Below are 72,089 nucleotides of genomic sequence, written 5' to 3'. Positions count from 1 at the left end.
TGATCATGAATCAGGTGTGTTAGTGGACAGAAACATGGAAAACAGGCTGGATAGGATCGAACTTGGCCACCCCTGTCAATGGAATGTTTGAAAATAATAAACACCTAAAATCTTCAAAGACCAACATTTAAATAAATAAAAAAATTAAAACTATAACATATTCAAAAACATTACGTCCATGTCCACTTTGCTAAAGAAATTAATCAAGTTTTATTTTAAATTTTGCAATACATTATAATATCTGAACTGAAATCGTAATATATTTAGGCCATCTTTAGATTGTTTTCAAATTTAGGTCTCTATAATGAGAATACATAAGTCTCAATAGAACTTGATCCTGGGAAAAAAAAAAAAGTATGGTGTGGAATTTGTTTGCTTCCTGGTTCATGTATAACACATGATTATTAGGATGCTTATTAAAATTAAATAGGCTCCTTTTGGCATATGTGCAACCCCGCTACACATTTTTGTGGACATCAGTTAGATTTTTTTTTTCCCTTATTATGGTAAGTCTTTTCAATTGTACTTTAACGTGGAGCTTTTTGTACTTTTTTTCCCCTAAGAATGTGTTGAACTTCACCATTACAGTAAGTCACATATTTTCCTCATCTCATCAATTTTATGTGAAGTGGCATCATTCTACAAAAATGCAAGCCTCTGATCACAATCAGTGCCGTTATTTAATGAAACTCACATTGCCTTCAGAATCTGATGACAGGTGATGGCATGTGTTGAGGAAAAAGTCATGATGCATGAGAGTAAAGAGGGGGCTTAATGCTCTAAAGAGGGAGGAAAAGGGGGGAGAATGTGAGGTTAAATAGCTCCCACACTTGGGAGCAGGATGGCAGGTTGGATACGACTTGACAAGTCCCAGAACAGTAGCCTCTCCTGATCCCCATTAGCAACAGCCTGACAGTATTCCTCCTTTGAAGAACAGAAAGTCAACACTCCATTTGTGGAGATAAGGTGCAGGTGAGGAATAGAGCGTGGAGCCACAAAAAACATTTGGGCTGTTCACGCAACCAAAAAAGGTTAAATTAATGTCCATCTCCATGACATACAAACCTTCATAATGCACCATAAACTCTAAATGTGGTAGCTGCTGCCCACTTGTGCAAACACATGAACAAACAATCAGTTGCAGTTCCTGAACAAAGCTTGAAAGTGAAGAGGACCTGCCTATAGTCTCTTCTAAAGCTCCCACTCCCCAACTGAGACCCCCTTTTTGAAACCCTGCTGTCCCATCTTATGCCTGCTCTTCAAACAGGCCTGTATTGATAAACTGAGGGGGCTTTCTCCACCATCCACCTATTAATTATATAGCCTTCATTAACACTGGGCTGATGAATGGCCCTCTCCTGGAAAGACGAGTTAAGAGGAGGTGTTAACACAGCACCTGCCTGCACTCATGTGGCCACTTATTAACCAACAATGACCTTCCACATCATAAACTCACTGGCTGGCTATTTGCTGTCTCATAAACAGAGCCCCTCTTCCTCACCCCCTTCACCATCTACCACTTACACCTCCTTCACCCTCACCCCACTTTCTCTGCTTGTCCCCCTTTACTTGAGCCCCTTAGAGTTTATTGTTCTGGAGAAAATAAAATAGAGGGCTGTAAACTTGGAACACCTGGAATCAAGTAAAACACATCCATGCGATAGAAAAGGAGTTAAGTAGCATTGGTGGTTAGTTGCTTGATGAAGTGCCCATCCACAAACCATGCAAGGAGAACATAAAGGCAGCTTGACATCGCTAATAGGGCTGCAGCTATCGGGTATTTTAGTATTCAAATGAAAATTCTATCGAGTACCCGAATATTCGGGTAAAATATAATTTTTTCAGGGATAAAGAGTAACTTTATAGAAGGGTAGTGGTTGTGCATTTATGAATTTTGACTAGCTGACCAGTAATAAGGCAAATAAGGCATTTTATAAAAGCCCACGTTGATTATATATTTGCAGTTATTAACGGTTAATGCATTGATGGACTTTTTTTCTGTCTGAGTTTGAAATATCCAACTGCATTTGAATGCACCTTGCTTTCCGAAAGCTGTCAATGTTCATCACTGATCTGAATATATGACTGGATAGCCGATAGGCCAAGACTTTTGAAGTCGCGAGGCCACCATATTGCTCTCCCAAGAAACGTTTCTCAGCATACGATCCTATACATTTACAGTGTCGAAATTGGAGAACATTTGAGACAGTTCTTCGTGGAAACAGCATTATTTATGATGTTTTAAATTTGTTAAACATAAACAAGAGGACTTCAGACATTTTACAACTTGCCTGAAATACATATTTAAATTATATGTTTAATGATGTTTACAGGAGGAAACTTTTTTTATTAAAGAATTATAACTGTAATTCAATAAAAGACGCCGCTGCCAAATCTAAAACTAGGGTCAAAGGAACTAACATTTTTTATGTATTATTTATTTATTTATTTATTTTTCCTCGTTAAAAAATAGTTACCACCCCCAAACCCACCACCCAGCCTTATACTAACTGCCTATGAAATATATACACTGTATGTCTCACCTGTACATATACCATATAGTTTATACAGTAGTCTGCTCGCGAGGTAGGAGGAGCAAGATGGCCACCCTGTGACTTCAACAGCTTGCATGCTCGTGTATGGGCTATCGGCTATCCAGTCATATATTCAGATCAGTGATGTTTATGCACTCGTTAGTGGCTAGCTGCTAACGCCGGAGATTTGTGCCGTATCATACAATGATATGTATGCAGACTAACTACCAATTTCTTAGCATCCTTAATTAGCAATTAATATAATTTTGGGTTGGCGTGTTGCTGTTGGAAGTAGACAGTCAGATGAGGATGAGTCAAGCTAGCCACCTTGAGCCAGGATGCCTACCACGCGAGTGGGTCAGCTTCAAAATACAAGTAACAAGGCAATTGCATCAACGTCACTGATTTGGAGGCTTTTATTTTGAAGTTGGCCTCCACGGTGCAGAACAATGAACGACACGAATCGTAGCGCTTGATCCATACAGATCACGGTTCAATGATGAGCCATAGCTCTCTACTCATATAAACATGTACTCGCGCCCATGTGACCGGATTATTGTTTTTTTGTTTTTTTTTACCAACACAGGCTTTTAAGTTGGGCGTATTTATGGGTAAATCGGTCATAATGTCGAGCCCTGTAAATGCATTGCTATTAAAAGTAGCCCATGTGTCTGCTAGGCTTTAGCCTTATATAAATCGAGTACTTAGGCAGGAAAAAGCCCTCGAGGATTTTTCGTTCTCGATGTACTTAATTTACTCAAGTACTTGTTTCACCCCTAATTGCTAACGGTGTTAGCTCAACAGCATCACAAGACGAGTCCAGCATTATGACTGGTTTCCTAGAGAGCTTTTGAACTGAGAAATTTCTTGATATCACGCGGTTTCCGAAAATGCACGGAAACTATTGCGGCTGGAGACAGTCTGTTTATATTTCTGTCTATTTTTCCCAGTGAGTTTATATGGTGGTCATATCAGTGAATACCTCTCAACACAGGGCCATAGTTTGGTAGATTTCAGACAGACATAATGGTCCAGTGCCAAGCCAGCGTTCAGCCCCTCTGCAGACCAGAGGGAGAAATGGGAGCGAGAGGCCTGATAATGGGCCCTAATGTGAGGACGTATTTATTTCATCCACTGGCCCAAGTAATTGGCCGTCTTTCATTGTGGCCTTGGTTACAATGTCGAGTGATGGATGGCAGTTTTGACAGAGGTTAGCTGGCTTCTGCTTTCACCTCTATTTATCTCCCTGAAAGATGGAACCTGTCATTCACTTTAGTGGGACAATCTACTTTGAACCCCTTTATCCACATAAAAAAAGAAAAAAGAAAAAAAAGGTCTAATTAAAATGATACCTGCGCACATGATGAAAGCCCACAGAGTAATAAAAGCAATTAATCGAAACCACACATATTTGAAGTGAAATTTAATTATGTTGGTTTGTGATATAATGGCATGTTTATGGCCACTATTGTTATAATGAAACTATAATCGTAATATTAGATTAACGGGCACATCTACAGATATAGTGATAATGAATGCTTTCATAATAGATTGAAAGTATAAACTAAAAAATGAATTATAAATAAAGAAAGCAACACATTAAAACCTGTAATCACAATTCTCATTTCATTAAATATAATGACAAATTTCTGTTAAGATAACCTTAACTTCAAGATTCTTAAAGCTGCATTACAGAGTTTGTCACTTTTTTACTCATGATTGCCACCTCTGGCCTAAAGCAGAACTGCACCCTCTGTGTCATGCTTATGAAGGGTGTGCGTACGAGTACATGTGATCGAATAAAGTCTTGGTTTGTTCTTCGAGTCTGCGCTGGAGTTTGGGCTGTGCTCAAAGCCGGCCTCTACGTGTTTTTCTTTTTCAGTTTCCATCCCAATTATGACGTATACGCGAGCTAACAACACTACATGTCCACGGGGACAAGCATGATGTCACCCTCCACCCCTCCCCACCCCCAAGAAGCTATGGAGTGTTTGGGGCTGAAGGGATGATACGAGCTCATAGGTGCAGTCACAGTTAAAAAGTCAGAGCTCTTTGTACTCATCTGGGCATTGGTGGAGCACACATGATGCAGAAAGTCATATATATATATATATATATATATATATATATATATATAGTGATACCTCGGCTGACGAACGCTTTAGCTCACGAACTTTTCGCCTCACGAACATTAAATTCGCGAGAATTTAGTCTCTGCTGACGAACTACTTTTCTGCAGACGAACCAAACCACGCGGTCAAACAGCACCACGGTGGCGGCCACGAGAAGCTGACGCACGCTCACGGCGTCCCAGTTCGTCACCCCCTTTCTTTTAGTGCGGACGCGGTTTGTGTTTGATAGACATTTTGAGTGTACTTTTGCTATTATGGGATCGAAAAAGACCCCACCACAGGCTAGTGTTAAGCCTAATGCTTACCAGCGAGGGACGGCGATTCGGCGGCGCGTTTGCATTGTAGTCAATGGAGTTCGCGCCACTAAAAAAAGCGAAAGTGCCATCACGTACCTCAAAAAAGGAGAAAATCGTGCCACGGCTGTTTAGTCCCAGGAAAGAAGTGAAAGTAGTTGGCGGTGCTCACTTTTTGTTGACTCGCTAAAGTGCTCCACTTCCTTGTTCACCAAGGGACACGCCTCCTCCGCTCCGGTGAGCACGAAAGTGCGAATGAGCGACAACCGTTCCATAAACACTCGACGCGGTGAAACGCTCGCGAATGAAGTAAGTCTACCATTGCTACTATCCTTAAGAACTACCATCACAAAGTAAAATAAAACGACTTTATTATACAGTATAATTTATTTCTTTAATTACAATACAATAGCACATTTATTATACATAAAATAAGGTATATTTTTGTGTAGTTTTAAGGCTTATTTAGTAGAAAATTATGTTTTATAGGGACCTGGGAATGGATTATTCTCATTTTAATGGTTTCTTATGGGAAATAAATGTTCGGAAGAAGAACTTTTCGGCTTACACACACTCTCTGGGAACCAATTAAGTTCGTGAGCCGAGGTATCACTATATATATATATATATATATATATATATATATATATATATATATATATATATATATATATATATATATATATGTTTTTAATTATGGTGAAACACACAGTTAGTGTATACAATATATATATATTATATTATATTATATTATATTATATCAAATGCAAAAACAACAATTTACAACAATGTAAAAGCAATGTTCATTAAAAATTGAACCCGTGACAAAACTTATGGCCGCAATTGTGCTGTAAATAATAAATCCTTGTTGTGATGGATGCTGCATGCTAAAGGTGGTGGTAATGCATCAAAAGTATTTGCCAACTGTCAAAGAAAGTAACAAAAGAAATGGAAGAAGAAGAAATTGGGTACAGCAGCACCTAAAGGCACAATTATTGACCACCTACCTAGTTTAGGCCATAATGTCACCTATAGGATTCTATTTAAGAGAAGCCATTTTAAACTTAAAAAAAAAAAAAAAAGTTTCCATAATTAGAAATGTAAGTTTAGAATTCAACCAGGATTCGCTTTGTGCTAGTCCAAGCTCTGATTTTAAAATCTAAGTACAATAAAATACAGAGTAGATTGTCTGTGAAGCACTGCTCTAGATGTCTGCATAGTGATTTCTTATTTGGGGTATTTCCTTACAGTAATTACGGTAGGTGAATCTTGTACTTCATATTAGCATTAGCTTGCTCTCCTCCTCTGTATACTGTACTTGCCTTTGGCCTCCTTGCCATTCCTTGGGGGAACTCCTAAAACTTGAAACTCTTCAGCTTTTTGTATCTTTTGTGGGTTCATCAATAATATCATGTTGTTTTCCGAGTGTGGGTCCACCTGCTTCCCACCATCTTGTCACATTCTCTGACCTGCGAAATGGACCCAACCCATGCTGTTTAATGTGTTCCATAAATCTAATCAAACAAGCCCTTCCCTCTCATTACTTCTTTTATTTCAGCTGTGCTCCCTCATGCCACACAAGGCACACCAATGCCAGGACAGCTGAAAAATCATGATCCGGAGCCAAAACAAATGAAGACCACTTTTAAAACCTGAGGTGGTCGCAGTGGATGTTTTTGCCTGAGGAAGAATTACATGCTCTGGTATCCTGATGATCCCTTGATTATAGTCACACAGGTTATGGTGTAATTCCGAAGAAAGTGAATCGTTGAATATGCGAAACATTCTGCTTCGTAGGAATAAATCAAGCATGTGACAGCTTTAAAATTCCTCCGACTCTCCCGAACTAATGTTACTTTGAGGAGAGGAAGTTGTTGCTGCATCCAAAAATAAATCAGTTGCATATTTTTATGTCTGTGTTTTGTGTATATATCGTGAGTCTTTTCATTCCTCCCTCTCCTCCTCATTCTGAAGCGACAGAGAATTTGCCTGCATGCTTGAAGAGACTCGGCTGCAGGGAAATTAATCGAGACAGGCAATAGTGTTGATTACTCATTGGCCATTAGATTGCTTTCAGTACGGTGGCTAAGCCCCCTACATCATGAGATCGCTTGGCTGACTGCAAGATTAGCGAGCATGCTTTGCTCAAATCCCCTCACCCAGTAACCCGCAACCCCCCTCAACCCCCCTGGGCCAGCCTTTCCCTCCCTGAAAACCTTCATCTGGCTCCCCTCAGGTCAGTGAGGCAGCGCAGCAGCAAGACAGGTTGACTAGCTGTGCAATCCTTATTACCTCATTTCCTCTGACCACGGTTTTACCTCGTTTTCTTTCGCTAGTGCAGGAACATGTTTTATGATGGTTATACATAGTTAATGGCCCCTATGACTTAATTGTTTTTAGGTCAATTTGGAGTGACAAATTTAACTGAACCCAATTGTACTACTGGCTCCTTGGTATCCATTTGGCGTGCAAGAGAGCAGTGCTCTGTTTATGATTTTAGCAAGTTGTGTTATATATACAATCTCACACGCATATGCATGAAACACATGGGTAAACACACTGCCACATATCCTTGTAGTTATGGCACCCATGTGGGTAGAATAAAGAAAGGTACGAGCTAAATGTTAAATACAAGTCACATGAGCAGTTTTATGCTCTGTTTCTCACATTGGCTTCTCGAGCTCTGACAGGATTCAGCAGGGGGGGGATTTATTTTCTTCTTAAAACTCAGCAAAAGTGAAAAATTCCCATTGACACTTACTGTTAAATAGTCCTCTCAGAGTCGCTTGGCAGACTGAACCCAAAAACGTACGAGTGAGGATTTATAGCTTTGAGCCTCCCCTTCAAAAATAAGTTGGAATTGAAAGGTGGCAAAGCAGAGGCAGGAAGAGGCATAGCGTTGTAGCTTAAAGCTCATTACTCTCTTTTCTCTCCGGCACCTTGCTGAGTTGAAAAGGCTTGGCTGCCTCTCACAGACACGTCCACCAGTTGCTAATCAGGTCAACAGCGAATCAACCAATCTTTTAGATTTGGTCACTGATGCTTACAGGTTGTAAAAATGCTTGCTTTCGAGTGTCAATGCGGTTTATGCTGATGTAGTTCTCGTCATTCACAACAAAGAAGAGTTAATGACAAGCAAATTCTAAGGCATCGGTTATGTATTTATTGTTGTGTATGGATTTTACACACAAAGTTTTATTAGTGTAGAAATTGGGGATGTGAAATGGTGCAATTCTGTCTGAGGTTAGCAAAATAAAGTTTGCAGAATTGTACCACTCTTAATTTTTGAGTACCATACTTTTAGGCTGTGCAGCAAATTCCAATTGAGATGCAAATTGGCCGTTAAAAAGAAATGCAAAATCAGAATTTTTGGATTTGGGTGAGAATAAACCATATTAATTTGTCGTGTGTACTTGCGTTTGAGGGGCATGTGATATAATACATATGTGAGGAGTGCAGCATTGTCTCTTCGAGACCCGACATCCACAATTGTTTGTGTGTATGGGAATGTTTAACTGGCTAATGATCATTCTATTATACTGTTAAGCAATCAGTCACTAAAGCACAACTATAAGCAGTGTATCAACACCGTTGTCATTACTTCGTTAATTGGCCTTTGACGTCGTCCTTGCATAAAGGAGTTTGCAAACTTGGACGTTGGATCCGAGAGGAATCCTCCTTTGTTAGTTTTGCGCAAGATAGTCTCTATGATAGACATATATGGATATCAAACTTTACCAAAAGCCGTTGGCCAGTGTACAGTGAGGGATCCTGTAAGAAGGTAAACCTTTCCATAGATTAAACACGGCTGTGTTAACATTTTGGCCAATACAGCCAGAGTGCAGTCCATTTACTATTATGATCAAACTCGTTTTTTGGACTGTTTTAGTGGCAAAGTTAGTAGCCCATTTGAATGAATTTGATGGTAAATGAATGTGAAAACAGGTATTTTGTGTCAGAGTCCAGGCACTACTTATATTATAATCTTTTCAGCAATAAAGAGGAAAATACTTGTTAGCGACTGGGGAGCCCACTTTTTATACAAATAATGACGGGTAGAACTTTTTTTTTTTTTTTTTTTTTTTTAAATATATATATTCATATTTACACGGTAAACAGCTCAATGAAACGTCCACTCTCAGAAGCTTCACATTGCTTTCCACCTGTGCCTATCAGAGGGGTGGCCTGCTCTGAGTCCTCAGCACTAGTGGACCTAAACAAGGAAGCGAAGTGAGTTTAAAGTAAATAAGCTAAATGGGGGCTTGTCCAAGCTCAGACAAGACAAATGAGGTGTTTGAGACGGCACAAGAGGCACGACGGGAGAGGCCGGCTGAAAACGGACTGATATCATGAGTCCTTCATTAAAGCAATAATCTGTACTTTAAGAGGTAAATATTTATGATTTTGTAAGCATTTTGAATTGGTCGAACCCAGAATGAAACCTTCAGGGATACACGGAATACTGTTTGTAGATATGTGTTGTTGCCTTTAGGACAGCAATGACCCCGGTATGCCCGTTTAATAACCTTCCGTCATTATTAGTAAAAATAGACATATTTGTTTTCCCTTTGTCACAGTTGTTTTGTTTGACTGTCATCTCAGATTTGAAACTTGGCTCTCACAGATGTGATTTATGTTGCCTTTTGTCACCTAATTGTACGTACATCTCTGTGAAGACATAGAAAAAAACCTGTCTAGACAGATTGTTGAAGTAAAACTTTTAGCCATGGACAATGATCATTTTTTATGATTTAAATGTTTGTATCAGACAGGGTAGAGACCATTACAGCATCCACATTCTCTCGGGGGACAATCAGGACATCACAGGTGAGGTTAAAGCCTCTGAGCGGGTGAGGCACACACCATTACGGCTTAAGCCTGACTCAGTTTGAAGCCATTAATTAAAGACCGTCTGCCTTCTGACATCATGACTCAGTCTATTGTGTCTGTTTTCTGCAGACAGAAACCAATACAGTGCAACACATCTGAGAAATCAGTTTAGCAGTGACGACTAATACTGAAATTGAAATGATCAGTGGAACATTCACTACATTAAAATATCAAAGTTCAGAAGTCGGCTTTTCCCAGAGAAAAGCCCTCATGCAGTGAGCTCATTCCTCACATTCCAATAAGGAGAATGACTGAGTCCGACCATGGGCTCATTTGGCATGACTGACATAATTTGCTACCATTAGCTGGTACTATGCAGTTGGCCTATGACCTCTGAGCAACCTCAAGTTGTGTGTTTTAATCTACATGGGAAAAAGGTTGAAGAACCTCTGTGCCCAGAGCTTCTTAGATCAATCAACAGTTAGCAATGTGAAGTAAACAACTGCCATATATAGACGGTCAATACTCCTTCTTGTCCAGCCTGAATGAGTCTTCTGATCTAATAACACAGTCAATCCACCTTCATCCACAGTGGTTGGAAGTCAACAGATGTATCATCACTCATGGAATGACTCGTTAGGGGTGTAAATCTCTTCAATCAAGACGATTCAATACACATCTCAATACATGGGCTGCAATCTGAAACAAGGATGGTTCGATTTTAAAATGGAACGATTCGGTTCAGTTCAGTAGGATTCGATTTGGTACAACGATTATTTGATTATTCGACAACTAGTCATTTGTCAAATTCATTTATAGTTATTGTGATAGTCCATTAATCGTTTGAATATCTTGTTTAATTTAGAATTATCAAAATCACATAATTTGTACTTTTCCAAACATCTGCTTTTATTTTGGAAAACAGCGATCAACATTTTTACATATGTAATGCTCCGACATGTTCCATACCAAATTATTAACTATTGGTCTTTTAAAATGCTATTTTAACATGCATCTGCCTAATAAAATAGTTACAGCACTTGTAAGTATTGATGGGAGAGTACCGATACCAGGTATCAGTGCTGATATGAGCCTTGTTTTAAGGTTCTTTAATGTTTAAGCAATGTTGCTTTTTCAGCGTTTATTTGAGTATGATTTTCATTCAGTAGTTTTCAATACATTCAAATGTAATCATCACTTAAGTACACCTTTATTTTCCTACATTCAAACACAGTGTTAATGTTTGAATTGCACATAATGTTGCAGCTCGCTAGCATCAGCATGCAGATATAAACAATGCGTCAATGGCTAGGTGCGATGTTGTGAATTAACTGTAACCAATCATATGAGTCACTGGCCGCATCTAGGATTGTGGGATTACTGTATGCAAATTGCATATGTCCAATAGTGTATGGCTGCTCATTCAGAGTTGTTTGCAAAAATTCTCTGGTACGATGTGTTCTTCCATATGGAACCACTCCACCAAGCAAACTACAAGCGGGTTGATCACCACAGTGGGAAGGGGACGTCCCTCTGAGTAACAATAATGAAAAGAAGGCTAACCATACATCAACTTTGCCACACTACAACAGCCTTAATTCCTCACACACACACCCTACGGTCATATGAAAACATACCTCTCTCTCTGCATCCAAATTGATACAAGTGCACCAGCTTATCATGGCAAGTGACCACCCTCAACAAGGTTTTGGACATTTAATTCAGTTCTTGCAATCAGTTTGAAAATATGCGAGATAAAGTTAGTGTCATGTTGCTGGGCTCTCAGTGTGTTTTCCTTGTCTCACAGTGCCTGATTAATGAGAGGGGCGTGTCCCCTGCACCACACCTGCAGTGCATCAACTATTAGGCCTTCATAAGGACTGGGACTCCTTGCAGCCACTGTCGGGTCGTTGCTCCGTCTGCTCACAGCCATCGTCTAGTGTTTCTACTGTTTTTCGCCTTCGCTAATTATTATAGTCCAAGATTCTTGATTTTCATCTACGTAAGTTTTGCTACGTCTCTTTTTGTTCCCACTTTTATGTGGCGTGTTTCATAGCTATAGTAAGTTGTTGCTTTCTTGTGTTTGCGGTTTGTAGCCTTCGGGTCTTTTTGTGTTGTGTTTATTTCCCTCCTTGCAATTTGCAAGCACTTTTTGTTAACCTTTTTTCCTGGCTGTGTCCAGCGCTTTATGTTCATATTCACGTGTTTTGGTGAATAAAACCTCTCGCTTACTCCTCTGTGTTCTGTGATTCTGGGATCCACTCACCGGTCGCACCGGAACCTTAACAGTTATCTAAAGCTTCACAAAATATGACAAAAATGAAAAAAAAAAATTGCTTACTGTAGCAGTTTTACATACTGTATGTCAAACAGGGTCACTCCAGACATTCCTACTCAGTCAGTGTATTTTTAGGAGGCTTGCGTCATAAAGCTCTCGGCGAAAATCTTGGATGCACTCTCCAAAAGGTGAGCATCCGTCAATGACAGGCCGTTGTAGTGACGGTTTTACCCATTTCTGCTTAATATTGCTTTCTTGACAATGCATGTCAGTAGACAATAGAAGTTGGATATATGAAATGCAATATAAATCCAACCTTATCATGCACACAGTACAAGCTTGTCATCCATGTAAACACCACAGCATTGCAAGCTCATGAATACCCGGCCCATCTACTTTAAACCTAGTCATCTGGTGGCTTGGAGGCTGCAGTGCTTAAAATGTGGAATGCTCCATGTATGCCCCTAAATTCTGCTGATTCTGTGGATTCTTTTCTTAAGGCAGTTAAAAAAACAAAAAACTAAAAAATGTTACAACAGGCATGAGGGGTAATCTACTCAAATGAGGTCTGTTCTGTATTTATTTCCTGTCTTAGGCCTGGTACACACATGAGGATTATTACTCAAATTTTAGGAAGTTTTTATTTAATATCTGTGACAGACCCCAAACATTATAGCGATAGAAAATCAGGCATTTAAAGGGATCGTTCGGATTTTTTAACATGAATCTCAATTTGATCCTCACCTCCAGTGTGTGCGATCAGCACTGACTTAGCCCTGACAGCGTTCTGTGACACGAGTTCTGGTCCGGTGTTGGACGAGAGGAAAATAGTCCAGCAAGCTGGCTGGGGTCTCGGAAATAAAGCGTTTTTCTTCTAAAAACAATTTGTGTTCAAAAGAGTGATACATTTGCATCACAATACTCTTTTCTGAAAAAAGTCAGACGCCATTACCGCCAGCCACTACTTTTCTGTTCGTTCGTATCACTGCGCGTCGCCCTGTAGACGGCTAATCGACGCACTGCAGCCAGCTAGCTGATCCTTCCGCCTTTGAAAAGACAAACAACTTCTAGCGGAAGGATCAGCTGGCTGCAGTGCGTCAACGCCGTCAGGGGTAAGTCAGTGCTGATCGCACACACCGAAGAAATCCGAACTATCTCTTTAAGAGTTTTGGTTGTGTTGGGTGTGTGGTCTGCTCTGATAATCTCAATACAGAACGACAAACATAAACGATATCCACCATCGGTTTATATAAGTGCCGGTTTAAAGGTGAGAGTCACAACCAACCTGTACATAACTGAATTGAGTGGGAGGGCTACATGTGAAGAAGGCCAGGCCAAAGAGATGATGGTGAACTTCAGGAAGGACAGATGCCCCTTGGCCTCCCTTGTACATCGGAGGAGAAGCAGTGCAAGTTGTCTCCAGCTACAAGTAACTTGGGGTCCATCTTTTTGAGGACTTCATCTGGAGCTTCAACCAGCTGTGACATGCCGAACTGGAGAGCTGTTTCTTGGGGAGCTTTAGCAGATGTGTGGTGGAGAGCGTCCTCATTCAGCATCATGGTGTGGCACCAAGTTGCTCGGCTACAGAACTGAAGCCTCTTCGAAGGCTGTGGGTTACAAGCTCCCCACAACCACAGACATCTTTACCAGCAGATGCAGAAAGTGGGCTCGCTGCATCATCAGGGACCAAACCCACCCTATCACACTCTCTCTCCATCCTCTCCCCTTGGGCTGGAGGCTATGGAACATCCGGAACATGACCACCAGGCTGAGGAACAGCTTATTTGCAGAAGTTCCATCCAGCCATCCATCCATTGACTTCTGCTTATCCAGGGTTGGTTCGCAGAAACTGTTAAACATTTTTGTTTGGTGGTGTGATGTTTTAATTTATATATGCCTCTGCTCAATAAAAGTTGGGAAACACTGTAGTACATCAATGAAATATATTGATGTTGTCTTTAAGAGCAGTTATTTTCTCTGAACCTTGAGGTTCCACATGAGTTCTATTAAGCATCAAAATGTTGGCTATATCATCCAGATATTACCACTTTGTTTGCCTTTTTACTTTATTAAATTCACTTTTTGACTGCATTCCTGCCTTGCTGTTGTTGCTCCCTGCATTTGGGTCCTCCATCCTATGCCCCAACCCGACATTATATAAATGTTGAGGATAAGCAGATCTGCTAATGGATGGATGGAAATAGCAAGCAAAAACAGTCGAAATACACCAATCAGCACGAAAGTGAACAGAACAGTCATCCTACTTTGCAGCAGAATCTATGTTGTCATCGGTCCAAATACTGGTGAACGGTAATCCAAACAGACAAAGATATTCTCCAGGATCTCTTTCTTAATGAATCGATTTCGACTATGAATTCATATTACTACATTCACACACTAAACCATATCAAATTCAAACGGGAGAGCAGCCGCGATGCCTACGAGGAGCAGACTGAGTGACAGGCTGTCACTCTGCTCCTTCACTCAGTCACACCGAGTCGAGAATTAACGGTTGTGACATGTGCCAGTGCCTTTTATGTAATGTAGACTAATGTAATAATATTGTAAATACTAATGTAATGTTTTAATCGCTTGTCGATGTCTAATTCATATGACGCCGGGCACGGCGCTTTTTGGATGCATCAAAAATGAACCATCTGCTTGCATACATCGCAATCACTACACATATTCACTTATGCTCTTTTTAAATGAGATGACATGGACATAAAAATGAGCTATGAAACTTGAAGATAAAAACTGATCACGATGGTGTTCCACAAGCGAGTCACCCCGACATAGGCCTATATTGACTTGTAAATAAAGGGTAGTGTCCCTCGTGTATTAGGCTACTTGGGGTGGGGTGGTGGGACAAAACAAAAAAACTATTAAACCATCATATTTTCATTTTCTTCATGTGACCAAAAGCATTTGAGATATCATATAAGATATCAATACAGCACTTATCACAGGCCACCTCAAATGGCAAATCTTTTGACACAAAATTATTAAATCAAATTTCCCACTGTGGTAATATGACCTAATTTAAGCAAGAAAATACCACGAGGAGCAAGAATAAAATAACCAACTTTGATCCTGATGTGATCCTCAAAGTTGATGCTTATTTCATCTCGAGAGGTCAAACTTCCATTACTTTTAAAGGGTTAAAATCTTGGATGACGTTCCTGAAAATTTCAGGTTCATATCTTTTTCCTAAGATACTGGTTGCTATGGACATTTGACAGATGCAAGTCCCAAAACTTTAAAGCCCTTTTTCCTCAAAATTAGGGATTTCAACCTTCCGACATTGACTGCTGTAACTATGACAATTTTTGAGATACGTCCGTGTATTATATATCATTTTAATATATCAATATCTCAATTTTGATATTTTGGGGGGGCACACGTGGACCCTTTTGCCATGTGATTAACTACTTACCAGTCAACATCAAGATCTATACATTGTGGAATAGTAAAGTTGAGGGGAACTACAATTCCCATCGCGAGATGCTGTGACTATCGCGTGACCGGTAGCGAGACTGGGAAAATCTAACATGGCGGCGCTCTGTTGCTAAAATAGAATTAGCTTTATATTTCTAATTAAACCCGAATTTAATGATTAGATAAATTCGATTTTTTTCTTTTCTAAGAAAGATCGGAAATATTATCCAGTGTGGACGACCTCGAACGTTTTATTGACGATCATTTTTATAGCTGCGCGATGGATGAGCCGGCGGTTAGTCGGGATAATCCTTCGAAAAAAAAAAGGAAAAATGACTCGTCAACAGACACGGACGATTTAGCAACCGCCGACGTATCGGTGAGTATGCTGGATTCCATAAATAAAAAACTTGACGTCCTCTGTCTTATCCGCGAGGACGTCAAAGAATTAAAGGCAAGTTTGGAATTCGTTAGCCAACAGGTAAGCGATCTCCAATGCGATAACTCCGAGCTACGCTCCTCTCTCGTCGCTGTCACAGCCGAGTTGGAGACGATTAAAAAGGAAAATAAAATGCTAAAGGAAACGGTCTTAGATGTTCAATCCCGTAGTATGCGGGAAAATCTAATATTCTCAGGTATATCCGAAAATTCTCCAGATAATCCAGAGGGTGAGATAAAAAAATTCATGACATCATCGCTAAAGATCCCACAGGAGACGGTAAATAATATCTCTTTTCACCGTGTACACCGGCTCGGAGCTCGTAAGGGCAATAAGCCCCGTCCTATTATTGCTAAGTTCGAACATTTTAAACATAAAGAATTGGTAAAAAGTAAAGGACGGGAGCTCAAAGGGACATCTTTCGGGATGAATGATCAATTCCCAAGAGAGATAAACGAGCGGCGAAAAGTACTGTTTCCTATCATGAAACAAAATAGACAGGAGGGTAAACGGACTTCGTTGGTCGTTGATAAATTATATATCGACGGCCAGCTATTCCGAAACCCAACCTCGACCCCTTGGCTGTTCTAACTGACAATTGGTAGAGCCGAGCATTGTGTGATTATTTGACGTAGGTATATGTATATGTATGTGTATGTATATGTGTATATATGTATATATATGTATATGTATATGTATGTATATGTATGGATAATGGGTTACGAAATAGAATATGAATTTATATTATGCATAGGCTATATAGTAATAATAATAATAATAATAATAATAATAATATAGAAATATATTCTTAAAAAAAATAAATTAATAATAATAATAATAATCTCGCTTAGGTCACCATTTACTGGTGTATTGTTATGTTGAATCCCCCACAGATTTCCTTCACACTCACTTCCCCCCACGTTTCTTCACTATTATATATATCTACTTGCTATCTCTCTCTTTATATAAATTATATAAATTGCCTAATTACTCTTTTGCTATCCTACAATATGTTAATATTAATAAGCAGCTTATATAGATGTATACATAAGACTGAGTCTATATTGCTTGTATGCAGAAATTAGTTCTGGTCTCCTGGAATGTGTGTGGCGCTCGCTCCCAGGCAAAAAGAATAAAAATTTTAGACCATCTCTCAAAATTTAAGGCAGATATTTGTCTCCTACAAGAAACCCACTTACAAAAATCAGAAGAAAAATTATTTATAGATAAAAATTTTAGTCAAGTTTACTCTGCCTCCTATAATAGTAGACAAAGAGGTGTCTCTATACTTATACATAAGAATTTATTCTTTACTCTAAATAATATAGTAACAGATTTAGAGGGCCGATATATTATTATCCAGGTAACTATATTTAATAAAGTATATACAATTGGTAATTTATATGCCCCAAATAATGATGACCCTGATTTTTTCCATGAATTTTTCTCTCGGTTACTCGATTTAGCAACAAATTCTACTATTATTATTGGAGGTGATTTTAACACGGTCTTGAACCCGTTAATAGATCGTTCTAATAATACGATATATACAAGGCGATTACGATCCGCTAAAGTAATAGATGAATATATGGAGGATTTTGGCCTCAGCGATGGCTGGAGACTTCAAAACCCAACTAAGAAGGAATTTACTTTCTTCTCTGCTGTGCACCGATCATTCTCAAGAATTGATTTTTTCCTTACAAATAATTCTATTGTTGATAAAACTGCTATAAAAATACATTCTATAATTATAAGTGATCATGCACCAGTCTCCCTCACTCTACAAATTGACTCTACCTTTAAACCTCCCCCGATATGGCGTTTTAACATCTCATTACTGAAAGACGTAGAGTTTGATAAAATTATTAGAAGGGAGTGGGCAGATTTTTTGGAAATAAATGACTCTCCAAATATATCTCCATCTCTTCTCTGGGAAGCAGGGAAAGCGGTAATTAGAGGGAAAATTATATCATATTCAACTTATAAAAAGAAACAGGATCAAAAATTAGAAAAATACCTGGAAGATAAAATTAAACAACTAACGGATGAATATGTATTAAACCCAAATAATCAAATATGGATAGAACTACAGAATATAAAAATACAGTTAGATAACATGTTATCTAAAAAGACAGAGTTTATAATACAACAGTTGAGATATAATAATTTTGAACATAATAATAAATCAGGTAAATTCCTGGCAAATCAACTTCAACGGAATCGGGAAAAATCTCTTATAACGGCTATTAAAGATATAAATGGTGAATGCACACAATCACCAGAAGAAATTAACCATATTTTTTATAACTATTATCGAAATCTATACACAGAAATTAATAGACCTAACCCTGAATATATTGAGGAATTCCTAAACAGCTTAAATATACCTCAGTTATCTATTGAACATAAAGATATTCTCGATACCCCGCTTACTATAGATGAGTTGTATCGTGCTTTAGACAGTATGCCTAATGGCAGAGCACCTGGTCCAGACGGCTTTCCGGCTATATTTTTTAAACATTTCTGGTTAATGTTTGCTCCATTATTTCTAAGAGTAGTAACTGAAATTAAAAGTAAAGGTGATATACGTCAAGATATGAATATAGCAGCAATTAAACTTTTATTAAAGCCAGAAAAAGACCCTACCCTCCCGTCAAGTTACCGACCGATATCACTAATTAATACCGATATTAAAATTATCGCTAAGGCCTTGGCATCTCGATTAGAGACGGTAATCTCGACAATTATTCATAGTGATCAAACAGGTTTTATTAAAGGTCGTCATTCTACTAATAATATTAGGAGACTCTTTAACTTGATTAGTATGTCACAGCGGTATGATAAAAAGGCAGTTGTTATTTCGCTGGATGCAGAAAAAGCATTCGATAAAGTTAACTGGTCCTTCCTCTTTGCTGTCTTAAATAAATTCGGCTTCGGGGAGTCATTCATTCAATGGGTCTCAATATTATATGATTCTCCTAAAGCTACAGTTACTACTAATGGGATTACATCACAGAGTTTTACTTTACAAAGGGGAACAAGACAAGGGTGCCCAATTTCTCCTTTATTATTTGCTATATTTATTGAGCCGCTTGCATTAGCTATACGTCAGGATAGACGGATCCAAGGAATCCACTCCGGGACAATAGAACATAAAATTAATCTATATGCCGATGATATATTACTCTATTTAGAAGAACCTGCTATCTCGCTAGGGGAAGCATTTAAATTAATAACTAAATTCTCTCACTTATCAGATTACTCTATTAACTGGACAAAATCAACATTATTACCTATTACAGAAAATTCATGGAATCCTACAAGTCAGGATCCACACTACTCCTTTCCTACAGGTAATTTAAAATACTTAGGTGTTAAAATTTCACCTAAGTTAACTGAATTAACTTCTTTAAATTTTTCACCATTATTGGATAGTATCCGTAGTGACCTGGAGCGCTGGAATAATCTTCCGATCTCTTTAATAGGACGGATAGCTACTATAAAAATGAAAGTTTTACCAAAGATTAATTATTTATTTTCAATGATTCCATTTAAACCTACGTCTAACTGGTTCCAATCGCTGGACTCTGCTATCATAAAATTCTATTGGAATAAAAAAAAAGCCAAAATTAGTCTATCTACTCTTCAGGAAAGTAAATCTAAAGGAGGTTTAGAGGCACCAAACTTTATGTACTATTATCTAGCTAATCAACTACAATATCTTGTGCTATGGACACAACCCAACAGAGATACTAACTGTTGGTTGGAATTGGAGCAGAAGGATTGTAATAATCTTAGACTGTCAGATTTACTCTTTATTACAAAATCAATAAGACGACATAATTGTTTTAAAAACCCAATGATAGCCGCCACCCTGACTGCCTGGTGGAAGGCATTAGAAATTACAAACTCCCAATTGGCGCCCTGTGGGCTCTCTCCCATTTGGCATAACCCCGACTTTCAACTTAATAATCAGTCGTTCCATTTAAGCCTATGGGAGCAGAAAGGAATTACACACCTTCATCATCTTTTCTCAGATAATAAGTTTATATCGTATACAAACTTGGTCCAGAAATATGAAATAAAAAAGGGAAATTTCTTACATTATCTGCAAGTTAAAAATATGGTTAAGAAACAAATCCCAACACTTCAGGATACGCTCCAACTGCCTGTCTTAGCTAAAGATATTATAAAGCTTTCTCCAACAACAATAAAGAAAATATCAAAAATATATAAGTTATTTTTATACACAAATAAAACGTATTTACCGACTTTAAAATGGGAAAAAGACTTGTCTATAGTTCCGGAACCAGACTTTTGGACCCAAATCTGTGAAAATGTATTTAAAATGACCAAACAGACAAATTTGCAACTTATCCAATATAAGATACTTCATAGAACATATATTACACAATATATGATGAAAAAAATGGGACTCTCTGACTCCGACATTTGTCTCCAGTGCTCACAAAACACTGCCGATACTTATCTTCATGCTTTATGGTCATGTACTCCAGTGCTGCATTTCTGGACTAAAATCTTGGAAAAGCTCGCTGATATATTAAACTGTAGGCTTCCTTTATCTCCAAGACTGTGTTTACTAGGTGACTTAACAATAACTGAGCTACCATGTAAACAATCTCAATCTATATTTATAGCCCTTACTATTGCTAAAAAAATAATCCTTGTCAATTGGAAAAATAAACAATCTCTAAATATCGACCACTGGTTAAACTTACTAATAAATTATATCTCAATGGAAAAAATCTCTGCCTTAAATAAAAATCAAGTATCAAGATTTAAACAAATATGGTCTATGTACATAGAATATTTTAATCTCAATTTGGCAACTTAATCCTGCCAAGATTCTGCCTGTTAACGAGAGCCACCACATCGTTACAACTTCTGTTTTCGCTGCTCCTGTATTTGGTATTTTGTATCTGATTGTTTTTATTTTTATATAGTCAGGAACCTAGTTGCTGCTAGTGGGCTCGAGCATACCACACTATACGACACTATACTCAATAACTCCTTAAGATCTAATTCTAGTGGGCACTAAGCATCAACACTTGGTGTTACTGCATGCTAATTAGTCAATTTTCTTGACGCCGTCCCCTGTGGTCGGGCGGGGGTGGTTCTGCCCCCCCCCCCCCCCCCCCCCCCGTTGTCTGCTCGGTGGCGGTTGCGTCTTGGCCGCTCCCTGGGCCCCCTGTGGGGTGCGGTGTTGGGGTGCTTCCCCTGGTGCCCGGGGCGGTGCCGTCCCGGCGCGGTCCGCTGCTCCGTGCCCGGCGGCGCGGTTCGGGGTGGGTGGGCCTCCGGTGTGCCCCGTGGTTCCCTCTCCCCTCCCCCTTCCTCCCCCCCGTCGCCTCTCCCTCCTCGCCTCCTCCCGCCCATCCTCCTCTGCCTCCCGGTCCCTTTTCCCTTGTCGCCCTCCCTCCTCCTCTCCCCCCCCGCCTCCTGCCCTGCAGCCGCCCTTTCGCCTTCTTGTCGTCTTCTCCCCGCTTCCCCCGCCCCCCCCCCCCCCTTCCCTGTCTGCCCTGCGGCCCCTCCCCCTCCCTCTCCCTGGGCCTGGGGCTCCCTCCCCGGCCCGGGCGTCGGGCTCCGGGGGCCGGGCGAGGGTTTGGGGCCTGCCCCACTCCGGTATAACTCCTGGCGCCCCGGGCGGGCTCCGGTGGCCGGTGGGCTGTCCGGTAGCCCTGCTGCGCTGGCTGTCCGCCCATTGTGGTGCCGGGTGGATGAGGTGGGGGGCGGCGGGGGGTGGGGGTGCTGGGGGGCGGGCGTGCCACCTACACCCGCCGGGTTGGGTGAGGCCCCGCTGGTCGCTCCTCTTACTCACTTCACTAGCTTGCACTATACACTTTGTAAATATACACATAGGGCACACAACACATTTCTTGGTGGGGTGGGGAAGGGTGGAAACACCGTCTTCACCCTTCAACTCCCCTCCAATTTTAATGCACCTCACGTCCAAGGGGAGGGGTGAGTTGGGGCGGGGAGCCATCAGAGGGGATGGACTGCAGTGCCTGGCAGCGCTGTGGTCCCCCCCATTTGTGTCCCTGCCCCACCACTTTGTCCCTCCATTCCCTTTTTTAATGCACCACACATATACATATTCATTTTTTGGGGGGGGGATACGGGTGTGTCGGAATAGGGGAAAATTTTTCCCTCTGCTCCGACTCACCTGCTCCCAATTTTAATGCACCACACGCACACACTTGTATATACACTGGGTGGGGCCACATTCACGGTGTAGGGTAGAGCTCGCCAGTCGGCGAGCTGGCGGACTCAGTAACAGGGTTAGGTGTCACTTGTACTCTGGCGTGACGACCGGGGCCTCTCCCCACCGGGCTCGGTGTTCTGGTGTTCCGCCTTCTCCCCTGGTGCTTCCTCCTCTGCTTCCCCCCTCCCGCCGCTGTGCAAATCTCGCGCGGCTGGAGGTGGGGTGGGCACATCTTCCCTCTCTGCGCTGCTGCCCGGTGCCGGTTTCCGGGGGGGGTGGGGGGTTCTCGCGGGGGGCCGGGTTCGCGGGGGGGGGTGGCGGCCGTCGGGGGGGGGCGGCTTGTTTGGGGGGGGGGTGGAGGTATGGGTGGGTGGGGGGTTGGGTGCTGGGGGTCGGGGTGTGTTCGGGGGTTTGGGGGTCGGGGGTGGTGGGGCCTGGGTCGTGGTGGATGGCGGGTTTGGGTGGGGTGCGGGGGGGTCGTGGGGGGATGGGGGCTGGGGACCGGTGGGGCGCTGTGGGGGCCCGCTGGGCCTCGTTCTGCGGCCTTGGGCTCGGGGGTGTGGGCCGGGGCTGGGGCGGGGGTGTTCCGGGTGTCTGGGTCGGCTCGCCGACCGGTGTCCGCTCGGGTGGCTTGGGGGTGGCCTTGGTGCTGCCGCGGCCTGGGGATTTCGGGGGGGGGGGGGGGGGGTGCTCGCTTTGCTGGACCGCGGTTGACGGCTTCTTTCTTTGGTGGTGGTCCTTATGCATGCCAGATCCATCGCACCAGCATCTACTGAAACTCAAACAGAAGTTGCCTCTCCCTCCCACAGCCCCTTGAATCAGTGGGTGCTGGTGTCTGTGGATCTCACTTTGCTTTATCTATCCTTCCCTCCTTCCTCTCTTTAGTTTTTCCTCTGGTCACTTGAGATCTCAATTTATTGGAAGTTTGAGGTTTCTGGGGTTGGCATAAGACTCCGGTTTTGTAACCACGCAGGAGGGGTCTTGTTGGTGCTGGACTTCACTTTGATGGATTGGATGTACTGGCTTCTATTGATCTCACTCTGCCTTATCGATCTTTCCCTCCTTCCTCTCTTTAGTTTTTCCTCTGGGCTCTTGAGATCTCGCTAAATTTGCTGGAATTTAGAGGCTTCCGGGGTTGGCGTAAGACTTTGATTTTGTAATCATGGGGAAGGCAGGAAGTGTTTGGTCGGTGCTGGATGTCACTTTGATTTACCTTTCTTTTCTCTTTATTTCTTTTTTTTTCTGACCTTTTCTCTGGTCTCCTGACCATTTAAATCTCACGACTCTGGCAAGATTCTGAAGTACCTGGTTAAGGCGAAGGGTAATGGGATATTTATAAGGTTTTAGGTGAATGAATGAGTATAAATTTATAAGTATTTGCACGCACGCACACGCACGCACGCAAACGCACGCAAACGCACACACGCAAACGCACGCACGCACGCAAACGCACGCACGCAAACGCACGCACACATACACACACACAAAAAAAAAAAAAAAAGAAAAGAGCAATGATGACAAGACGTTGAATCGGTAAGACTACCGAATGAACAATTCTGAGCTCTAAAAAAAAAAAAGTAAAGTTGACTAGATTAGTCAACTACAGTCACTACAGTATTGTGACTATACACAATATGTGTGCTGCAGAAAATAGATGGATGGACAAGAATCCAAAGTGTGACAACTCATACTAGCTATAACATGATTACACTCACACAAATTATGGTGGCAGCTGTTCAAAGGATTGCGCCGTGCATACTTATTTTTTTTCCCAGGCTGGCCAAGTGTCCTCAAGGATGAAAACAAGATGTCTTTGCATCAAGACTTGCAAGTACATTCCTGGCCATCCCTCCATCCAGCTATATTACAAAATATGATTTATAGCTCCTAAATACAGCCATGAGGTGCTTTAATAAGACAGGGAGCTTATAAAAGAGGACATGTGATTAAGAGCAGAACCCTGATCCTCTTGAGTCAACAAAGAGCACACAATATGGTTGGGTGAGAGGCGAGGGGGTGTTCTGGGACAGATGTACAGATGTCTTGAAGGTAAGGCTTGGAGATCTTAGGGGCTGTCAGACGCGAGCCAACCAGCACCAGAGGCCTGCAATCACCCTTTGTGAGGAAAGATATTTCAAAACAGACTTGGAATTCTCCTTTATGATTTCTCTTGCACAATTTAAAGAGGTTGTATTTATCTGGTGGTGTGATGAACAGGGAGACAGAAAAATGCAAAAAAAGGTCTGTTTCAACGAGACCGCTGAGAAATAACTACAGCCTTACGGCCCCGCTTGATTGAACTGTTTAGAAAGCGACTCTTTACTGACTCTTACACAATTACAACTTTCCGTGTGATATGAACCAGACTTTACTTGGACTAATTGAGCATTTTAGTTAAAGGGTGGAGTCTTCAAAATCCTGTTAGCCGGGAAATACACAAACGCAGACACGCAAGCTAACACACATTATTTCCTCTAGTCCCTGTGCTCCGCCACGAAACTAGAACAAGTTTGTCCGCTGAATTCAGTTACTGTGCGTGACTAAGCACAAATTTGGGCTGATTTTAACAGCAGTTAATTTATAAAATGAAATACGATACTGTAAACTAATTTGCACATTTCCAGCATAGGAATATTCATTTTTCATATGTGTGTATATATATATATATATATATATATATATATATATTATATATATATATATATATATATATATAGATATAGATATATACACCATAGGGTCCACGGACTATTGTACGAATAATGAGACATACAGACACACATGGTGTTCATTGAGATATCTCCACTCCTCCCAGCGCTTAAGTACAGCCCAAAAGGGTCAGGCCAAAATCTTGTGCCTCCAATTGTCACTTTTTAAGAGAACCCAAAAACGGTATGGTTGTTTAACCATTAACTTTGCATCATGAGAGAGAAGAAGCAGTTTTTAACAGTGGTCATTATTTCGTTAAAAATGATACCCACGTGTGGTAGGGTGACAAAATGTCCCACGTAGTGCGTGAATGCACGTTCTGATTAGAGGGACGCGTGAATTGAGCTTCAAAAGCTGAGTGCGTCCCGCGCTACGTGGGACACAGTTGGTCACCCTAATGTGTGGACTGACCAAAAGTATAGATTTTTAAATAAATATGAAATTTGCCAAATTGTCACTTATGAGATTTTGGCCTGACACCAGCCATATGTGACTGTGAATGCTGTTATACCGTCTTTCTGAATGTGTTGCTGCACCATTTGTGTTCAGTCTGTTGCTTAAAGTGCTTTAGTACCGCCACAATAAATGCTAATTAGTAGGGCTGGGAATCTTTGACTGTCTCATGATTGAATTCGATTACGATTTGTAGGTCTACGATTCGATTCAAACGATTTCCGATTCAAAATTATTTGATTGACAAATGATTTCTGCTTCAATTTAAAGATATGCACAACATTGTCATGATCTACTCCAGTCTGCTTTGCCAGACAAAATGACAAATAGAGACATTAACATCTTTTTTTTTGTTTAAAACATTTGTTAATTTTGTATTGTAAGTGCCTTATTCCACAAAAACAGCATGTGGGCTACAACTGCCTTTTCCACTTCTTCTTCATTTCTAATTTCAATAAAATCGATTTTTGGATATTAATATCGATTCAATTCGATTAATAAATGAGAATCTCGATTCTTTTATGAATCAATTTTTTGGCACACCCCTACTAATTAGCATTAGCATTAGGTTAACGGACTGAAAGGCTAAGCTATGTAGTTGTTTTAAATGTAGCTCATCCTCATGGCGGAAGGATATACTGATTTTCTTGAGTCCTGTGGCAGGTCCATGCATGCATGGCACATTTATAAGGAGCTGCAAGCAGGCCTCCACATGCTATGGGAGATCACAGATCTGTGAAGTGGGCACTTGCAGAGCATCATCCATCTTGATTGTTTGTGTCCATGCAATTGAGAAGTATTGGACTTCCCAAATTCTAATTTTTATTTATTTATTTATTTATTTTTTAATAGTATACCCCACTTTAATGTTTAAAAACCATTAAAACAAATGTAAACATCAGACAATGTTAACCCAAGTAAACAAAATGCTGTTTTTAAATTGTTTAGTCATTATGGATAAAACCTTTTGAAGCTCCCTGATACTGTGTGGAAAATTAGTCACCCCATTTGTTTCAATCATAAATTAACTGTGGCTAATCACATTTTAGGAATGGTGCAATCATTTTCACTGACCACACCCAAGCCTGATTATGTCCAGAGATTTTCACTCAACAAATCACTGAACTAAACAAAAAGAGGTCAGAGATAACATCTCAAAAAGCTGCAACAAATGCCACCATCCAAGTACAGAAGATAACTAACAATAATTAACATCTATCAGTCTGGAAAAGGGTTTTAAAAGCATTCCTTGAGTTTTAGGGCTGCATTAAACCATGGTGACGGCTATTATCCGTCCGCAAATGAAGAAAACATAGAAGAATAGTGAATAGTGAGGAGTAGCTAACCTAGAGAAATCGGCCCAAGAGCACAGCAACGACTCATCCAGGAAGTAAAAAATGAACCCGGACAACACTTGAAAGAAGTGCAGGCCTCCCTCATCTCAGTTCAGGTCAGTATTCATGACTAAAGAATACAGACGAGCCTGGGAAAAAATGACGTCCATGGCAAAGTTCCAAGGCAAAAACCACTGCTGACCAAAAAAGAACCTCAAGACTTATCTTCCTTTTAAGAAGGAGAAAAAAAAGAAAGAAAAAGAAACATCTGAAAGATTCGCATGATTTTTGGAAGAATATTCTGTGGACTGACAAGATGACAGCTAGCTTTAGCAGCTCACCTTTTCGACCTCCTACATTGGAGGGGGCAACCTTCTCATCAAAAACATTTTATGGACCCTGAAAACAAGTTATAACTTCCTCAATTCTCAACCAATTTTCTCAGGGTTTACTTTCTTGTACAGCATGCACTATTAATACAGAAAATTTGGTGTGGGGGAACCTATCGCTGCATTCGAGGAAGGTGGGAACATATCCCTCGTAGAATATCTCAGTTCCAACCTAAAAGGGTTCAAAGCAAATGTAAACAAACAACAAAGATGGCTGATTCCGATATATAGTTTTTTGTTCTGGTTAATGCAGCCGTTCCTTAAATCAGTGCTACATGAAGCTATTTCAAACAACTAAATTAAAGTAACTATAGACAAATATAGGGTGGCACGGTGGCCCAGTGGTTAGCACGTTTGCCTCCCAGTTCTGAGGACTCGGGTTCGAGTCCAGGCTCCGGCCTTCCTGGGTGGAGTTTGCATGTTCTCCCTGTGCCTGCGTGGGTCTTCTCCGGGTACTCCGGCCTCCTCCCACATTCCAAAGACATGCATGGCAGGTTAATTGGGCGCTCCGAATTGTCCCTAGGTGTGCTTGTGAGTGTGGATGGTTGTTTGTCTCTGTGTGCCCTGCGATTGGCTGGCAACCAGTCCAGGGTGTCCCCCGCCTACTGCCCAGAGCCAGCTGAGATAGGCGCCAGCACCCCCTACGACTGTGATGGTTCTGTTGTCTCTCTAGCAATTCCAGAGTGTGGCAGGAGGCGGCGCCAACCTCGCAGGCAGAGGCCTGCTCCCACACCTGAGGCTCATCAGCCTGATGAGCCAACAACCTATTTAACCAGCCCCTCCTTTGGTTCTGTGCCGGAACATTCACTTGCCATACCTGCTACGTTTGCTTGTCTCCTCCTGCCACACCCTTGTTGTGTTCTAGTCCCTGGTCTCCGGCTTGTAGTGGTTTTTTGTTTCTCGTTCTACCGGTCTATTAAGACGGCTCTTTCTGTTGCTACTTTGGTCCCTAGTGTTTTATGTTGCTACTTTGCGCTTTAGTGTTTCTTCATCCCTGAACAAGGTGATTTTTGGTTGCTACTTTGTTTTCTAGAACTTTTTCCCTGAGCAAGGTGATTTTCTGTTGATACTTTTGTGAACAATAAACTGTGGACTTTGTCTCTCACTCTGCATCCTGGGTCCTGGCCTTGCTTTGCCTCACGGCACATAACAACGACCCTTGTGAGGAATAAGCGGTCAAGAAAATGGATGGATGGATAGATAAATATTTTTTTATTTTATTTAACCTTTATTTAACCAGGATAGTCCCGTTGAGATTAAGAACCTCTTTTTCAAGGGAGTCCTGGCCACGAGGCTGCAAAACAGTTTTCATTACAGTTACAAATAAAAGTTTCACTTACAATCACATAAAAATTATATAAAACAGTTACAAATCAATGAGGCCGTCTCAAGTGCTCTTAATCTGGATATATATATATATATATATATATATATATATATATATATATATAATATCTGTTTAAAATCTTGTAAATTGTGTTTTGCCATTCACGTTCTGAGGTCCGCCATTGCCGAGTGATGTCAGTGAAGTCGGGGTCCTTTATTTTCCCCAACTTCAAAGGGGCGTTCACTTGTGAAGTCAGAAAAATCCAACTTCCCACTTTCCTCGAATGCAGCTATTTCCTTCGTTTTGATTCTGTCACTGAAAAACAAGCTTTTACTAAGGTTCCCACGCATTTTATTTTTGTTTGTTTTGTTTTTGTTTGTTTTAAAAAGAAATTTGCTTTCCATCAGTTACAGTAATGTGGCTGATTGCTCTATTTAGATCTGATGTGTCCATCAGTGCACTAACAAAGCTGTGATTGAAATGCATTATTTTGTTAATAATACATTCATTAATTGCAATTTATTAACGAATTACAATTAATGTGTGAGTCACATCCCTAATTTACTTTCAGAACAACATCACATGATTTTTAAAGTGTTATTTTACTAATTTACTGTCAAGGGCCTTGGTGACACAGTATGTCTTTCATTAGGGAGTCAAGTAATTCCCACAGAAAATAATTCACAAGGACAGATGGAAATCACACATCCTTTTCCTAGTGCAAAGTCTGGTGTCTTGTTGACAAATCCAAGCTCTCACCTCCTCCTTGTGACTCCCTCTGAACGAAAGCCTGAGGCATATTGCCACGAATGGGTTTACACTGGGGTCATGGAAGGCCAGGTGTGTCGCATGCAGACACCAAAGGATACCTTGTGTGTTTCCATCAAATGCCAAGGACATGAGAGCACGTCTGTATAAAAGGTGACTTGTACGGTAAATATACAAGCAGATGTTGATGCTGCCTTCAGGAAAAGATGCACTACCAAGCTTTTCTCACGTGTTACCGTTTAAATATCTCAATAACCCCAAGATCCCCCTTTTAAGCGTTTCTTTGCCAGAGGATGTCTGAAAGGGCACACTTAGGTGGGAATGATGAAATATTTCTCACAAGTGCAAATGCAAACTGTTGGAAATTATGAATGGATTACGAAATCATGGTCTGTCAAATACGAAAAGACCACTGGTGCTTGACATTGTGATGCACATTGTTGGGCTGGAGCAAATCTATTGAAGTAGTTTGGACACATTTTTATCCCGTGAATTGTGGCTTGCATGCGCTTGTCACAGAGGAAAAATATTTTTCCTACAAGCCCCAATTCCAATGACGTAACATTGTGTAAGACGTAAATAACAACCAAATTAATGATTTGCAAAATCCTTTCCCACAGTAGCCTACATTCAACTTAATACACTATAAAGACAAGATAATTAAACTGATGAATGTATAATAAAGCGTATTTATTTATTTATTTATTTATTTATTTATTTATTTATTCATTCATTCATTCATTCATTTATATAGTAAATTTTCTCGCATGTTGAATTTTATGCATGCAACACATTCCAAAAAAAAGGTTAGGCTATACAGACGACTATGAAAGTTGAAGAATCCTTAAAAAAAAAAAAAAAAAAAAAAGAAGAAAGAAACACCTGCTTGGAACATTGTGAAGGCAATTACTTGTAGGTATAAAAGCAAGATCACAGAAAGGCTGGGTTGTTTACAAGCAAGTATGGGGCAAGGTTCACCACTTTGTAAGCAACTGTGTGAGCAAATAGTCACACAGTTCCTGAACAACTTTGCTCAACGAACAAATGCAAGAATACTACAGTGCAGTGGCAGCATTCCAGACCTCTCTCTGTTGTGATCTGGGGTTGGATCCCAAAAGCGCAGACACATAAAATTTTAACTCTTTATTCGCATTACATCGAGATGCATAGAACAAACTTTACTTGACCAGAAAAAAAACAAGAAGGCATCGAGGAAAAGAGGAGCAGGTGGCCAGCTGGACAGAGGAATAATCTGACAAAAACACACACTTCTGAGTCAGGCTTATATAGACAGCGAATCGATCTGATTGGCTGTGGGAAACAGGACTGACATGGAATTCTCTGATTGGCTGTTGACTAGATAAAGAGATTAAAGATTCCTGACATCACATAGCTTCTGACATCACATAGCGTATTACCAGTTGAAACTAGATGCTGATTACATCAGTTTAAAACAGACACTTGACCTCACGGTCATGACCCAAACATAACCCTTGCATGACAGTAAACATAACCCTTACATGACCCTAGTCACGACAGTAAGCATAACCCTTGCATTACCCTAGTCATGAAAGTCTCGCATTGAAAATGTGTGGTGCATTATGAACCACAAAATGGGACAACAGAGATCCTGTACTTTTGAGCAACTGAACTTGAACATCAAGCAAGGATGGGAAACAATTCCACTTAGAACTGGCTGTCAGTTGTCAGCTGTGATTGGCTCCAGCTCAGTACAGCACTGAACAGGATGTCAATTAAAGAAAATGGATGGAATACAGTACTTTACTTTTCATTCCATTTCCTATTCTTTTTTCTGCCTTTTTGAAAAAATATGAGTGATTTATTCAGAAACAGATATTGACAATGTTTTCTCAGAGTCTTGACTAGTGTCAGGTCATGTTGATTTGTGATGTCCCTTACGCTCAGAGGACCGATGCAGTCCCACATCTTATTTCGGGTCATGTGTTTAAAGCAGGCCAGGTCTTATCATCATCAGCATCACCACTTCTCACTCTAGCGTTCGCTCGCTCTGTGCGGTCCAAAGTGTTGACCATCTGGGAAGAATGAAAGAGTGGACAGGGTCCCAATCCAACTAATTCTGTCAGCAAGGCAAAGCTGCCCTTTTCCTCACGTCTCTATGCGAGAGGGAAGGAAATCGACGCAAAAAGGCAGAAAGAGCACGTCCTCGCTCCTTCAACTAGTGTCTGCTTACTGCTGACCTCCCCAGGTTCCACATTGCCTCATCCTATATGAGCTCAAAATGGGCTGGGACCCATGTGTCAGGGGTCGCACTGTGGGGATTAGGCTTGGCCTCAAAGTCTGGGAATCGCGTAGATATTTTGGCGATATACGTTAAAGCTGTCAAGCGACGCTTGCATGAAACTGTCTCTGCAACCAAGGTGTAAAAGCACATATTTCTAGCTACTGAACATATGGGCACTTGAACCGCATGGCAACTTAAGTAGGTGTAAAGCTGTGAAAGAATGAAAGAAAGAAAGCAGTGGAGTAGACATGTTGAGAGCATCGTTGCTGTACAGAGGGGAAAATCCCCTTGGAAGCTCCCCATCCCCCTGTTGTCCTTCCGCCACACACACCTCACAAATCATAGCGGCTTCTCACCTAAGTTCACATTCCTCAAGATTCAACTTCATGAAAAACATATGTCTGATATGAATAGCATTATTCCTGATTGAGTACAAAGCATATAATTAGCATTTTGTGTCGTCAATGTGTATTCATTATATGCTGTTGTAAAGTGCTTGGGGGAAATTAAGTCCCACCACTGATTTTAACAGTAATTATCAATACGAAAGGCCTCAATCTAAGCAAGAGAGTACATTCCACCATATACAGGGTTACCTCAGTTTAAGGTATTGTCCCATGACATTTTGAAGTTACCAGTGAGTGTAAGTTAGCGATAGATTATGACACACTGACTTAAATACAAATTCAGGTTACATTGCTGCTGCAGAAACGGAACTCCATCATAAACCGAAGACCCTTCTGTGTCCAGTGGCCTCCACTCTAATAGATACCATGCCTCAGTTCGTTAACCACATATCCCAAAGAGATACTGTCTTTTCTAGTAACCAGTAACACATAGCATTCCCACTGCAAGAAACATATCTCAATCAATCAGCATGTGTACTGTATACATCAGCTTGTATGCTGTAGCGCCACTGTAGATATGCAACAATATGCTACTGTGGCTAAAACCACAATGAAAGGTTGTAGAAATGTGGGACAGTACTGGTCAGATATTTTAAATGACTGTGGAAATGAGTGAAAACCAAACCATACAGCATTGATAGAAATGACAAATTGTTACTGTATTTGATCTCACCCAGCTTTTTATTCGTTACACTGAAGTTTATGACATATACTGGTGTCTTTTATTTAGACAGTCTTTTCATACATTAGAGAAAATCTTCTCTAACCAGTTGATTTATGGCCTGATGACATTTTAACGTTGATGTACTTATGTGATTTATGGGCGAGAATCCCTGACTGGGTTTTTAATTTCAAAAAGACCAGATGCCCTTTATGTGTCTATAATCCTATTCTACTCAGGTTTGCCTGCCGAGTTTCACACATATGTCCAAAGTAAACAGAGGCGAGCAAAATGTTGCTTTTGAGATGTCCCATGAGAGTCTGGTTGAGAATAACTACAGTAATTGTTAAAACTAGAGTTGATCCATAGTTGAGGAGCTGGCAAAATAATGACTACGTACATACACACAAAAAAAAAAAAAAAAAAAAAAAAAAAACCTAAAAGTTATAGTCAAAAGGAGAAATGCATATGAAGCTGTAATGGAACCTGAGCCTGTGTATTTATTTTAGCTCAGCAGACATGTTCTTATCAGAGATAAGACTCTTTTTCACCATGTCACGTTACATGATGATGTCAATTATTTTAAATATGACCCTGTAATGTTCTAACAGTGTTAAAAAAAAAAAAAAAAAAAAAAAAAACTGCAGAAAGTGACGTTCTTGCTCTGTAGTTTACTTTCAGCTCAGGAGTCACCACAGCGAATTTTTGCACAGTTTCATGGCACAGTTTTTACGCTGGATGATCCTTCCTGACATAACTTCTATTTATCCGGGCTTGTTACCAACACTTGAGAGCTCTTGTGGCAGCGTTTGGGGCATTGGCTGGGAAGTTGAAATACACCACCAATGCCAAGGTATATTCTTCCAAAAACTGTCAAGAAGGTACTCAACGTGTAAAAAAAAAAAAAAAAAAAAAAAAAGTTGGAATATCTAATACAGTAGGTAATAATTGACTTTTTTCATACCGAATCCAGTACAAGTATGCAGCTTTTGAGTAGTCACTCCATACCAACACCAATACCAATACCAACACCATGTACCAATACCACAAGTACTTTAAATACATAAAATTTACATAAAAAAAGAAAAAAGAAAAAAGTAAAACAGTGATGGTTCATTTTTCTCCTTTAAAATTGCATATAATTAATTGGCTTTTTTTTTTTTTTTTTTTTACTAATCTTCAAATTTGTAGTTCCTGATCGACAAACGGCTACAAGAGGGCCGCTGTTGCGAGTAGCCTACTGAATACTTGAACTAAGGACTGGTACCGGCCCAATACCGATACCTGGTATCGGTACTCGCCCATCCCTAATAATAATAATAATAGTAATAATAATACAAATAATAATAATAAGAAGAAATAAATAAATATTATTATTATTATTATTAATGTTTAATTTTGTTGTTGTTGCTCCTTTCAATATCTTGCATAAAACCACCAAGAAATAAAATATCACGATATACAGTACATTAGTGATGCTATGCAATAGGTCAACAAATTGTCAAAAATGTATATATATATATATATATATATATATATATATATATATATATATATATATATATATATATATATTTATTTATTTATTTATTTTTTATGACTAATTCTACCCTTAAAGAGATACTTGACTCATTCATTGAGCCATTTTCAGCAGTCAAAAGTTAATATTTTGTTCAGAATGAATTTGATAACGTAATTTTTCATGTACAATTAATACCTTTAAAAACTTTTCTTTCTTTTTTTTAACACCTGTAGGTGTAGGAAGTAAGTAACGACCAATCATGGCTTGCCTGTCTTCTGGGTTTGGTTAGCAAACTGAGCCATGATTGGTTGTTACCTTCCTACTTCCTCAGCACAGGTGATGTCATCTTCAATCGACAGCAAGTGTAAAAAAAAAAAAATATGTTTTTTTGTTGTTTTTACAAATTAATTGTACATTTTAAAAAAAAGTTAGCAAACTCATTCTGGAATTACTGCAGAAAGAAAGTTGCTCAATGAGTCAAGCATAACTTTAAATTCAGCTTATCGTATTATCAGCTGTGAACACAGATGAAAGAAGTTAGACATTGCCAACAAAAGCAGAGAAAAATGAATAGAAAGAAAAAAGAAGAGAGAAAATATCATGGCAGAGAATTAGACCAGAGTGCAGGATCTTGTCATGTCATGCGATTACTCAATATCCCAGAGAGGCCGGCATGCTCCGTGTGATCTTTGCCAAAGAGTCACAGCAGAGGAGGAGGGAGTGGCGTTTTCATGAGTAGGCCTTTACAAAAAGAGGTTACAACCAAAAAAATCTTACTATATCTCAATATTGATACTAGAATTTAGCTTTACACCTGTGTCATCACAATCATATAAAGTGTTCAGGTCTAAGAAATAAAACACTTAAGACGTATTCTAAAAGTTGGGTTATCAGATATTTAGCAATCAAAAATATGTTCTGCCTCTGAGTCAGTTGCCTCAAAGGAAGCAAGGGAGTACGAAACTTTATTGTGTGACCTTTGAAGGCAGGGCATCTAAATTACACCTTGTGATTATTAATTACTGCAAAAGAAGGCACCAATTACTGAAAGCACGTCATTCTGGTGTTGGAAGACAAGCGAGCCAATGATTCAGAACAGTCAAGCACAAGAAACTACTCTCGCAAATTACACACAGGACAGAAAACATCAGGTAGGCTGGAACCACAGACCGACTGAGCCGTAGGAAAATTATCCTCCAACATTGAGGGTACGTTGGTGACTCAAAAACATCATTTGTATTCATACAAACAAGTCAGGTTTACAGAAACAACATTGGTATTTGAAGTGTGACTATGCTATCCAGAATCTAAGTTTATACAGTAGGAGCAGTGTTGGGCAAGCTACTTGGAAAATTGAGTGAGCTAATATACAACCTATTCTACATTAAATATAGCTTCAATATCAATACCTAACGCAGAGAAAGCACTGTGTTGTTATTAGGGACACACATACCACTTTTTATTTATGTATTTATTTATTTTTATACCAAGTGCAATTACAAGTGCTTCCAAGTAATCCCACAATACATAACAAAATTAATTTCTACAGTCGAAATATATATTCTTCAATACATACAGTTATATCGCGGTGTACTTCAAATTAAAACAATTCAGCTTTTTGGACTTGTTCAACTCTGCACCCTTTTTACCTTTTCTCAAACGGCCACTGAACATTCTAACATTAAATATTCAAATATTGGAGTACAGTTGGAGAAATCTAGCAACGTTTTTGTGATCACGTTTTTTTGAACGGGTGCTGTCGTATCAACGTAACATTGGTGCGGTGTGGGTCAGTGGTAGAGTGGTTGTCTCGCAACGCTGAGGTTGTGGGTTTGATTGCCAGCAATTGTGACCATCATCAGTAGGTGAATGATTGGTCAAAATGTGAAGTGCTTTGAGGGCCTTGTAAGGTGGAAAAGTGCTATATAAGTGACGTACCACCATACCAGTGACGTGCAGTCAGGGGCGGCAGGTGAGGCTGTGCCTCACCTGTCATCATGGAAATATAAGATTAAAAATATATTAAATGGATATATTTATTCAGTGTTAAAGTTCTTTCTCATTTAACTTCACAATTTTTGGATTTTCTTTTTAAAATCGCAGAATTTTCACATTTACCGTTTAAATGCTAAGAAGAGGCAAGCGCTCGCTTAGCCTCACCGGCGTGGATTCACATCACTATGCCGAGAACCACTGGTCTCACTATAGCCCCCTGACATGAGGCATGCAGTTCTCCTGCCTCATGTCAGGGGGCGATAGTGAGACCAGTGATTCTGATTTGGCGCACCCCCTCGGCACCAAACAATAGAAGAAGTAGTATTAGCGAGCTAACAGCAAGTCAAGTGCAGCCGTCCAGTAATTTTTTTCATGTTGCTTGGCTTCTCCGCACTGAAAAGACTGAAAACACACAGTCAGAACAGGACTGATCATGGATGACTTTCTTCACTGGCAGTGACCTCCATTGAGATAAGGAGGACTTTTACAAGCAAGTTATCGATGCTTTTATTCAAAAGTTGCGGCGCATAGACTTCATTTATAAGTAAAGGTAAGACGATAACATTTAAGTTGTTTTGTTTTTCTATGCTACAGTTTGTATATTGTTATGGAACAAATTCTGATACTAATTTTTAATCAAAACACGTTAAATGTTGCCAATCAAATGATGACTAAGCTGTAGGTTCAATTATTTGTAAATCTGACTGTGCCTCACCAGACATGAACCTCACCGCACGTCACTCACTGCACCATACCATTACGAGTACGCTATCATAAAAGGAGTGAATTAGTGTAGCTCTGGGACGGACTGTCGGACTGGAAGAGTGCATACTGTTGACCTCTGAATGTGAGCCTCATGCAATAGAGCTACTTCTCTTAGGATTGGACAGATGTGTGTCAAGCAGTTTTCCTTGTGCCCCTTGTACGGACTAAACTAGTCATCATGAAATTTGGTGGTGGACAGAGAACCAACACAATTCCAAAAGTTCATACTTTCCTATTCACTTAACGAGTGACCTTCTGACTCATCCAGCGATATACAAACAAACATCATTCTGAATCTCATCAAGATGAAAACTTTGAATTGATGTGGATGTTAATCAGCAGATTCCATAACAATGACTAAATGCAGCCATGTCTTTGAATCATCAAAGAAAGAAACTAATGAGGATAAAAATCATAGCTGAACACTAGCTAGTTGAACCACAAGCTTTATAAACCACTCTCTTTTTTCCGGATTAGGAAGTCAAACACATTTTGACGTATTTTCCCATTGTTCGTCAGTCGTACGAGAGCAACTTGAACTGATGACCCTGCAGTAATTTCCATAGTAAAAGGTACACTTGGAAGAGCGTAAAATAAGTAAATAAGTAAAATAAGTAAATTTACTCGAAGTATTTTCAGTGAGTATGAGAGAATTTGCCTATCCCATTAAAAAAAATAAAATAAAATAGTTTGAGGAACAAACTCATGACCTTTAGCTTCGGAGTCTGCCACTCTACCACCTGAGCTATCCCACTAAACATTGGACGTCCTATGGACATGCAGATCATGTCTATATTACGTCAGTCGAAGACCAGTTCTGAACTACTAAGCGGCGTGCAAATTAAGTCCATTTGGACCATGGACTACGTGACTTTATTGGACATCACAGGGATTTAAATATAAAGATTATTGTTATCAATACTATTTAATCAATTTAGTATTAATTTTTATGTTCTGTGATAAAACAAATGTTAACTATTTGTTTTTTGTTGTTGTTTTTTTATACACGTTTTGTAATGTTTAATTATCTAATGCAGGTATTTATGTATATTTTGGCTGGAACATGACGAAGCAGTTGTTAAATTGAGGGCGACATGCTTTAGTTTCCTCCGGGTGGTGGAGTGGTTCCGTTACTTGCCTTTGGTACAGGTGGTGTCGGTTCGCTTCCTCGCCTGGGAGACCATGTTTGTGTCATACACATAAAGTCAGGCAATAAATGAGCCTTTAAGAACAGTCTAAAATTATTTTCAATTTAATTTATTTTAATTACCTAAACCCTGGACTTGCATTACCTCTCATTTGGATGTCTTGAAAATGTAAATATGGGATGTCCAGAAGATGTTGAAAAAAAGACATCATCTGGTGTCACAGTCTGCACCTTTAGCGGACCGAGATTGGACGTACAAGAATTACCTTAAAAATACTTTGTTTCAGCCTGTCTTTGCGCAGTGGGATGCCACTCCTACTGTTTTCTTATATCCGAAAGGAGACCAAAATCGATGTCTTCGGTCTCTTGGAGTTATGGAGATTGCAGCTGACAAGAGCGATTTACTAACACACAGTAGCAGCTGCATGGCTCACGAAGTAGATTCGCTGTCACCCAACATGAAGTTATGGGTTTGTTTCTCAACCCTTGAGTGACTTTATTTTTTAATTTTTAATTTTACTCACTTCCAAGTGTAAATTTTATTCTGTTTAGAATGGGGCCAAATAGACTGTTTAGAGTAAAATTTACTCTACAGAATTATATGGATAATGTGGAAAGTTGACTTACCGACCTACTTGCATAAATACTGGTGTCAAATAAGACAAAGTACAGTATGTCAGTGCTTTTTATTAATTCTTCTGTTTATTGATTGTAATGTGTGCAAAAGCAGACACATTTTCTAACTTTAGTGCAAGGGCTTTTGTTGTCCAAAAGCAGCACCTAAGATGTAAACCCAAGAGTCAAAGTTTTACGATTTGTGTGCTGAGAAAGTCTTTTCAAGAGGTCGGAACTATAAACATGGCATTTCCTTCACAATGAAAAAAAAAAGAGAAAAGTTTTGTTAACCTCGCCCAGTTCCCAAAAATGTCTTACCAGAATGTAACTGGAAAACCACAAAAAGGTAAACACCAGGGGTGGGGGAAGCTTGGAAACTTTTCCCAGGGTTACTTCTTGAAATGTGCACCTGCATCATCTTCGCAGAGCAAAAGAAGGTGCAGCATTTATTAAATATATGGCATTGAACTGATATTGAAAACAATAATAGCTGTTGGGAGTTGTTTCTTTATTCCATTGTCTTTCTGAATCTGAAGTCCCATAGTTTGATGCCCCTGTTCACACAAATCTGACGAAAAAACACAAATATGTATATCCATCCATCCATTTTCTTGACCGCCTATTCCTCACAAGGGTCACGGGGGGTGCTGGAGACTCAGCTGGGTTCTGGGCAGGAGGCGGGGTACACCCTGAACTGGTTGCCAGCCAATCGCAGGGCACAAACACACACACACATATATATATATATATATATATATATATATATATATATATATATATATATATATGTGTGTATTCCCGGCCGGGAAGGGGACACCCGCCTCCACCCCTTGCGGGGGGAGGACGAGGGCGACCGCTCCCCCAGGACCGCGCCCCGCCGGCTGAGCGGGACGCTAAACCGCACCGCCCGCCGACGCGGGGCCGCGACTGGGGCCACCGGCGCGGGGCATTCTAAGTCTCCCAGGCTCGGGGGCCCTTTCCACGCCCGTCACGGCCCCGCAGGCGATGAGGTTTAGCGTCCTCCCCCCCTTCCCGGCAGGGCGCGGCGGTGGGGCCCGGTGGGGCCGCGGGCCGGCCTCCCCCCTCCATTCCCGGTTCGCTGGGGTGCGAAGCGGGGCTGTGGGCGCGCCGCGGCTGGGGGAGCGTTACTCCCGCCGTTTACCCGCGCTTCATTTAATTTCTTCACTTTGACATTTCCCGGGCGGTGCCCGGCGGGTCATGGGAATAATGCCGCCGGATCGTGAGTCGGCATCGTTTATGGTCGGAGTGCCACTAGTCCCTCCAAGAAGCTGGACGCCCACCCCGCGGCGCGGTGGGGGACGGACACGCCAGGCTCTTCCCGCGGATCTCCCCAGCTGTGGCGCCCGTCGCGGCCCCACGATGTGATTGATTATATATATATATATATATATATATATATATATATATATATATGGTCGAGTGGTTAGCACGTCCGCCTCCCAGTTCTGAGGAGTCGGGTTCGAGTGCAGGCTCCGGCCTTCCTGGGTGGAGTTTGCATGTTCTCCCCGTGCCCGCGTGGGTCTTCTCCGGGTACTCCAGTCTCCTCCCACATTCCAAAGACATGCATGGCAGGTTGATTGGGCGCTCCGAATTGTCCCTAGGTGTGCGTGTGAGTGTGGATGGTTGTTCGTCTCTGTGTGCCCTGTGATTGGCTGGCAACCGGTCCAGGGTGTCCCCCGCCAGCTGAGATAGGCGCCAGCACCCCCCGTGACCCTTGTGAGGAATAAGCGGTCAAGAAAATGGATGTATATATATATATATATATATATATATATATATTTCAACGTTATGTACCTTTAGTTGCACAAAGCCTTCAGTTCACGTGACATGATACAAGACCACAGTATCTCGCAGACCTCAGTTGAGCAAGGACCAGATGTGTATTTTTCACCTTGGGACCATCGATGCTAAGAGAAGATCAAGTTACAAAATATTTGGAATGTTAAAAATTTTAATGCTATTATTGTTGTTGTTTTTTTTTACATTTGTTACACAACAAATTGTGTAGACCATTGGTAGTTTAGTGGTTTGCAATACATAGCCGCCTTTTTAGCAGCTGGGGTCAGTCCCCACTCACTGTCCTGTGTTTATTAAATAGCTTTTTTTGTTCGTGACATGTAGTAAAACAAATATTCCAGTCTTATCCCAGAATTTATCAGGTCAAACTCCTGTGGATCAATTATCACTTTTTCTGACTCTTAACATCCGCCGGAGATTTATGGTTGGGGGGGACAAGAAAAGAAAGAACTCTTGTGACTTTTCTTTCCTCTTCCTCTCAAACTTGATCCCACCTTCTCTGCTCCCATACTACCTCCTATAACAGCTCTGATCTATGAAAACATGCAAACATGACACTGAGCCTATGATAAACACCAGGTCTGTATTTGGGGAGGAGAGGAAATCAACTCCAGTGCAGGATGTGACCACTAGCTTTGCCCAGATCAATCATACTCCAGCAGTCCTGCAAGTGGGTGGCAACGATATCAGGACGAGGGGGTTGGGAGGCGGACGCGCAGACTGAGAAAAGCTCTGATACAGAAGGACCTTTGCGCTGAAATTCCTCCATGGGCACAGCACCTATGAAGCGAACAGGTCTCCCAGGCAGGCGGGATGAGAATGAGCCTTCTGCAACTGGATTCCAGAATCAGTCTGGTGGGTTTACACTTTCAACTCCACCTTCCTTATCTCTCAGATTAGCTCGATAAGAGAATTATGAAGCCAGACGGACATCTAAAGCTTCCTGGGGGGTAAATGATGTGATGAGAGACAGCCCAGAAGGAGAGCGTGCCGCCTCTGAAACATTTAACCCCTCCACGCCATACACACACGTGTACTCATAAGCGCAGACCCCCAACCCAGAAACTCACTTCTTCCCTGTTCCCCTTTCTCATTAAACAGAAATAGAAGGAGGAGGAAACAAAGGAAGAGGGAAGTAGAGAAGGGGGGTTCTTACAGATATCCACACTCCTTTCACTTCCTTCCTGCGCATTCCAGGTTTTGTGACCCCACCTTCAAGGACAAAGAGCTGAAACACACTTCCCTCCTCAAAATTCACAGGTCGGCAAAGAAAGTTTATTTTTCAAGTCGCAGGACGTAAAGGGCGATAAATTATCAAGCTGTCAATTGGTCACAAAGGGTACTCAGTGCTGTGAAGGTACAAGTAGATCTTTTTTCCCCCCTCCAAGGAGCAACCTTATTGAAAAAGTGGAAAAATCTTTATAAAATCCAGATGTTTGATACCATTTGCCATTTGCAAAAACTCTTGTTATCATACACTCTACAAACAGTTGTGTCAAAAGTAACACAATTATGGATCATAAATGGACCAATCCATTTCATGGGTGTCATGGTTTGGATTGGATTTTGTTGTGTTTTGTCTTTGATGATTGCTTCAGTTGTGTTTTACTTGTGTTTCTTGTCAGTGTCTGTCTTGTTTAGTATAATCATCTACACCTGTGCTTGTCATCCCACACCCTTGTGTTGAGCCAATCAGTTCCCTCAGCCACATATGTCCTGTCCAGGAGTCACTTGTGTAATTAGTTGGTGTGTATTTAGGCCCTGTTCACACAAAAATCCATTTCAATGTATCCACACAAGTTTCTCACTGTTAGGTTTCAGAGCATGAAACTGATCACTTTTGTAACCGGGCTCCAAAGTGGAAAGATTTCAAAATGCAATGTGAACACCACATAGCAGGATAGCTACTCCTCCAGTGATGATGTAATTCTCCTGTAACTGCACTCGAACCACCACCCTGTCAACAACCATGGCGGATAGCCATGTCTTCGTCGTTTTGCGCAACCTCCTTAGCTTGTTTATGCTTTTACAGCTAAATGTTTTGCATGATGTTTTACTTGAATCACCCGGCATCATCACTTCTCCTGTGTTGTGTTGGTCTCACTGATCTGTGTATATTACTGGATAGCCAATAGCCCGTACACGCCCGTGCAAGCTGTTGAAGCAACAGGGCAGCCATCTTACTCCTCCCATCTCGCAAGCAGATAACTGTTTAAACTATTTTGAAGACCCCCTTCTCTTGTATTGCTCATTTCCTAGACCCCACTATTCAATTTGGCAGAGGCATCGTTTGAACTGCAGTTGTAATTCTTTAATAAAAAATATACAAGTTCCCTCCTATCAACATCATTAAGCATATAATATATAATATATAATAATAATAATAATATATATATATATATATATATATATATATATATATATATATATATATAAGTTGTAAAATTTCTGAAGTCCTCTTGTTTGTTTAACAAATTTAAAACATTGTAAATCTGTTTCTACTAAGTACTGTCTCGAATGTGCTTTAATTTCGATACTGTAAATGTATAGGATCATATGCCCGTGAAACGTTTCTTGGGAGGAGTAATATGGCGGCCTCACGACTTCAAAATTCTTGCCCTATCAATTATTCAAATGAGTGATTTGTCGTCTTCGCTGAAAAAAAAAAGTATTCTTTGCTGATTCTTCTTCCACGCTTTCTGTTAACTTCCTATGGCAGCGCTACAGTGCCACTCCAGACTTGGTATATATATTACAGCCGCTAAACGTCCTAGGCGTCTTGGACACTCGTATGTCTTGAGACGATTTGTACCTTAGTCTCCTGTTTGAGTCTTTGTCGGTTCATTGCCGTTTCCATGTTTTGTCATTTCCCCCCACGTCTGGCCAAATACCGGTCATGCCTTTTGAGTTTGCTTGGTTTTAGGACCTTGTTGTTTTTTTGTTGTTTCCTGTCGGCACGTTACGCACCACCTTGTTTTTGTTGAATTAATAAAACCGTTTTTGTTTGGCCTTTTTGTTTTATCTCGGCCTCCTGGTCTGCCTCCCCACTCTTGGGTCCACATCAGCCAACCTTAACAATGGGTCAATTTGACCCAACTTTCTGGGTTATTTTATATAAAATTACCCAATTTTTTGACCCAAGTAAAGGATCTGACCAATATTTCTGAGTTGTTTTACACAAAAAGACACATTTCTTGACTCAAAGTTGCATCAAATATACCCAAGTAGAGGATCGGTCCATTTTTGACCCAACTGTTTTTAGAGTTTAAATAACCATGTTTAATTCACCAGTGCTGAATTTATTTTATAATACATTATGTAATATATTTTATTAAATTAATATCATTCACACATTTACACTCAGCCTCTGGCTAACCATACTGATGTAAGATACTTGCAGGATGCCATTCAGTCTTGCATTAAAGATGACAGCGCTACCGGTTACTGTCGCCTCCTGCACTGCTCCATTGTTTCTCTGTGCTATATTTGATTTTGCACATAAGTGAAAGAGTTTTTTTTTTGTTTTGTTTTTTACATGAAAAAAAATACCTTTGATTTGCCCTCCCTATACTTCTGTCTGCTCTCTCCCATATCTGGTTCACTAAACCAAAAGTCCACATTCTCTGACACAAATACTTAAAAAAAACAAAAAAAACAAACAAACTCAGACATGCTATTCATTGAGCTGTTATTAAAGTATTCATTCCCTATTCAACCAAATTCCGACACACGCATGCATGCATGTAAGTGTATGCACACACATGCAATTTATGCAAACATGCAGGCTATCGTGCACCTTTCGACAGGCACCAACACATTAGTAATTCCAATGGGGATCGAGACATGAAAGAAAGTGTTGACTTGGGTGTTACAGTACACGTCTAGCCTCGATGTGAATACCATGGGTCAAAAAGAGGAACACAGAGGTAGGAAATTGAGAACATTTCTTGATTAAAGGCTGCTTTAACGCCTAACCTTTGACTGCAAACAGATTCAACAGTGGCCTGACAGCATGCACAACCTGTTCTGAGTCTGCGTCATAGGAATTTCCACTCTGGTTTGGAAAGAACGGATTGTAAAGGAAGATATTCAGAAACGTTATCTTACTTTGTTTGGCCAGACGTATGAGGTCAACCTGGTAGAAGAGGTTGCCAAGAAAGGTGTCATGATTGAGGTTTGGATCTTGAAACTGCAGAATGAATGTTTACATGCAGTGAATAATCTTTCAAATTTATAATCAGTGGCGAGTGAAGACATTTTAGAGTGACCATGCTGCAGTGTCACATATGCAAGCGCACGCGAGCTGAAAAATTTGGGGGTATTTTTATTATTAATTTCAATATTAAATATTATTTAATTATTTTATACCTCTGTGTAGGTATAAAATTAAAGCGGAAATATTCAGGACTGGTTGTTACGCACACACAGTAATGTAAACAGCTCCGTGGTGAGTGAAATGACAAAATCACATGCGCACAAATTTGCCAAGAAGTTGGAATTTACAGTATTAGGAACTGGCTCGAGGTTGCAACCAACAAAGTTTGCTAACCTGTGAACAGTCAGCTAGCCATTGATGTTTCTCGTACGCCCTTGCTTGAAAGTGAGGGACGAAATTCTTCCCCGTTTTCATGATGATTGCTTCAGTAGGACGACCACTTGATATTATATTCTCGCTGTAGGATTCCTGGAGCGGGCCGGAGGATCGCGGAGCACGGCCGAGAGTGCTGGAGCCTCCTCAGGCATGAAATCTGGCATTGGCCGGCCCTTTATCTCCGGGACACAAAGACGTGGACGCGACGAGCCATACATCATTGAAAAGGTCTCGTCGAAACGAATACGGGGATGCCTGTATTTGCCCGAGAGGACGTAGGGTTTGGGATATACGACCGCCCAAAGACCTCCAGGACACCGATGTCGAGTCAACCACTGACTGCAAGCCAAGTAAGCCAATTATGCGCATACACACGTTGTCAGATACGCTGCTTTACTGCCAGTTTTTTGCTATTCAAAAGGTGCACGTCCAGAAACAACGGATTGTAAAGGAAGATATCCAGAAACAACCTCTCGGAACTAACACAACTTGATTTCTCATTGTGCATGCACGAAACAAGCTGTCGACTTTCCGGTTTTTACAGAACTATATTTGCTTACAAAGACGAGCATCCTCTTGGGAGACACTCATTTATTGCGATGGTTCATTCGTGCCAACTATCCGCTGTTGGCTTTCCACCTCTCTGCAAGGAACACAGGACAAATTACACAGGAATTTAAGAACAAAGCAGTAGAACTAAGGTATTGTATAATAGATAAATATTTCAATGATTTTATTAAAGGGCTTCGGCATGCACTGCATTAATAGCTTATTATGACCGCCCGCCAAGTCAAGACGTTATAAATCAGCTTTATGTTGCTGATATATGGAAACAGTTTTATAAAACAGTTTTGTTGCAATCGATTCAGTGCCATGAGAATTAAATGTCCTGGATGAATCAGAATATTTGTCATAAGCGAGCTGTTGAAACTGCATTTCCTCTGCATGTCACACGAGACTTCGGCCGGAGACCGTATTTGTTTGTGTGTGGATAGAAAAAAGGAGTAACACGAGACTTATCGCAGTTATATGACATCAGATGGTGCATGGAGATGTGGACAAGATTCACAATGTGCTCCGGCAAGTTTAATGTCCAAAGTATGGAAGAGATGTTCATTTTATATGAACAATGGAATGCTGGATGAAAGTGTCGCCATGTACAAAGACTGTCAACCATGAGTACGGCGGATGTACTAACCCTAACCCCCCGCTTAATGAGCCGGTGTTCAACCGCAGGGGCAGACAGGACTTCTTACAACTAAAACACCCGCAACTCAACCAGAGGAAAGATAATAATGACCTTAATAACCCGGTTTATTGTTAAAGATTTGAGCCATACTGCGTTGTGAAGAATGAGGGCTTTCAGGACATGACAAAAACATCAACGCCCCCGATACAATGTGCAACTAGACTTCTGTCAGACAATCAGACAATCTGTCAGACAAGTGAGTTGTTTTAAAAACCAGGGTATTGAACAAGCCACATACACAAACACACGGTCAAAAACATAAGCGTATGTTGAGTGGAACACAGCAATAAAGTACCAGCCCGCGTTACTGATAATGGAATATGACAGGTGACATGAGTGTGATGGTCAAGTTCAACTAATTTTTTACAAGAAGAACATTGATACCCATTAAGCATACATCAACTTATTCACTGCATGTATGGGTAGTATACAGGAACTGACACTGTCCCAAAAGTAAACGTAATAGAAAGTAACTGTGATGTAACTGTTTTCGGATCATTAGTTTACATTTAGTAAGATGGCACTTTGAAAAAGATATTCATTAGTAGTTACAACTTATGAGTGGAGTATTTTATGAGGCATATATATGTTAAAACAGCATTTTAAAATACTGATTGTTACTAATTTGGTCTGTAACATGTCGGAATATTATATATGCAAAAATGTTGCTCGCTGTTTTCCAAAATAAAAGCAGATGTTTGTGAATGTGAAAATAATAAGATTTTGATTATTTTAAATTAAACAAGGTATTCAAACGATTAATGGAGTAACAAATTAATTGGACAATTGACTAACTGTTGAGTAATCAAAATAATCAAATAATTGTTGCACCGCTACGCCTACATCGAATCGAATTCTAATCCTACTGAATGGAACTGAACCTGAATCGTTCCATTTTTTTTTTGTTTAATCACACCGTCCTTGTATCGGATTGCACACCATGTATCAAGATACGTATCAAATTGTCTTGATTGGAGAGATTTACACCTCTTTTATTTATCATTATTTATCTGTGTTTATCAGTTTGTCAGATGCAACACACTTTTGGAGCGATGAGGAAACCGACTGCCTAGGTGACATGAATACAATGTCTTTTATTGACCGTAGAAAGTTAAAAGCAGAAATCATGTTTATTTGCATAATGACTTTATCTGTGCATCACGGTTTATGTACGGGATATTATAGTGGAGTAACTGCTTCTCATGCAACGGGTTATCCTGAATGTTTGAGAAACCGGAATTTTGACTGCATGTAACTGTAGTCACTGACCGCTTCATGTTGAAATAACAGGTAAGCTCTTATTTCACATTTGTTCATTTGAATCAGTGACATATGTGAATGTTGTATAAAAATTAACTCTGTAATAAAATTTAATAAATATTGTCTGCCTGTGTACCTCTTCCGCCAATTCAGATAAGACAAACTCTTGTGTCCCCTGACCCCACATCTGCTTCACGCCTTCCCAGCAGTTTGCTTATCAATTGTCCCTCAGCTCCATCATCAATCTCTCTGAGCAAATCTGTCTATACTGCCAGTTGTTTCCTCGAGTCCTGCCAGTGTATTTGTTAAGACCCTGAACCAGCTCCCCCTTTTCCTGCTGGCCCGGTTGAAGGCTAATAAAACTGTCTTGGTCAGTCATAAGACACCCTTTTGGGGGGCGGGAATACACAGAGAATCCCACAAAAGCACACAACTATGCAAGACCCATTCCCATTAGGACTGCACAATCGAATAGTTTATTGCTTCCTACATTGCAAACGAATTCCACACATTGTAGTAGTCAATAATTAGGATCTGTTGAATACCTTCAATTTTTCGCTCTTGCATATTATTCAGTATCCCAGTATAGCTTTAAGTAAAACATACTGGGTTAAGATTTTCATCCCAAAATGGGCTGGGAGTGGGGGTGTATCATGTTTGTAGTTGTTATAGTGGACACCATAGCTGTAACGTGTTGTGAACTTATAAGCTTAAGCACCACTTTTAACGTGAACATCATGCAAATCAACTTGCGATTGTGATTTGGCTAGTTAAGATCCAATAATGAACCAGAAGTCATGCATTTTATTTGTTTAGACACGCGAATATGTCATGTCTACTGCAACTATGAATGAGTTGGCAGGTTCGCTTCCTTTACACATGGAGAGTGAATTACAAAGTAGCCTTGGTCCAGAATATTGAAAAAGAATTCAAGCAAGCCAGGTAACAGCCGTAAAACTCATTCACAGCTTCCTACCATCCGGATACTCGTTGGTCATGCTAACAGGTAGCCACTAGCCACTTACGTCGGCGACTTCTGCCAGATGATACAATGACGGCCTACTTAATTAGCGGTTTCTTAGCGATTGAACATGAGTTCGGGCTAGCGTTGTGTTGATGTTGGTCGCAACTGCAATGTCAATCAACTATGATAAAGAAATCCTAAACGTCTAAAAGGGTAGTCAAGTACAACATGGGCCAACTTCAAAGTAAAAGTGAACTATGACTATTTGCATTGCCGTCAAAGTATTATGTATTTGGTGAACTTTATTTTGAAGTTAGATGTTGTAATTTGTTTTGTTACTCCAGTCTCCTCTCACATTCCAAAAAGACATGCATGGCAGGTTAATTGGGCGCTCCGAATTGTCCCTAGGTGTGCTTGTGTGTGTGGATGGTTGTTCGTCTTTGTGTGCCCTGCGATTGGCTGGCTACCAGTTCAGGGTGTACCCCGCCTAGTGCCCATAGCCAGCTGGGATAGGCTCCGGCAACCCCCGCAACCCTTGTGAGGAGCAAGTGATTCAGAGAATGGATGGATTGATGTAATTTGTTTTGTTGTTATTTCTAGCTAGCTGGCATGTCTTTGTCTCGTTAAGTGTGATCTTGTCCACTTGTGCTTGTCTACCTTTCCTCTTGTGTCAACCAATCAGTGTCCTCAGCAATGTGTGCCTTGTCCAGGTGTCCCTTGTTGTGTAATTAGGTGTGTATTTCAGTTCAGTTCTTGTTGGTCCCCATTGTTTGTTTCCCCATGTCATGCTACATTGTTCCGCCACTCTCGTCTTGCTTTCCCTTTCTGGACTTTGTTGTTTTGGATTCCCAGCCTTGTACCTTATTTTTGCCTCCTCATTTTTGTTGATTAAAATCCCTTTTCGGACTTCATTCCTCTGCCTCTTCACTTGCCTACCTGCACTTGGGTCCTCCACCATACCTCATTTGTAACAGGATCAATGATGATCCGTTGCACCACTACTGTTAATAGACAGAAATAGGGGAAACATTTTTGGTAATACACTTTAATGCAAAATTAAAATGAATTAGATTAAATAAAGTCAAAGTCAACTTTGTTGTCAGCTCCTTTACATGTATTAGACATACCATACAAAGCTATCGAAATTCTGTTCCTCGCATTCCCAGGTGTGCGCAAGACTAAAAACACTCGACAAACAACAGGCACAGTTAAAAACATCCATACATCCATTTTCTTGACCGCTTATTCCCCACAAGGGTCGCGGGGGGTGCTGGTGTCTATCTCAGCTGGCTATGGGCAGTAGGCGGGGTACACCCTGGACTGGTTGCCAGCCAATCGCAGGGCACACAGAGACGAACAACAATCCACACTCACAAGCACACCTAGGGACAATTCGGAGCGCCCAAAACAGTAGTATGAAAATAAAATAAAATAAAAAGCTCATACGTAAGGTGCCTTTTCTTGACGTAGTTATGGACAAGTGGTAAGTTAGAGATGGCAAGTTCAAAACACACAGTTACAGTGTAGCAGAACATACAGGAGTATATAAAGTGTTTGAGGCATCTTGAGGTATATTTTGGAACAAGTGGTTGTAAGAGATATTGGTCAACAACAGCAATCAATATGGCCACCGAGCCGAAGACATTCCATCGGTAGTGTGCCAATCGCGTAACGCAAGTACTGTACAATCCAACAAAAGTGTGTAAATGGGGCGGATATGGTAGTGGAGACGTGCTAGCTCCCTATCATTCTGGTGGGTGGAGCTGATGGTGGAGAGCGTCGAGTGTTCAGAATTGTGACAGCCTGGTGGGAAAAGATGTTGGTGAGTTGGTGGTGCGTGCCTGGAGGATCCTGTACCTCTTCCCAGAAGGCAGGAGACCGAACAAGTTGTGTGCAGGCTGGCTTGTGTCTCTCACAATTGTGCCGCTTTCTGGATGCAGCAGGTGTCATAAGTTTTTCAGGGAGGGGAGTGGTGCACCGATGATTTTTCCAGCCGTGTTCACGATGCGCTGCAGGTTTTTCCTGTTGTAGTTAGAGGATGCTCTCAAAGGTTTCTCTGTAGAATGTGGTCATGATTGGTGGTGGAGCACTTGCCCATTTGAGCTTGCATAGGACGTAGAGGCTTTCTTTGCCGATGATGCGGTGTTGGTAGACCAGGAGCGCTCCTCACTAGTGTGCACACCCAGGAATTTGGTGCTAGTTGCTCTCTCCACAGCAGCACCATCGATGGTTAGTGGGGGGTGTCGAATGTGACCTCTGAAAGTTGATGATGATCACTTTGCTCTTGCTGTCGTTCATAACCACGTGATCAGTAGGTCGACCTCTTTCCAGTAGTGAGTCTCGTCGCTCTTGGTGATGAGACCCACCAGAGTTGAATCAGCCGCAAACTTAACCAGGTGATTAGTGCTGTAGGTTGTTGTGCAGTCATGTGTGAGAAGGGTGAGGAGCAGAGGACTGAGCACACATCCTTGGGGGGTGGGGACCTGTGCTCAGTTATGCTTCTTGAGATGTTGCTGCTCAAGCGCACTACTTGTGTCCTCTGTGTGAGGAAATCTAGCAGCAGTCTGTCAAGTTTGCAGATGAGCTGTTGTGGTATCATGGTTATGAATGCAGAACTGTCTATGAAGAGCATTCTCGCATATGCGTCCTTTTTGCCCAGGTGAGTGAGGGCAGGGTGGAGGACAGAGCAGATTGCGTCCTCTGTGGATTGAAGGCTGGATATAATGTGACATCATGGTTACCAGTGGGTTGGAAGCGGGGAGGGTCTGCTGCTCCTGGAGCTTCTTCTTGAGGCAACTTTTTTTAGGAAAAAGGTCCTGCAACTCCATTCTCAGTTGGCTGATGATGGTGTGGTCTTTCCTCACCTTGAGCTTCTCTGCCTGCAGCGCCAATACCAGCTGCCTGTTGTTCTCTTGAAGAGTCGTCAGGATTCTGACTGACGCCATTCTACGTAATGACCACGACGACGATAGGGTTAATTCTGTGCAAAGCATTAGGAGGCCCACCCTCCCCGAACCGTGCTGCCGGGCAAACTGTGAACACCAGGGAGAGCACCTCACAGGGGGCCCAGGGAACAGCCAAGACGCAACCGCCACTAAGCAGACAACAGAGGGACATAGGTACCCACACCTGGCCACGGGGGACAGCATCCAGAAAGTTAACAAACAAGCATGCAGTGACACCAAGTATTAATGCCTAGTGCCCATTCGAAGGGGATCTTGAGGAGTTGGTGAGTGGAGGATGTCATTTGATTGGCATGCTCGATGCCGCTGGCAGCAACTGGGTTCCTGACTATAAAAAAAACAAAACAATGAGTTACAAAATACCAAATACAGAAGCAGCAATATAAGTTATGACAATGTGGTCGCTCTCGTGGAGGACCAGCCAGTGTGTCCTACAGCAACATGGACATAAAAGTCGCCTCCATAATTGGAGACGACGGCCTCAGTGGCGTTATGGCCGAAAAAGAAGGTGACATAGACATGGTGCAACGTAAGTGTATTTATTATAAAAAGGAAAAATTAATAATCCAAAACAACCTAGCGAAGTGTGTAACAATAATTAATCTGTAGCTTGATGGTCCTGGCGAGGGGCCGTCACGGCCAGTGGACCCAGTTCCAGAGCCAGCTGAGGACCCTGCAGAGGAGGACCATAGACTCAATCGACAACCTCGCACATGAGTTAAGAGGAATAAGAGAGGTTTTGTCGGAACTGACGCAATTAATTAAGGAATGTTTGAAAAAATAAATATTGCCTGCTTTGTCACATGCAGACGTCTCACCACATCCTCTAGAATTCTTGAAGCCACTTATTCCGTGTGTCGAGGAGGTAAAGGGGGGTTCATGTCACATGAACGGGTGGCAGGTCAGGGGGGAGTGGGATGACGTGGCGCAGCGCCACATTATGCAGGACACAGCATGCCAATATTATGCGGCATACTTTTTGGGGCGTCTAGGCACCGCCACCTACAGTTTAGCACGGCGATATCGCGCTCCACCACAAAGCGTGTATGAGCATGCATGCTGTTGTAGTCCCTCCTCAGTGCCCTGTGGGTTCAAGAAGGGGGTCAGCAGCCACCGTCGAAGAGGATACCCACTGTCTCCTGTTAACACGAGCCGTGATTGAATAATCATGTTAGGGAATGTTTCAAAGGAATTGTATTTACTCACCCAGGAGCCACCCACCGCAGCCCGAGTCGTGTGTAGATCCAGGCCAGTGTGCAACTACATTCGTGAACATCATGTGAGCGTCACAAATGACCTGTGTATTGATACTATGTGCTTGTTTTCTGTTCACATACACATATTCATTCACAGATGGCACCCTTATAGCAATATGAGTACATTCGATTGCACCGATTACATAAGGGAAACCGGACAATGCTGCAAATTGCTGTTTGATGTTCGCCTGCTCATTCTCCGTATAGAGAATACAATAAAATTCTTATTTCCTGACATCAAGCTCCATATAAATCTTGTACCAGACTGTAGTTTATTTGCTACTTTCTGTCTTCATTGTATTATGGCATTTATATAGATTCATTTTTTGTTAAAGTCGGCCGGGTGGGTGAAGGTACTGGAAGCGCATGATGAGGTAACGCGGCATGTGTGTCCCCATTAGTTGGCATTATGTTCAACTCTCGTTATGTTACATTGGGTGATTATATTGAGAGATGACAGGCATTTGACGTTGTGGAGTAATTCACGTGCCTCCTGCCCCGCGTGCTTGGGGCATCAGTGCATATGTGTTTGAGTCATCAACGTAAACTATGCACAGCTGTGTGTGTCGCTGTTTTCCCACGTCTCCAGAATTGTCATTTTGCATACGGTAGGTCCAGACTTGACGTGGCAGTGCGTAAAGTTTCACATTCAGTTTCTTTTCTATAAATACCACCTGTGGCGCAGAAATGTTCGTACGTAGAGTTTTGGCCTCATTTTGATCATATGCAAGTTTTATAAATGAGGCCCCAGGTGGTCTGCCATTAGGCATACTGTCTAGAGCACTATACAGCTCATTTATAGTAAGCGGGCATTTTGAATGCCTATGTTCAGTAGATAACTGAGGTATATTTAAGCTACTAAGGAATGCCTGAATATGCTCAGGGTTAGGTTTATTAATTTCCGAGTATAGATTACAATAATAGTTATTAAAAAAAAATATGATTAATTTCTTCTGGTGATTGTGTGCACTTACCATTTTTCCCTTTAATAGCCGTTATAAGAGATTTTTCCCGATTGCGTTGAAGTAGGTTTGCAATAAATTTTCCTGATTTATATTCAAAGTTATTGTATCTCAATTGTTATATTATAAACTCTCTTTTTGGATAATATATCGTCTAACTGTATTTTTTTATTTTGTAATTCAGTCCGTATTTGGTTATTTGGAATTGTTTCATATTCATCTGTTGTTTAATTTTATCTTCCAAGTCCAAGGCCCAATCTGTCAAGTTTGCAGATGAGCTGTTGTGGTATCACGGTAATGAATGCTGGTCTCATTTTTCTACCTCCAAACCAGCAGCATGATGAATGCAATTTAAAAGAGACAGTAAAACACTACTATTGGTCAAAGTCGTCCGTTAAAGTTAATTAGAAAATATATGGGGGGCTGATTGAATAGGTCACCGGGGTGTGATCATGGAGAGAAGCTGCAGGCGAGCCGAAGACAGTCGTCCGATGAGGGGCGGTGACTCACACACATTCCTTGGACTGAGACCTGGTCTATGTAAACGACTTCAATGGGAGCACATGATTCATCCCATGTCGTCTTGAAAGCAATAAGTGAATACATTTTGGTCAGCTACCATATCTGAAGCTTGATGAGAACTTGATTGATTGTCCTGGAAATATGTAGGGAAAACTTTTTGTTTGTAATTAGTTTGTGTGGTAATCTATGATTGTTATTAAAAGTTTCAAGTGAACATTTTTAGTTAAGTCTCATTTGTAGATTGAAGTGGAAGACATTTGCAAAACAGATCATGACTGAAACTAAGAAAAACAAACAAAACCCAACTAATCCTAAACCATGATGTAAGTTTAAAAAAAAACAAAACAAACATCCCTACTATTAAGCAATTATTGAATGAATTAATGTCGATGTAAAAAATATATTTTAGCTATATTATATTACATTACATTATACTGTATAGCTAAATGTATTTTTTTATCTATTAATGTATAAATATAAAAAGGAACGATATGAGGTGAAAAACTGCTGAATAAATGCAGCAAATATTACTGGACTCTTCATGACAAATGCTCGGTGGGTCTGATTAAAGAACGCGTGTGTAGGAGGGGGGGGAGGCACGCCCCAACACATGGCTCACAATCCATGTTATGCACAAGAGAACATCACAACATTTTATCCAGCTTTTAGTCATCTGATATGTTTTAGTATTACGCACCAGTTATTTATTTATTGCATTGAACCAGAGCAAACTGCTGTATGCATCCCATGATAAACCATATATATTCTTACCATGTTTGTCCGTTATGGTTGCAAATCTTTGTGGGTCTGTGGGCTAATATTTACATAAAAGCAACAAGTGCAGCCATTCAGCAATAATAAACTTACTTGAGCACAAGTAAGTAACAAGTAAGCATTACCATAATTATCAGTTTTGAACAATGAAATGTGGAAAATATTGTTGTAGAAGTTCTGTGTCTGTGGGAATAAGTAAGTTTCAGGAAATGTGTTACATAGTTATTACTACCTCTCAGTGTTGGCAGCCAGCCGTGTAATCAGTCCGTTTCTTTATCATGTCTCTGGCTTCCTACAACTCAGCGCCAACACAATCACACATTCCCAGACTCACACACACGCAAACATTGACACTGATATCGGAAGAAAGTTTGTACTCCGAGCCAAAGGATTTAAGCCACTTCCAGGAGAGGCCATGTGTTTTCTCGCGTTGCTTATGAGATCATCATGTTTTAGTCCAAGTTAAAGGGACAGGAAGTATACTCTCTGGTTATCTTGTTATGAAGTACCAATCATATCAATATATTTAACAAAATAAAAATAAAGCGATTGATGAGCACATAGGTATAAATTATCATGTTATGCATAGAAGGAAGTCTTCATACTGCGAAACAAGAAGCACATAAACGGGGCGAACTAGTCTTGTATGATTTTTATGGGGATCTTGGGCATATCCTTCACTTTAATTAGGATGTGGAGTGCGGAGGTATTTTTTACAGGAAACAAAATATGGAACCCCTGCTGTCTGCCTCGGGCTTACAGCTCCTGAGTCAAAAAATAAAAAGCTAGAAGACTCTGTAACCAAAGTAAAGGAAGATAATGCAGGTCAGATGCACACTAACTCTCACCAAAGAACACAAACACATGCAGAGTTCCACTTCATGTGGATTGAGGGTAACATTTGGGCACAAAATGGAAACAAAAATAAAGTTTTAAAGGTCCCCTCATATGAAATGTTCACTTTTGTTTTTTTTTTGGCAAAAGAGTCCCCAAGTCCCCAAAACTGTGAAATAAACGACCCATGTTTCCCTTTCCTATGGGCGTTTGTATCACATTAGCTCAAACAGCACTCTCAAATGGGCTGTTTTAGCAGGTCGGTTTTATACGTCACTAACCCCGCCTTTTTTGGTTTTATACGTCACTAGCTCAGCGCAAACTCCACCCTCACAATTTTCAACCCCTCCCCCCCGGCGGAGCAAACAAACAGCAGCAGCAGCAAGAGGACAGCATGGTCCACAATTTCGCGACCCCGTATCTCCAGCCAGAAGGGTTGTGGAGGGCCGGCACCGACGCCGTTGGAAAGCCAAGATCGAGCCGGTTCTGGGGATGAGTTCATTTACCCCGTAGGACTTTTTGGTTCGACCTCTACGGGGGTGTCAATCCCAATAGCTGCAGCCGGAAAATGTGCATCGTGAGGAGGGTTAGCAGCCCTGACAGTTTGTGGCAAACATTTAACTGACGACTGCTTCAGAAATTTGGGACAATACAAATGTGGATTAGCAGAACATCTTATCCCGGGATCGGTACCAACTAATGAAACTAATGAGCCAATATTACTTCAGGTGCAGACCTGAAGACTGTTTGTTTGTAAACAGGAGCACACGGAAAAGATGGTACTTGGCCACGCCCAATTCATTTTGTGGCCAAAAACACGGAAGTCTGGCGAGCCTTGGCCACACCCACCAAAATCTGCTCATTTGATGCTAGGCTAACAGTAGACCTTCCTCATTGAGACTGCAACTCTACAACAAGATACAATTTCGTGAACATTTCTTTTGATACAGTATTAGGGCGTTCAGAGGATGATTGGTGTAATTGCTGCAAAGATCATATCAGGGGATCTTTAACAACAAGCATACCCTATAAAGAACAACGGCAACTTGTGGCCGTAAAAAACTAAACAAAAAAAACCCAGCATATACATCCATCCATTTTCTTGACCGCTTATTCCTCACAAGGGTCGCGGGGGCTGCTGGCGCCTATCTCAGCTGGCTCTGGGCAGTAGGCGGGGGACACCCTGGACTGGTTGCCAACCAATCGCAGGGCACACAGAGACCAACAACCATCCACACTCACACACACACCTAGGGACAATCCGGAGCGCCCAATTAACCTGCCATGCATGTCTTTGGAATGTGGGAGGAGACCGGAGTACCCGGAGAAGACCCACGCGGGCACGGGGAGAACATGCAAACTCCACCCAGGAAGGTCCGAGCCTGGACTCGAACCGGAGACCTCAGAACTGGGAAGCGGACGTGCTAACCACTCGACTACCGTGCCGCCCTCAGCATATACAGTCATACAAAAAAAGGGAATATCTTTGAACATGACTGTTCAATCACTGTGGTAGTTTACGACGTGCAATATTTTCTGGGCAGCATAGCCCCAAAATAAATCAAATTAAAAGCAATTCCACAACGCATTCTGAGGACTGGTCTTAGAATTCTTCACTCTTCCTGTCACTGTGGCTCAAGCAAAGAGAACCTTTTCAATGCTCAAGTTAATAAAAAACTATACCTGAGGTCAACACTGTGCAAGGAATGTTTAACTAGATTCAGCATCATACACAGACCCGTCACCAGAAAGAAATTGTAGGGGGGGCATTACCTTTTTTTGGGGGGGGGCACACTTCATCAACCTAAATTTAATGTTCATCAGGTTGAACAGCGGCATTGTGACAACTGCAAAAGTGCTCAGAAATATTTTCTGTCACTTAAAAGCGGAAATCTGAAATCTAAAAGACAAACTGAAAAAAATGTGTAGTTCATTTTGCATTTATTCAACTCAAAAGTTCATTTGAAACAAATCCACTCTTCACTTCTATAAACAACTATGTCCGAATGAATGACTCTGTGACCCAGCCCCTTCTATCTGGAATTGGCTAGCAGTTGCCTTCATTTGCGTGTTGGATTAGGGATGTACGATATGGACAAAATGTCCTTTCATTTTTGCCAGACATCTCTATTCTTTGATCTTTGACTCAGCATGAGACTTCACATCATTTTACTTTTTTTATGGTGCCTTCTGTATTTTGTGTTATTTTATTTCTATACTTATACAGATTTCTTTTTTAGTATTAATTTTATTTGCGTGTATACTTATCTACTTATATTTACTCTAATTAATTTTATTTTGTTTCACTTGTGTCTACTAAAAGACTAATTTCTATTCCATGCACAGCACTTTGTATGCAGCAATTGATGTTTTAAAGTGATTTAGAAATAAGGTTGAGTTATGTCGATGATATACAGAAACAACATATGGGTTCAGTAAAAGACTAAGCAGAATATCAATCCAAAAGGATGTGTAAAGTGCTGTTTTTTTAATTAGAACTTAGTGACAGTCATCAACATGAACAAACTTGGCAATAAAAAAAACTCACATTGTACTGCAACTGCTTTAGTGATAAATAATTTTATGCTCCTTAGTTGTTGTTGTGTATGTGTGACTGCTTGGGTCTGTTAACCGCATACTGTGTATTGCTACAATTCATCCGTGCTGTGTGGCTTGACTAATTAAAAGAAAAGTTTGCCACTCACTTGTAAACGTAACCAGTGGACTCAGGATTCCCAGTGATGTCAACTGTGTCATCCTGGATCGAGGTTTGGCGTTTGGTGGCTCCCATTAAAGCGGCACGACTTGCTCACTGCTCAGTCTTTGTCCCAGCGCCAGCCGGCAAATGCGCACTATCTACCCGGAAGTAGATTTGGCTAAGGCACGTCTGCAGAGCGTGCGTCTCCCCCCCCACCCCACTCCAGCCCTCGTGATCCGGATTGTAATTGGCTAGCCTTAGTTGTCAATCAAAGCCAAACTTGAAAGGAGGTATGTGGTTGGCTGGCACGCCATGCTTTACTTAAAACAGAAGGAGCAAGTTTACATGACTGATAGGACGAATAGTTGGTGAGTCATCTTGCTAGGGCGGGCACGGCTGACTGACAAGGCGGGCACGGACCCCCAAGGCCCGCCCATGGCGACGGGTCCGATCATACACATCAGCATACAGTTGGGGGCACAGATCATACAAGGCCATCACGGATGATTTTGCATCAACTAATGCAAGGCTGACATTTGCACAATTTTGTGGCACGAATTGGCACGACTCGAGTCGTGCTACCGCGCGAAATAGTCGTGAAGTGTGCGTAAACCCGTCGTGACTGAGTGCCATTACGGGGCAAAATTTCACGACAAAATTTTGCGACCGGGTTGTGAACTACGCGCAAACTGTTCGTGAACTCGTCGGGACGATGCGGGAAGGATGCGTGGCAGTGCGCGCCATGCCACGACTGTCACGATGTGCCACGAATAGGGGTCGGGGAGGCCCCCTGTTTATATGGAGTGCCCAAGTCGGCACGACACCGTCCGAATTACGCGAACTCGTCGTGCAAATGCAGGAAGTGCGTAAACTATGCGCGAACTATGTGTGAACTCGTCGTGCCAATGTGGACACAAATGGTCCCGCATTCGTGAACTATGCGTGAAGAGTGCAGGAACCTCCCAGTTCGTGCCCCAAAATGGCACAACAAGATCGTGGCCACAAGTCGTGCATGTGTCAGCATTGCATAAGACTAGAAAGAAAAACTTGTGAAAAATGTAAAGCTACTTCTGTCCCATTGATTTCTAAAAACATTAATATCAAGAATTAAAAGCATATGACGTGGATAATTTAAAAATATATTTTAAAAAAAATATTTCAAGCGAAATAACAATTGTAAACATTTTAAAAGAGACATACTGTGCTTAATTACCCCCCACAATTTAAAGCAGTCCGTAGATGTCTTTAATAAACGGCCTCTGACCGTCTTTGGTCAAAACACACAAATGATAAATAATTACAGTACACTTAACATCCACTTGCAACACTGGATGAAATGACTCAGTTTGAAGGAGTCGTCTTTGTTATGGCATTGCAAGGGAGACTGCTATTATTAGCCTAGAGTGTAAAGGAAAACAGCAAAAGCCCTTAAAGACGTGGAAAAAAAGCTCAGAAGATTTACTTGGTTGTTGTACTTTGCGGTCAGTCACTCCAGGGACCCAAATATTTGTATACAAGTAGTTCAAAACTCAATTTTCCATCATATGTCTTCTTTAATTAAACAAGTGTGGCTGATTCTAATATGAAAATGAAGCACTTTTTTTTTTTTTTCAACTCTTGAGCCTGTGTACTTCTCTCAAGAAGAAATGTAGAACATTGGCGTGTGTACACGGTGACGGGACAAGTTGGGCATAAACGTCTCAGTGTATGTTTACACAACCTAATGCACAAGTTCAAAGGTGAAGGGGAAAGGGGATTTTAATGTTTCCGGGTTTATTTATTCAGCCTAGTATCTGGCTCAAGACTAATTCCCAACTCCCCCACCTCTCGCTACCCTCACCCCAGCCAACCCAACTTCTTGCCCTCCTGTAGGGGTTCCCACCTCAAATGACATTGCCCAGGATGTGATTGTTGAAGAGCATAATGTGAGCTGTGTACAAAAAAAAAGGAGCTATAACTTCCATCCACATGTTTTCTGGGACAAGTGCACAGTAGTATATAAGGGTAATAAATCAGCAAACAGCCTGCCACTAATTTTTGTGCAGAGGAAAAGCGGGTTCTGTTATTGATTTCAAATGTAGCTTTCTTTGGAAGCATAGATTACAAGGTTTAATGATAGCTTATTTCATTTTGAAATCAATTTACAAAGGAAGTATGTGTGTGAAATTCTGCATTGCATGGTGCCGTATGTTCAAAAATGTACGCCGGTCTCATTCTCAGCAGATGTTCAATACACGATTGAATGTACACAAACACATAGACACGCCATAAAATTGCGTTGGGTTGGCAGAAACAGCATGCCAAACTTTAATTGTTGTTCCTATGAGGCTAGTGAATCATAAATAGTTGAGCCATTTTATTTGGCCAACTTGCTGTTAGTGGATAGTGTTGGCACTCTGGCCAGAGGCTCATAAACTTGACATCTGTAAATTCATGAATTTATGGACACAGATGAATGGAGGCAATGCCCCACTCTGCTATTTTCTTCTGAACTGCTTTCTCAACAACTGAACATTTTTTTGCACAGGCTTCACATTCGAAAGGATGTGATGTTATATTTACAGAGGCAAATTTAAAAAATGTCTTAGTGGAATGTTGCATCCAGACTAAACAGAAAGGTCTCCAGCACAGATGCACTGAAGTTGAGTTTGAGTCCAAGGTCTGACGCCAAAATGTCATGACAGTCTGTATATAGTGGCTATCAAGGGGCTCTCTTCTTCAGACAGGAACAAACCATTGCTTCATGCATGAGAGATGATACTATATTTGAAGAGGCCAAGTGAAACTGAGTGCGGGTACGTATTATGTGAAGTCTGCAGGTGTTTTGTGTGCTGTACTTGAAACCATTGGAAATTCTGATATGGTTTGTCTGTGTTATTCACCAACAAATTACACAATTACACAACAATGACTAGTGGCCTGCAACTGGAAATCTTTTTTTTGTATTAATTTGACATAATCTGGCAAGCCATAAAACAAATTTTATATATAAATTACAAATTTGGTGAGCTCAGTAGTCGACCTGTTGAGATGGTACATCGTGAGACTTATTGTCATCCCATCATACTGTCATGTTTCTGTTTTGGGTGGTTGAGTTTTAGTTTAATTTTGGGTGTTTGTTTTGTCTCCCCTAGTCTCGTCACTGTTAACCTCGTCCACCTGCGTGTGTCTTCCCTTCCCCGTGTGTGTGGCTAATTGGTTTCTACTGCCTGCTGTGTCTCCCAGGTGTGTCCTGCAGGTGTCTCATTAGTGTTGGTATAAGGGAGTGGTGATTGTGGGAGCATTGTATGTAGTACCTCATACTGTTGTCCTGATGTAAGGTGCTTTGCTTTGGAAGTACATCTGCTAACAAGTCCAGTGTATCCACGTTCCGTCCAGTTTATCCACGTTCAGTATAGTCTCCATGCTATGTCTCCACACCTGACCAAGTCGTTCCACGTTCCTGCCAGTCAAAGTTATTGTCATTCCTCTTCCTGCCTGTTTTCTCCATCTTTGGGTCCATCCACACCCCCTCATAACACATACTATGTCAAGCAAAAATGGTCAGATGAATGTGTGATATGAATTGAATTCAGATGTATAACGGAACATATGGTGTTCCACAGGGTTCAGTTCTGGGACATCTGCTGTTCATTGTATCTGCTGCCCCTGGGTGCCATCATAAGGAAACAGTGGTGTTTTTTTTTAAATCTAGAGGTGAGTTGAGTGATGGGAATCAGCGTCCTAACAGCATGATTTGCAATCCCAAGTTGAACAATTTTAGACCAGCATAACTAGCTGTCTAGCAAAACTAAAGCAAAACTAGCATGGAGATGGGGAATCGAAGAAGAAAACACTTTTTGAATTCAAGGTGCCGAGAGCAGGATTCAATGAAAAGGCTACTCTCCCTATGCATGTTGTTCACCCGTAAAACCTATACCTAAAAATACATTTTATTTCCCAATAAAGAAGGGTTCGGTAAATGTGCATAGGAAACTGGTGGGGTTCAGTACCTCCAACAAGATAAAGAACTGCTGCCTTAATCAATTAATTTTCTACTGCTTATGCTGAGACAGCCAGACAGTTGTGGGATCCATTCTTTATACTGCCCTCATCGTCAATTTTGGCATACATGACTTACTTTAGTTTAATCATAGTTCAATAACATTAAAAAAAAAAAAGCTTCAGGTAGCAGAATAATTAAAATGGTTTTAAAATACATATACACAACTCCAGAAAAAAATAAAAGATCAATGTAAAATTATCAGTTAGTGCCAACAACTTTAAGATTTAAACTGAAATGTTTGTCGTTTTCTGTAGAAGTTGAAATGATTGCAACACAAGCACACCAAACAGTATTTGCACCAAAGTCAACATAATTAGTAAGCACCATTAATGCAATTTGTGTGGGTTTAGACTTTTTTTGTCACTTCTAATACATGTCTTTTCCTTGTTACATTTAGATATTCAGAAAGTAAAAGTACTTGTCATTTGAATCATTAAAAATAAGTGGACTGGTCTAATACCCAATGACATAATGTACCGACTAAATCTGTAATGAATGTTTGGTTTCATCCCCCCCAAAAGTCCTTCACTTCTTTTTAAAATTCTGGAAAGTGAAGGGGGGAAATATGCCTCACATTTTTCTTTCTGAGTTATGACTGGTTTGTCACTTTGCTTATTATAAAGACAGGAGTAGTGAATGTTAGCCGCTTGTGTCCTGATTTCAAATAAAACATGTTGGCTGAAGGCTTGGAAACAAAGTAATTGCTTTCCCAATCTCATTTTCTTAATTTCACCCTCACTCGTCTCCCTTTTCCCATTGTAGGAGAAGTGCCAGTCACAGGACACCCTGCTGGCTGCACGGAGGGTTGCCTTGCTATGACAGATGAAGAACAGGCTTTTGGCTATTTCCACATCATCATCCCCTCCTCCTCCCTTCCCTGATGACTCATACCAAACTTGATCTATGAAACGGTTTATGGCTTACCAATTAAAAACAGTTATACAATTTCAGGTAAGTAATTGCTATTTCTAAATCTGAACTACCTTTACTATCATATTCAGCAACTTTGCGATCTGTTTTCTAACGGTTTCTCCATTCGGTTGCGAATCAACAGCAAACAAATGGTGAAAGAAATGTGAAGTATAGGAGAGGACATTTACACGATAAAAAAAAGTCGGACACGTTACTGTGCTTCAAAACATGACTCACACCCAAAATTTCTATTCTTTTTGTGTCAAAACCCTTCACGAACAAGTTTCAAATCACCTCGAATGGGTGTCTCATAAAACATCTGACAAAAAACACATCGTAGTCCAACAAATTAAAAATAAAATTTGGTCAAGATAATAAATGGAGTGCACAATAGCTGATCAAATATAAACTAAACTTCATGTCAATTGTGCATATAAAGCTACGCACCACTGAAAATTAATTGTCCTTCATTCGGTTAGGCAGTGTGTAAACAAAAGTGTAAATATGTGTGGCATCTATTTCCCTGAAAACAAGTTAAAGCCAATCAATTGTCAAAATAATGACACCCTTCTTTAAGTTTTGAGCAGTTCACATCATCACTATGACGTAACGCATGCTATAACATGCCGCACTGTTCATTTTTACTTGTTTCCTTGACTATTTTGGTATAAAAATGTCATCATCAAGTAATGATGCCATAATTTAGATAGAACTCCTAGCCACCGTCAAGAAAGAAGGGGGAAGCTGAAGATTCTAAATTGATATTTTTTATTTATTTATGTATTTATTTATTTATCAATCATTGATGACACACACGATACAATCAGAAGAACTAAACCAGACACAACATAAATTTCAACTCTTGGTGGGAATGGATGAGAAAATTCATCATTCTAGCCTTAACACTTTGCATAATGTTGGCACACTCATTTTTGGATAACATTTGAATATGTGCTATATCCGAACTGTATATTTCATTTAGACTGTGTGTCTGTTTGATGATGCTTATAGGTTTAATGTGGTGTAATAACCTTATTTATTCATTGATTGAATTTTTATTTATTATTATTATTATTATTATTAATTCAATCTCTAGTGTAATAATCTTATTTATTTATTGACTGAATTATTTTTTATTATATTATCTGTTCTTATTGCTGCTGGATATGTAAATTTCCCAGAGGGAGCCATGCCAAAGGGATCAATAAAGTCAAGTCTAAGTCTAATGTGTGGGTTTAGCATTTTTCATTTGTGATAATTGCAACATCTGTCCTGGAAATGTACACTTTGCTGGAGACCCAAAAATGCCACAATAGCTTGTGTTATGATTGTGATATGCAGTACATATTAATGTATGTCTGAGTTGAGCAATTAACATCCATGTGCCTCTTTATACACAAAAGGTTGTATTAATAAATTTGAAAAAAAAAAAGTTATTGTGAAAGCCATTTCAATGTAAATGTTAAAGTTTCATTCAGAGATCACATTGTTCACTCGATAAGACGGCAAAGAATTTCCCAGGATGTGCGGTTTAATTTCAGAGAGGAAACGTGGTGGTAAATGTACCTGCTCTGTGCAGCTGCGCTCTGATGGGATGTGATGGTGATGAGCTACATCTCACATGTTTAATAGTTCACAGCAGCTCTGCAGCATCTGTTCAATATCTGTCGAAGGGCGGGAGTGCGTTTCCAGGGCCAATATGTGCAGAAGCAATAGGAGCGGATGCAATACTTTGCCCGAGATTAATCAGATTCAGGGCTATAACCTTGCAATCTTGGATGTCTGAAGAGATTTGGATTCAGAGTTGCACTTCAAACCACCCTGAGGTTGAAAAAAAAAAGGAAAGTCATTTGCGAACGCATCTGGATTCATTGGCAAAGTGGTCTAAGTGGTGGAGTCTGTTCCATCAGCAGGCCTTTGCCAAGCCCCTCCACCCAGACCTCTTTCCTCTCCAACCTCAACCATCGTCTATTTATCATTGGATCTCCAACGCATATTCAGACATCAAAGGATGAGCGCCTGCGAGAGGCTTTTTAGATTTTGTGGAATTGTGACATTTCTGGAAACATTTAGCCTGTCATAGTTGTTGCTACTCTTTAAAGAACGCCAAGAGGAATGGATTAATGTTACTTCTTTAACAAACATTCTTCCGGTATGTCCTCTCTTCCTTCCAAACATGGTGACTCCCTAAATCTCCTGTGATCACACACAAAGATCACTCACTATAGCGCTGCATTAAGTCAGTTAATCAGTTTAAGATGTGTATGTATCAACAACAAAATATTCCCCACATTGGCCACAATTGCAGTTTGATAAGTATCAGTGTATGATTGATTTATTTATTCATTTATTTATTTATTTATTCCATTTTAGTATTTCAGTAAAACAAAATATACATAAAACTATGAATAATGATCTTGAGCGTGATACTCCCCTTCAGAAAATTCACGACATATCTTGACATATTATCCTGTGATTTACAAGTAATCAGAAAATGATTCTACTCTCCAAGATTACACTTGGACAAGGATCAGCACTGACATTGGCACACTGTAACCGCTGGATATTTTTAATCAAAATCCTGTTGAATTGGATTACATCCAAGCCACAGTTCCATGATTGCCACATGAAACAAAACTATTGCTAACATGAAGGGGGAAAAAAAAATAAAAATAAATAAATAAACAATAAAGGCAAGTAGCAGCTTCACAACGCTCAACATGAGATAAATTTCACAGGCAGGACCGACTCATTGAGCTGTGGTTTATGTGTCCTCCATGTCTTGCCACAATAGAAATGACAAGCAAGAAGAGTTGACAAGAAGTTCCCATCACAATACATTTAGAAGCTTCTTCTTTTTCATTAGTCTGGATCATAGACATTAAATATACTGTCAATAGAGCCCGGATTTTGATCATTGATGTGTGCTTGTAAACTAATTCATATCAAATGACTGAACTTCATGAAGCAACAAAGTGCACATAGTCGATGCCTTTCATTGGATGCATCTCAACTCAGTCAGCCATTCATACTACATAAATAAGTGTTTGATTACTATATTTAGGGGAACAGATTGCCACCAAAACAATGTAACTATTGTAATGTTTAAAAATTATTATAAATGTTTCAGCCCCATTGTATGATTTTTATTGTTGGAAGGGCCTATTACAAGCCCATATATGACCACTTAATTTTTTTTTGTGTGTTTGAAGTAAAGACAATCACAAAAATTTGGCTATAAAATAAATGTGAAACATGAGTCGCTCGCTGCATGCAGTTTTGCTTTTCTAAAAGTAGCTCGCGGTGGAATAAAGTTGGAGACCCATGCCTTAGAGAAAGGAAAAACTTGTGAGAAATTAGGAAGCAAACATAACTTTTTTTTGTGAAAACTACTATGTATTAATTCAAGTAATAACTGTATATTTATCAAGGTACGTGCCGTCATGGGGAGCAGACTTTCACCTGAACTTGAAGAGCACCCAAAACATAAAATATTACATACAACAAATGATTATCTAAAATTATTTGTAACTTTAGTGCATTGGTCTGTGCATTATGATGACTTTTTTTTTTTTTTTTTTTTAAATCTAATGATTTCACATGAACTCTTTGACTTTTAATAACGTTTAGTAAAATCACGATGTATGCCGCCATAAACGTTAAGTGACGGCAACTACTTTTTTTTTTCTCTTTTTTTTTTTTTTTTTTTTTTTTTTTTATATATCAGTGGTCAGTGCAACATCCAAGTGCAGCGCAGCCGGGTCAATGAGTTGTGAAATCAAAAACACCCACTAACTATGGCCAGCAGATGGTAGCGGTAGCTGCTCGGGCCCTAACTAGAGCTGCGAATTACAATGAAACATGACACAATCTGATGAAATAGAACGTTTTCAGGGCTGACATGAATCATTAAAGCCTTTGTAACATTAAACCTAATTTGACGGAGCGACACTAAACAAAAAATATTAGTATCAAAGTCACTGTTGTGGAGAAAATATCACTTTTCTTTTCAATTTTTGCTCAATGTCACTCAAATGACCCATTTTCAAATGGTGATTACTAAAGAACGGAATAAGGTAGAAACATACTTTTTTTCTAATGAAAAAATGGAATGCGATCTTTCATGTGGTTCCCATGTTGTCGATGTAGCAAAAGAACATAATATTCTGTTTGCTTCGAAAAATGAGTTAAAATGCTCGAAATACGCTGGCATTGGGGGTTGTTTTTTTTAAATAACGTGTGGCAGTAAAAGTTAAAATTGCTGAAATGTTTTCACCACCACCATTTGGGAAAATGCTATAACAGAGAAAGATATTGGCCGTCTCTCTTCAAGTCTTTAATATAATATTTTCAGACACTTGTAATGAACAGATTTTACAATTAGGCTAATGTATTTAATATTTGAGTGTAAAATATGTAGTTTTGCAGATCACAAAACCGCATAGTATGAGGTGAGGCAGGTAGTATTCTACCTCCTGACTGTGGCAGACAGGCTCTTTCAGTCTGGTTGTGGCAGCCACACTGTAGGGCACTCAACAGCACACAGGTTCACATGGATGCTATTCTTCTGTGCAGACACGTGACCTGGCTATACTTCTGACATCTGCCTATAGTTTCTTTGACCTTGCAAGAGTAAATGCTGATCTCATTGGACAGTGTAACTCACAAACAGTGGGGAGTGAATGCAACAATACTCGACAGCTTTCAACTTTTTCTATAGAACAGATATGATTCCAACTGTACTGGAGGTGACAATGTATTGGTGCTTATGCTCACCGTTTCTGCGGAAAGATCATTCTCTGCAGACTCCAAACATTCATTTGGAATAGGACTGATCAAAGAGGACTTTTACAGGAAAATAAAGATTGTTTTGAGGGAGAGGTGCATGGACTTCATCTGCAAGTAAATGACTTTTGCTGCTAAATGTTCTTGTTTGACAGTTAAACAGCCGTAAACAAACAATACACTCACCAGATAAGGCATCTTCCTCACTCCCCATCTCAGCCTGCTCCATTTAGGCTCAGTCCTGACCACTATTGTTATCTGGCTGTGCCGTTTCCCTCTTGGTCCGACAGACCTCAATGATACGAATGCTGCCAATAATCAATCACCCTTTTCACTGCATTTGTGCATTTTGGCAACAGAGACTCTCAACGCCTTTGTTTTCTACCCACAGGTACAAATTAATATGGATACATTTATGTATATACTGTACATCATTATGAAGCTGTAGTACGTTACTTCTCTGCACCACTGGAGTACCACAAGGATCTATCCTGGCTCCATTCCTGTTCAGCCTTTACACAGCGGACTTAATCTGTGACCTGCAGAGCTTCTCATACGACTCTGCCTTTGTTGATCTCATCACTGATTAGGGGTGTTAAAAAAAAATCGATTCGGCAATATACCGCGATATTACATCGCGCAATTCTTGAATCGATTCAATAGGCAGCTGAATCGATTTTTAAAAATCCATTTTCATGTAAAAATTTAAAAAAAAAAACATCTTACTTAGGATTAGGATTCACGCCTTAAGCATGGAAGAATGTGATATTAATCTAACATTAAGCCTTAATATTTTATTTCAATGCTGTTCAAACAAGAATCAGATTACAACCTGTTTGTTAAATACAGTGGCTGACAGTTATGACTAAAGTTTCAGATCAATAAATAATACATTTTCAAGCAAATCTTACAGTGTACTTGTACAAGTTTACTAATTAGTATTTTCTAAATTTGAGTAAGAAATATCTCAACAATCGACTAATAAATTTGTATCGGGATTAATAGGTATTGAATCGAATCGTGACCTATGAATCGTGATAGGGATTGAATCGTCAGATACTAGGCAATTCACACCCCTATCACTGATGCACATGACCGGGAGTACAAAAAACTTACACAGGGCTTTGTGGAATGGTGCCAAAAATCACCTCCATATCAACATTGTAAAAACCAAGGAGCTAGTGGTGGATTTTAGCAGGCACCGTCACACTCCACTTGCACTCCCGAACATTCAGAGAACGGAGATTGAGCAAGTCCTAACTTATTAAAGTACACGTATGTGCTCTACAAGAGAAGTCATGAGGAGGCCCTCCCTGTTTAAAACAGGGGGAGGATATCTAATCTGTCAACAATGATGGACAAACCGACTAAACCTCTTTTATACAGTCTTCCTATTAACAGCTATAAGAATATACGACCGGTATTTTAGATAGTTGGACAGATTGGATTGAATAGATTGTATTGTTATGTATAGACAAAACTTTAGGTTTCTATTTTGTGCAATGTGCTTCTCGTTTGAATGTGTTTTTGTTTTTTGTTTTTTTTTCTTGTATACACTATACTACTTTATTGCTGCTGAAACCATGCACATTACCCGTGGAGATCCTGACATTGCCATCACGAGTCCCAAAATGGTCGTTAGCGCAGTCATTTTGGCATGATAGAAAACTGTTCTGTGCTCAGAGAAAGTCACGTGACGGCAGGATCTCTATTGTATCACTCATATAGGGTAAGTTTCCATACATAGGAAAATGAATAATGTCTTGTTTTGTAAATAACGTAGATGTCATACCCTGCCTCATAGAATCAATGTCAACGATCAGGCCGGCTGCAAGTCCTGAGAACAATTAAAATAACACAATTACAGTTCTTAATGACTATAACTATTAATTAATTGGTTCGTAATCAATCAAATGTCAAGTATTGTAGTCAGCACAAAATAACAAGCAACATTTTTTTAAATGATTTGATGGCTAAAAAGCAGATGGTTCTGATTAAAGCAATGCAAACAGTTGTTAAAAAAAATTAATTGCCACACTCAAGCGATGCTTGAGTGTGTCACTAAACAAATGGAAAATTAGTTGTGACATGTCATAAAATGTGGACTGAAAAAAAAAAAAGAAGTTTCAGTTCAAACTACAATGTAATAGATTCATTGTTGCAAACATTTCAACATTTACAAACCACACACTGCAAATTACCAGATGGCTTGAAAGTTGGAAACTGTTCTCCTTCAACTGATTTATTTGGAAACAACCATCTGAACAACAGCTGAATCGCACAACTTTTCCACCACTCAGTCCACAAAAATTCCTAAATATGATGAGTAAAATAGGCATTGACAGACGTTTTAATAATATTCTCATGTATTTTAAATTTACTTTTACAACAGTTACTTAAAGCACATTCCACAATAAATGCAACATGTGCGTGAAGAATGAGCGAGACGTGGGACAAACTGAGTGAGGCTTGAATTTAATAGACGCACTCTTGCATTGTGTTTATTTGGTCCTCTTCACATATCCGTAAAACCTGTCTTTGTTTTTGTAAAATCTTGTGTAATTGCAGCTCATTTGAGTTCCTTTGCAGCTTGCTGTCACAAGCATTTGGATATTATAAATGCTGTAAAATGAACTGCTTTGTTGAATATGTGTCTAGATACAATGTGATGTATTCTTCCTTCTGTATGGATGTATGTACTGTATGCATGAAACTTAAAAATTGTTGAAAATTATCCAAAATAAAATCATTGGTCCCTGTGGCCGCGTTTTGTCTAACCTGATCATGGAGGTAAATTAAAGTATTTAGCATCTTAGATTTATTTATCTCTTACTTTTTAAATTGAACTTCTGAGAGTAGAAAAAACAGTTTTTCACATATTATTGCCTGTCCATTGATTTCAATGGGAAACGTTAATTGATTTTTTTGAATGTTTCAGTCTACAAACTGGATCATGGAACTAATTATGTTGTGTGCTGAAGGTTGGATCCCAAAGCGCAGACACAAATAAGATTTTAACTATTTATTCACATTGAGAGGCGAGAAACCAAAGAGAGCTGTACACAGGAACAGTGAGCAATAATCCGGCAACCACACACACATTTCTCAGACAGCTTATATAGACAGCAAATCGATCTCATTGGTTGTGGCTAGATATGTGGGCACCATTACTGACATGGAATCATCTGATTGGCTGTTGACTGGTTTCTAACCATATAAGGAGCTGAAACAGGACTGGCATGAACTCATCTGATTCGCTGCTGAGTGGTTCTAACCATATCAAGACATTACAGAGTCTTGACAACACCTAGTTACAAGCCGATTGCAACAGTTCAAATATAACAAATAAAACCAAACACTAGACATTTGCCTCAAACAAAACAGTTATAATAGCTTAACCCAGGCATGACCCCAGACATAACAAATTTAATATCTAATTCATGTCACGTTTGGGTGGGTGTCTGAGACCCAAATGCAGGGGGCAACAAAAACAGGGCAAGGCAGGGATGCACGTAAAAAGGGGATTTAATTCAGGAAAAAAGGTACTATGGAAAAACACAAATTAACAAGGTAAAAAACAAACTATAGTGACGAAAACAAAAGGCCAACAAGGCATGGCATGGCATGGCATGGCATGGACAACATGGGATGACTGGACAGCAACAATGACTCAACAAGAACTGAAACAAAGCAGGGAAACTAAATACACATGGTAACGAGATAACAACAGACACCTGGGCAAGATACAAGAGCCTTGGGGAGCTGATTGGTCAACACACTGGGAAGGCAAGACACACTCAGGTGGACGTGGTTAGACATAACGAGACAAGGAATACATGACAAATATTATAAAACATTCAATCCCACCCCCACAGAACCAAAACATGACAATTCACAACAGTGGTTCAATTGTCTTTACAATACTAAGTATGTATTT

The 72,089-nt window shown here is 40.5% G+C and overlaps 1 long non-coding RNA gene across 1 annotated transcript; it reads left to right on the top strand.

Annotated features, from left to right (window-relative positions):
• Window positions 1-36,345: 36,345 nt before the first annotated feature.
• Window positions 36,346-64,153, top strand: LOC144022946 (uncharacterized). The gene is made up of 4 exons (XR_013284444.1): window positions 36,346-36,542; window positions 45,017-45,278; window positions 62,016-62,106; window positions 63,218-64,153. It is a non-coding gene; the product is annotated as an uncharacterized LOC144022946 (long non-coding RNA).
• Window positions 64,154-72,089: the final 7,936 nt, after the last annotated feature.

The sequence above is a fragment of the Festucalex cinctus genome, chromosome 7 (genome assembly GCF_051991245.1).
Source record: "Festucalex cinctus isolate MCC-2025b chromosome 7, RoL_Fcin_1.0, whole genome shotgun sequence".
NCBI classification, from domain to species: Eukaryota; Metazoa; Chordata; class Actinopteri; order Syngnathiformes; family Syngnathidae; genus Festucalex; species Festucalex cinctus.
This window is presented reverse-complemented; position numbering and strand designations above follow the sequence as displayed.